The 72,089-nt window shown below is 36.1% G+C and overlaps 2 pseudogenes; both read right to left on the bottom strand.

Annotated features, from left to right (window-relative positions):
• Window positions 1-1,296: 1,296 nt before the first annotated feature.
• Window positions 1,297-2,944, bottom strand: LOC118838804 (annotated as a pseudogene).
• A 51,615-nt stretch (window positions 2,945-54,559) lies between these two features.
• On the bottom strand, window positions 54,560-55,947 carry LOC118836938 (annotated as a pseudogene).
• Window positions 55,948-72,089: the final 16,142 nt, after the last annotated feature.

Below are 72,089 nucleotides of genomic sequence, written 5' to 3'. Positions count from 1 at the left end.
GACAGTGCTGGGCATGTGGAACTACACCCCACCATACTAGAGCACCATACCAGAACTCTTTTGAGGAGAGGAAAGGAGAAGGGAAAAGTAAAAACATAAATGAGGGGGTGGGGAAATAGGATGTAGAAAAAGACACAGAGAGTAGTCATAACTATGAACGTGAATGGGATGAACTCTCCCATAAAACAGAGGCAGATAGGACAATGGATTAAAAACCAAAATCCTACAATATGTTGTTTATAAGAAACACATTTGAAACAGGGGGATACACACAGGGTAAAGGTAAAAAGCTGGAGTAGAATATATTATGCTTCAGCTGAAGTAAAAAAAAAAGCAGGACTAGCAATCTTAATCTCAGACAAAGCAAAAGCAAAAATAGATCTAATCAAAAGAGATAAGGAAGAAAACTATTTCCTGATAAAAGGCACCATAGACAATGAAGTAAATTCATTATTTACCATATATGCACCAAGTGGTATAGCATACCAATTCTAAGAGGAGAAGTTAAGGGAGCTACAAGAAGAAATAGACAGCAAAACTACAGTGGGGGACCTCAAACTCCCCCTCTCTGAACTTGATGAATCTAACTTCAAAATAAGCAATAAAGAAGTTAAGAACATAAATAGAATTTTAGAAAAGGTATATATGATAGATGTCTGGAGAAAACTGAATGGGGATAGAAAGAAATACACTTTCTTTTTACTCTGTGGTACATGGCACATAGACAATCCATTGCAGAAAGACAGACATAGTCAATCCATCCTTTTCAGATCATGATGCAATAGAAATCGTTGGTAATAAAGCACCATGGAAAGAGAGACTAAGAATTAATTGGAAACTAAATAATCTACTCCCAAAGAATGAGTCAAAGAACAAATCATAGACACAATCAATAACTTCATTCAAGAGAATGACAATAATGAGAGATCATACCAAGACTTACAGGATACAGGGATAGCAGTTTTGTTTTTTTTTTTATTCTTGCCAGCCATCTTTATTTTTTTTCAGATCAGCCCTGAAAATTGCGAAAAGCATGAGCACTTGTATCAGTGCAAAGGAAGGATGGTGCAACCTTGCATGTGACATTGAAGACCAAAAATTTAAAAACTCAGCAGACTGAACTGACATCATGAGGTGAGACTTCTTTTCCTGACAAGGAAGAAGGAGCCTGCCTTAAGGGATGACAAGTAGATCTCTTTGTGACAGGGCAGGAAAGAACCAGGTGGTCACTACAGCACAGATCAGAACACAATACAATAGACTTGGTCACAGAAGGAAAAGTCATCTGTTCACGAGTTAGCCCTGGTGCTGCTTGATAAAGCTGATCAACCCATTGGTGGAGGCATCATGAGAGGTAACAGGCTTTTCAGAGTCAAACTTAGGCTCAATTTTCTTGGCCAATTGCTTTCCCAGTTCCACTCCCCATTGATCATAACTGTTGACATCCCAGACAACACCCTCAACAAAGATCTTGTGCTCCTACATGGCAATTATGACTCCAAGAATGAAAAGAGGGAGCTTTGTGAAGACAATGAAATTACTAGGATAATTTCCTTCAAAGACTTTGTGAGGTAGCAGTTTCATCAGGGCATTATCACTCTTGGCTGAAGCCTCCAGTTCCTTGCATGCCACCTATGCTGTCTTTCCTTTCATCAGGGTCTCAGTCTGAGCATGGAATTTGGCTAGAAGAATCTTGTGAGGAAGGTTATTCTGGATTGGATTCTGTGTCTCAACAGGGAAGAGAAAGTTTCAAGGGATCATCTGGATACGTTGGTGAATAAGCTGGTAGAAAGTGTGTTGTCCATTGATCCCTGGCTCTCCCCACATTATGGGGCCTGTACTGTAGTCAATCCAGGCTCCTAACTTGGTGATGTACTTCACATTAGACTCTATGTCACCCTGCTGGAAGTAGGCAGCAAAGCAGTGCATATACTGGTCATAGGACAGCAGGGACGGAGTCTCATATCCAAAACATTAATGTACCAGATGCCTAGCATGGCAAGCAGGAGAGGGGTGTTTTTTTTCCCAGTGGGTCATGAGGTAGTGATTATATATCCTGTGAGCCCCCAACAATAGCTGCTCAAAGTTATCTAAACCAACATACAGGGTGATGGAGAGGCCAAGAGCTGACCTCAAGTAATGTCCACCAACACAATCCCAGAATTCAAACATATTTTCAGTGTCAATTCCAAAATCTTGTACTTTCAGTGCATTAGTAGTCAAGGCCACAAAGTGCTTTGCCACAGCTGAAGGATCCTTTGCTTCCTGAAGGAACCACTCCTTGGTTGTCTCTGCATTGGTGATAGTATCCTGGGTGGTGGATGTCTTTGAGGCAATGATGAAGACGGAGGTTTCTGGATGGAGCTCAGCAAGGGTCTTGGTAATATGTGTGTACCATCAATATTGGATACAAACCAGACACAAGAACCTCTTTTGGAGTAGAGCTTCAGGGCTTCTGTCACCATCAGAGGAGCCAAGTCGGACTCTCCAATGCCAACATTTATAATATCTGTGACTGTCTTCTGGTGTAAGCTTTCCAGTCACCACAATGGACACATTGGAAGAATATCTATATTTTGTCCAGCATTTTGTTCACCTCAGGTACCACATCCTTGCCATCCACTTGTATGGGTGTGTTGGAGTGATTCTGCAGTGTGACGTGAAGCACAGCACAGTCCTTAGTGAAATTGATCTTTGTCCCCGAGAAACTTTGACTCCTCCAGACTTAGCCAGCTCAATAAGCATCTTCATCACATCTCCTATAATGAGGTCCTTGGAATAACCCAAAAGGATATATCCATTTTTGGTGGTAAGATTCAGGCTGAAGCCATTGAAGCGGTCCTGGTCGACCTGAAAAAAGCACCCACAGGGTGATGCTGGACCCGTTCTTGCAGTGCTACTGGACCAGCTTCTGGGAGTTTGGGTCCTGGGAGAGCATGGCCATGACTGGGACATGTACTGCCTGGAAAGTTATGGCATGAAACTGAAACACTCGATACTGTGAAAATGGCCAAAAGCAGTTCTTAGGGGAAGTTTTATATCTCCAAATGCTTACATTAATAAAATTGATAGAAAGGAGATTAATGAATTGGGCATGCAACTGAAAAAGCGAGAAAAAGAACAAATTGAAAATCCCCAATTAAAGACCAAATTAAAATTGTTGAAAACAAAAGGAGAGATCAATAAAATTTAAATCAAGAGATCTATTGAACTAATACATAAAACTAAGAGCTGGTTTTATGAAAAAAAATAAAACATATAAACCTTTGGTCAATTTGATTTAAATAAAAAGAAAACCAAAGTACCAGTATCAAAAATGTAAAGGGTGAATTCACCTCCAATGAAGAAGGAAATAAAACAATAATTAGGAATTATTACGCCAAATTGTATGCCCATAAATTTGATAATCTTAAGGAAATGGATGAATATTTACAAAAATATAAACTGCCCAGATTAACAGAAGAGGAAATAAAATACCTAAATAACCCCATCTTGGAAAAAGAAATTAAACAAGCCATCAATGAACTACCTAGGAAAAAATCTCCAGGGCCAGATGCGTTTATAAGCAATTTTTAAAAAAAAAAAATTATTTTTAGTTTACAACATTTAGTTCCATAGGTTTTTGGGTTCCAAAATTTTTCTCCCTCCCTCCTCCCCCCTCTCCCCCAAAACAGCATGTAATACAATGTAAGTTCTACATATACATATACATCACATTGAACTTATTTACATAATAGTCCACTTTTAAAGAAGAATTTTAATCAATGGAATGAATTATGAGAAGAGAAATGAAACCAAAAAAGAAGGGGAAAAAAAGAGAGCAAATAGTTTCCCTTGATCTCCATTCAGACTCCATAATTCTTTCTCTGTATGTGCACATATTTTTCCCTCATGAGTTTTTTGGGCTGTCTTTGAACCTTGCACTGATGAGAGGAGTCAAGTCTATCAAAATTAGTCCTTACAGATATTGTGTGTCTGTAATCATGTGTATTGATCTCCTAATTCTGCTCCCCTCACTCAGCATCGGTTCATGTAAGTCATTCCAGGTTGTAATGAAGTCCATCTGATCTTCATTTCTTATAGCACATACAAGCAAATTCTATCAAACATTTAAAGAACAATTAATTCCCATACTTTATATATTATTTGGGAAAATAGGTGAAGGAGTCTTACCAAATTCTTTTTATGACACAAATATGGTACTAATGCCTAAACTAGGAAGAGTCACAACAGAGAAAGAAAATTATAGACCAATTTCCCTAATGAATATTGATGAAAATTTTTTAAATAAAATATTAGCAAAAAGATTACAGTAACTTATCATAAATATAATAGACTGTTACCAGGTAGGATTTACTCCAGGAATGAAAAGCAAGTTAAATATGAAGAAAACTATCAGCATAATTGATCATATCAACAATAAAAAGAGTAGAAATCATTTGATTACCCTAACAGATGCAGAAAAAGCTTTTGACAAAATACAAAATTCATTGTTATTAAAAATACTGGAAAGCATAGGAATAAGCAGGGTCTTCCTTAAAATCATAATTAGCATTTACCTAAAACCATCAGCAAACATTATATGTAATGGGGATAAGCTATGTGAGTTCCCAGTAAGATCAGGGGTGAAACAAGGATGTCCATTATCACTCCTATTATTCAATTTGGTACTAGAAATGTTAAGAGAAGAAAAAAGAAACTGAAGGAATTAGAATAAGCAAAGAAGAAACTAAGTCACCACTTTTTGAAGATGATATGATGATTTACTTAGAGAATCCTAGAGAATGAAGGAAAAAATCTACTTGAAATAAAGATATCTTTAGTAAAGTTACAGGATACAAAATAAACTCACATTAATCCTCAGCATCCCTAACAAACACAACAGCAAGAGATAGAGAAATTCCAGTTAAAGTTACTGTATACACTATAAAATATTTGGGAGTCTACCTGCCAAGACAAACCCAGGACCCATATGAATGAATGAACTTTTCACACAAATAAAGTCAGATCCAAATAAATGGAAAAATGTCATTTTCTTGTGGTTTGCTTGAGCTAATGTAATAAAATGACAATTTTACCTAAATTTATTTACTTATTCTGTGCCATACCAACCAAATTACCAAAAAAACCATATTTTACATGGATGGATAAAGTAATAACAAAGGTCATATGGAAGAAAAAAGTCCAGGATATCAAAGGAATTAATGAAAAGAAATGTTAGTGAAGGTGGCCCAGCCATACCAGATGTTAAACTCTATTTTAAAGCAGCAATCCTCAAAACTACTTGGTACTGGCTAAGAAATAGAGTGGTGGATCAGTGCAATAGGATGGGTATACAAGACACAGTAGTCAAAGACTATAGCAATCTATTCTTTGATAAAGCCAAAGAGTCCAGTTCCTGGGTTAAGAATTCACTGTTTCAGAAAAAACTGCTGGGAAAACTGGAAAATACTATGGCAGAGACTGGGCGTAGACCAATATCTTACACAGTTTACAAAAAAAAAGTCAAAATAGGTTCATGATTTATATATAAAGGCACATACAATAAGCAATTTGGGAAAGCAAGGAGTAGTTTGCCTGTCAGATTTACGGGAAAGGGAAGAATTCATGAACAAATGAGATAGAGAGAACTACAAAATGCAAAATGGATAACTTTGATTATGTTAAATTGAAAAGTTTTGTGTGCAAACAAAACCAATGCAACTAAGATCAGGTGGGAAGTAGAAAATTGGGAAAGAATTTTTACAACCAGTGTCTCTGACAAAGTCCTCTTCTTTAAAATATACAGGGAACTGAGTAAAATTTATAGGAATAGAAGTCATTCTCCAATTGATAAATGGTCAAAGAATAATGAACAGGCAGTTTTCAGAGGAAGAAATTAAAGATATCTATAGTCACATGAAAAAATGCTCTAAATCACTATTGATAAGAGAAATGTAAATCAAAACAACTCTTAGGTACCACATTCTCTCCTGTCAAATTATCTAACATGAAAAAACAGGAAAATCATAAATGCTGGAGACTTGGTAAAATAGGAACATTGCTACATTGTTCCTGGAGTTGTCAACTGATCCAACCATTCTGGAAAGCAATTTGTAACTGTGCCCAAAGGGCTATGAAAATGTTCACACCCTTTAACTCAGCAAAAACACTTCTATTGCTTTATCCTGAAGAGATCACACAAGTGGGAAAGGGCTCCTATATACAAAAATATTTATAGCAGCTATTTTTGGTAGCAATGAATTAGAAATCAAGGGGATTCCCATCAATTGGGGAATGGATAAACAAGTTGTGGTATATGAATGTAATGGAATACTATTGTTCTGTAAGAAATGAGGGGCAAACGGACTTCATAATAACCTGGAAATACTTATGTGATCTGATGCTGAATGAGGGAAGCAGAACCAGGAAAACGTTATACACAGTTACACACACACCGTGTCTGTGACAATTAACTTTGATAGATTTGGCTCTTCTCAGCAATGTAAGGTCCTAAGACAGCTCCAAAAAATTCATGATAGCAAAAGCTATCCACATCAGAGAAAGAGTTATGGAGTCTGAATGACAACTGAGGCAAACTTTTTGCTCTCTTTTTCCCCCCTTCTTTTTTGCTTTTATTTCTTCTTTCTCATGATTCATTCCATTGATTATAATTCTTCTTTACAACTTGACTATTATGTAAATATGTTTATTGTCAAGGTATATGTAGAACCTATACAGGATTACATGTTGTCTTGGGGAGGAGAGAGGTGGAGAAATTTTAGATCTCAGAAACTTGTGGAACAGAGTGTTATAAACTAAAAATAAAAAAAAAATCAAAATAAATAAATAAGGCTAGTTTAAAAAAATAAACTTCAAGATCCATTAAAACTAAACTCAAATAAAAGTAAAGCATCTTTATAAATGATATAGAAAGTATTTCTTTTGACTTGCATCCTTCACATCACTCCGTGTAGACAATTGCTTCCTCTCTCTACTCATAAGTTCGGTCACCTCTACATCTTAGTTGTATCTCTAATCCAAACCAAATTACTTCTTTTGACTTAATTTATCAGTCAGTTGAGGGCAATAACAACTACATACCTCTTTCACCTTAGATGCTGTGGGAAACACAGCAAAATCAGGAAAAAAAATAAGTCAATTCAGTGAGTATATAGGAGTGTTGCCCATAAATTGTTTTAAATAATCCTTAGTACTTCAATACTTGCTTTTATGTGTACTTATTGATTAATAATTCTCTGAATTGTGCAGGTAACAAAATAAGTATTCTTCTAGGTAAATCTTTTTCACAACCTATTGAAATATTTACTCAATGGGCTAGAGGAAAATCACAAAAAATAAAGTTATAAAAGGGAGAAACTCATAATATACTAATTATGGCACATGCTTATTTAATTGTCAAGTCATTTAAAAGTGACAAATTCAAATATAAAAACTTTAGAGATGTTTCTTTTTAATCAAATTCAAATATTCAAATATCCAGATACTTTTGTAGACAAAATGTCTACAAAACTTATAGCGTTTTTAACTTTTTATTCAGGTGCATTATCATCATTTGGATAGAACAGTAACTGTGAAATAAGTATAGTTCATGGGCATATACTTAATATTAAACTGATGAGAAATGAAAAGTTTCTGTTAGGGTTTTCCCTTTATTTCAAAATTTGATTTTTAACATTGACTGCAAGTCATTTTCATTGGTACTGTATAAGCACAGTAAATAGGCATAACCGCAGAAAGCAATAAACTTCATCTGGTGGCCACAATTGCTTCCAAGCTAAAAACTGTACAGCATTTATATACGTTATATCTGCATTCATACTACCAGAAAGTCACAGTCAGTTTGGAACATGCTGGCAAAAAGTAGGTCTAAGAAAATATCATGTAAAGTATAGTGAAAAAAATAAGTCTAGTGAGGAATTGAAGTATTGATGTGGAAATTTGTTTTTGCATCTTTGGTAGGAAGTTCAATTCCCCATGCTGTACAAATAATATGACTCTACACTATAATCAACTTGATGGCTAGTATTGGGATTTCTGATACAGCCTCAAATCAATACAAAGCTGGAGTCTCTTAGAACAGCTACATTTGCTTGAGTTATTCTAATTATTCAGAAGAAAAGTGGATGAGAACAAATCTAATACTTAAGATCAAATCTCAGATGTACTTTCTTTGACAATACATGTAACCTTTAATTATTATTCCTCTAACTCATAAAAAGTTTTCACATTCTTATTTTATACTGTAAGTTTAGAATGAATCAACTGAATTTTTACTTTAAGAAATATTTGAAAACAGAAATGATTGCCATCATCCTACTGATTTAATACAACTGCTATTTCTTTGCCATCTCCCTCACTACCCTCTCAAAAATTAAAAGACAGTATGGTATGTGGATAGAGGGCCACTCCCTGAGGCAGGAAAACTTTTGTCCAAGTCCTCTTCTGACATACTAGATGTATAACTCTGGTCAAGTCAGTTAATCTGTTAGTGCCCCTGGTAACATTTAAAATGGTCACTCACAAAATGGTTACTGTTCTACATAGATTTAGTCATTTTTTTCCTCAGCAGTAATTCCCTAAACCATTAGGATTGTAGATCTGTACAAAAACAAAAGCAAATATATACATAAATTTAAAACTTAGATATCCTGTTGAAATTCTTTGTGAATTCCCCCCCCCCAACAATAAAATAAAATATCTGACTTAGCTGCAATTGAGACACAATAGAATAACAGTATAGAATTTTCCAGGCAAATTGGAAGAGGGTTATGAATTTATGCAGTAAGCATCTCCTGCATTTAAGGAGATGATAATAGTAATGCAGATAGAAACAAGTGCTAATATACTGGGAAAAGTCTTACATAATGGATGCATTTATCAGAGCAATTACACCACAAGAATCACCAGATGTCACAGAGGTTATATACAGTATTTTAGTGAATTAAGCATGTTGGCACTCAAGAGAAAAGCTTTCAACAAGGCTTCCTGCATATATAGGTTAAAATTTAAGTAGTAAGCAAAATTATTCCCGTTAAGGGAATCATTAGATGGAATGGTAATAACTAAAGATCTCTATTCCTGGTTTTAAGATGTGATCTATTTAGACAATCGTTTTAATGTGCTGTTGTCAAAAGCAGAAAAAAGCAAAATATTTTTTTCTCAAATACATATTCTTAAGCATGTATATGCAGAATAAAGGGTGCTGTAAGATTTGGGGTCATATTAGCTCCCTTCATTAAAATGATGTGCATGACAATTAATTGCCAACATCATTTTATGCAACATGTTCTCTTGGGATACAAGAAATTTTGTAGTTTGTATATGGCGAATTGAATGCAATCTAGTGAATATAGCAACATAAAAATGAAGAAAATTATTTTTACAGGTGATTAATCTTGATACATTGAGTTAACAGCCATGAAATAATTATATTAAATGACACTGAAACAGCAATAGTTTCTTCTCAGCAAAAGAAAATAGGATGAAGAAAATATCTTGTGATGAATTTTTTTTACTTCTTTTTGATGAGAGGATGAAAACTAACCAGTGTAATGTAATAGAAATGAAATTGTGGCTTTGTGTAGCTATTACTTGTCAAGTACTTTGATATTAGATTGGTGATGTAGTTGGAATTATTTTGCTTATAATTTCAGACTGCTGTGTGTTTTTTTTTTCTTTCATATGTTGAATTTAAAAAATATCTTTGGCATTACTTGTGGCTTTCTTGGTTTGATAGGAGAAAAAAAAATGAGAGTTTCTCCTTACAACATTAACTGAATTTTATACAATGTTTTAAAGCTTGTAAAGCTCTTCTCTGGTTGGGAGTTTCATTTCAAAGGTAGAAAGGTAGTCTCTTCTGTTTTTTTTTTAAATATTTTGTTTTTCTCAATTACATGGAAAAACAACTTTTAACATTCATTTAAATTTTTTTTAGTTGCAAATTCTCTTCCTAGCTCCCTTCCCTACCCCCTTCTTGAATTGGTTAAATAAAATTGATATAAATTATACATATATATATATATATATATATGCAATCATGGAAAATATATTTCCATGTTAGCTATATTTTGAAAGAAAACAGACAAAAATGAAAAAAAAGGAAAAAAATGCTAAGATTCAATCTGCATTCAGACTTCACCAATTCTTTCTGTGGAGGTAGATAGCATTTTTCATGATGAGTTTTTTGGGATTGTTTTAGACAATATCATCTTATAAAATATAAGATTAAAAAAACTATTGCTCTGTTAACAGGAAGCTAAGGAGGTTAAAAAATCATTAAAATTATTCTTCCAGGGAATATTTAAATCCTGACATGATTTAAAAATAGAGTTCAGGTGGTTCATTTTAGGAAAAAAAAAAAAGATCCATCAAAACAGGCATCAAACTAGTAGTTTCATTATGTAAGTGATAAATGCACCCAATATAATGCAGAAGTATGCCTCATTAATTCATTTTATTCTACAAAGAATTACATAGACCCCAAAATTTATGAGACCAAACATAGTAGGCACTTATCAAGAAAAAAAAAAGCCCTCAGGAGAAAATAAAGAACTTTACCCACACTATTTCATTTAATCATCACAAGAATTCCATGATATCAATTTTATGGGTCTCCCTATCCTTATTTTAAGATGAGAAAAGTAAGGTGCATGGAGGTTATATGAATTGCCCATGGTCAAACAGCTAGTAAGTGTCTGAAGGAAGATTTACACCCAATTTTTTCCTTACCGAGATCTTTTTAAATTCTAAGTCTAATGGTCTTCTGACTACATAATTGTACATCATCAAACCATCTGATGAAAATGAAAATCAATACTTTAGGATGTATTCAAATGTTCAATATCAGGATCTTTTACAACTGATAATTAAAATATTTGGGAATTTGATCTTATAAAAACAGTTCTAAACATGATGAAATTATTTATTCAGGACAAAATCTGTCTCATCACACTAAAAATACATGAAAATAACTACTGAAATGTAGATTTATATTAAAGATTTTTTTATAATTGCTTCCTGTCTCAGTACTTTTAAGTGTAGCATATGTCAACGAAAAGATTATTTACCAAAAGCAAAACCAAAAAGCTGAGCTACAGGAAAATAAAAATAAGACAATGTATAAGAAGTCCAAGAAAGAGCCAAGTAATTATGTAACACTAAAGTAGAACCAGTTTCTAGAAAACACAAGAAGGATGAATGAAGTCACAATAAGCTATCAGTATCTTTGCTGCAATAATCCAAGCACTTAATTTATACCAGAATAGGACAATGCCACCTTTCACTTTTTGTCAAACTGGAGGATATGATCAGCAACATAACTGCACAATTGATTGTTACGCATTCAGAAGCATTGGTCCTGATTAAAATACTTCGCCAATGTAACAAGTTGATGGACTTGATCATAAATTATGTAAAGATGAAGATGGCGGCTGGTAAGCAGGGACTAGAGTGAGCTACTTACCCGAGTCCCTCCAAAAACCTATAAAAAATGGCTCTGAACCAATTCTAGAATAGCAGAACCCACAGAACAGCAGAGGGAAGCAGGGCTCCAGCCCAGGACAGCCTAGATGGTCTCTGGGTGAGGTCTATTCCACACAGAGCTGGGAGCTGGGAATGGAGTGGAGCACAGCCCAGCCTGAGCGGCGTGGACGATCCAGACCAGAAGCCGGGCGGAGGGGGCCCTAGCGCCCTGAATATGTGGGCTGCGGCAGTTACCAGACCCCTCGACCTACAAACACCAAAGACTGATGAGAAGGTTAGTGGGAAAAGCTGCCGGAGTGGAAGGAGTTCACGGTTCGGCTTCCAGCCCCAGGGGCAGCGGAGGTGGGGCAGCTACAGCTGTTGTTACTTCTGGCTCCAGGCCCACCTGGTAGGAGGAATTAAGTGGTGGATGAGAGCAGGGGTGCACAGCCTGCCGAACATCTAAGCCCAGTTCGGGTTGGGGGTTCTTGGGGAAGGAGCAGTGCGGGTCTGACAGAGCTGGCACCTCCCCCCCAAACGTGGAACATAGAACTCGTTAGTCTACAAGCAGTCATACCCCAATGAAAAACTCAAGGGTCAAGTTAGTTGGTTGGGGATATGGCCAGGCAGCGAAAGCACACCCAGATTCAGTCTCAGACTTTCGATTCTTTCTTTGGTGACAAAGAAGACCAAAACATACAGCCTAAAGAAGACAACAAAGTCATAGAGCCTAAAACAAAAGCCTCCAAGAAAAACATGAACTGGCCCCAGGCCATAGAAGAACTCAAAAAGGATTTGGAAAAGCAAGTTAGAGAAGTAGAGGAAAAATTGGGAAGAGAAATGAGAAGGATGCAAGAAAACCATGAAAAACAAGTCAATGACTTGCTAAAGGAGACCCAAAAAAATACTGAAAAATACACTGAAGAAAACAACACCTTAAAAAACAGACTAACTCAAATGGCAAAAGAGCTCCAAAAAGCCAATGAGGAGAAGAATGCCTTGAAAGGCAGAATTACCCAAATGGAAAAGGAGGTCCAAAAGACCACTGAAGAAAATACTACTTTAAAAATTAGATTGGTGCAAGTGGAAGCTAGTGACTTTATGAGAAAACAGGATATTATAAAACAGAACCAAAGGAATGAAAAAGTGGAAGACAATGTGAAATATCTCCTTGGAAAAACCACTGACCTGGAAAATAGATCCAGAAGAGATAATTTAAAAATTATTGGACTACCTGAAAGCCATGATCAAGAAAAGAGCCTAGATACCATTCTTTCAAGAAATTATCAAGCAGAACTGCCCTGATATTCTAGAGTCACAGGGCAAAATAGAAATTGAAAGAATCCATCGATCGCCTCCCCAAATAGATCCCAGAAAGAAATCTCCTAGGAATATTGTTGCCAAATTCCAGATCTCCCAGATCAAGGAGAAAATACTGCAAGCAGCCAGAAAGAAACAATTTGAGTATTGTGGAAACCCAATCAGAATAACCCAAGATCTGCAGCTTCTACATTAAGAGATCAAAAGGCTTGGAATGCGATATTCCGGAGGTCAATGGAGCTAGGATTGAAACCTAGAATCACCTACCCAGCAAAACTGAGTATCATGTTCCAAGGCAAAATATGGATTTTCAATAAAATAGAGGACTTTCAAGCTTTCTCAGTGAAAAGACCAGAACTGAATAGAAAATTTGACTTTCAAACACAAGAATCAAGAGAAGCATGAAAAGGTAATCAAGAAACGGAAATTGCAAGGGACTTACTAAAGTTGAACTGTTTTGTTTACATTCCTACATGGAAAGATGATGAGTATGATTCATGAGACCTCAGTATTAGGGTAGTTGAAGGGAATATGCATATATATATATATATATGCAGATTGAATTTAAAAGTATGTCTTACCTCCTCCCCAAGCTGGTCCTTCTATAATGATCAACATCCCACCTTTGGTAGGTTACAACTCTAATCTCATCAGGGGACCAGAAATGCAATTATTTTAATCAGATGAGAGGTGTCACTGGGTCAATGGGTTGAAATAGATGTGAGGTTAAACCTATAGAAGTAAGGTTAAACTTAAGCAACTTTTTTCTAAAACAAAGGCTTATTAAAATAGTAAGATATTAAGTTACAGCTTCTTTGTATTTAGAGACTTTAAAAACACAGTTGTATTTCTTGCATGACATAATAACTTCTTCCTTGGAAGCCTCAGTAGGACTTCAAAAGATTCATTTCCCTCTTTCTGTACATTCTTAGTGATTTTTGCTAAACATAAAATACCCTGTCCATTTAGGAAACAGGAAGTTACTTTCTACAAGATGAGGCATTAATTATAAACAAACCTATATTATTGTAGACACACCTTTGTATTTTACCCTTTTTTCTAGTAAGAATATCATATTTGTCACAGAAGAGTGCTGTCATCTTATGTTGAGCAAGAAAACAAACTTATCTGGCTATGATTGACTGAAAACTTATTCTGCTAGATGCCTGCTTGGGAAGTTAGAAGAAATTCTTTAAGGAAGCGAGATCCAGAGAGGACCAATAATCATTCTTCTTAAATCATATGCTTTACTAAATATAATCTTGAAAAATCTTCTGCTGGAGAGTGAGCAGTTTAAATTCATTTTTCACATCTCCTTTCCTATACAAAACCATAACTTAGAAAAATACTCTGCCATTTCTCAAGGCTCATGGTAACTTCAAGGATAAAAAGACACATGTTAAACTTTCGGAAAGGGGATAGTATTAGAAAGATAGATAACCTATAGAAAACCACAAAATTTTATAGTAATCAGTTAGAAATGTATTTCAACTTTAAAAAAGTTTATAACCTGAAAAATATTGTTAGGTAGCTTTTCACTTACTCTTCACTGTCATCCATCAGATATTGATATGATTTATTTCAACAGGTATTTATGAAGTGCTCTCTTCTTTCTTGGAACTCTGTTTGGTGCTGTGTATACAATAAGAAAAACAAGGAAGATCCTTTCCTCAGGGAGCTTATATTCTATTGAAGCAAATAGAATTTGTTTTCAGTGGAAGTCATCATGTGCCCCCAATATCATTTTCTTTTTCATGAATAGTTCATTTACTACTTCCTGAGAAACTGACAAGAAAACATACTAAGAAAAAAAAATAAGTAGGAAACACCACTATGTTCATTAGACTTTAAAAAAAATACTCATCCAATGCATGTGGAATCATTGAAGTCAGAATATATTTAGCCCGTTTTCTTGAAATCATAGTAGAATTTGCATGTGAGTAAATACCATGAGAAATGAGTTCATAGGAGTTAACAATTCTTGTTCCAATTCTCTTTTCAGTATCTGACAAAAGCAGAAAACTCCTGGTTCCCTGTGGGATTCTCAGTGGAAGATTTAGCTTAATGAATACTCACTGATGGGGTGCTTGTGCTTGGACCCTAATTCTAACAGCCTCTGCTTGGGTGCCTTTGCCAGAACTCCAATTCCAAAACACATCTAGGTCTCAAAACATATTCTTTTCCAGGCAGTCTGTCTCTCTAGCTAAAGGGCAGCATGCCCCAAATTATCTCTGCTTCTTGCACAGTAAACAGCTATGCCTATTTATAGATTGATTTCCAGATGCTGATAATTGACTATATGCTGAGTCTAGCGTATATCTTAGACATAGTCAAATGTATACTCCCTTGTATTAATCCTAACAAGACGCTTGATGGAACCGAGCCAAGTATCATCAGTTAGCCCTGACCACTGGGTAACTAAGTGATGGTTCACAGTAAAAACCACACCCCCTAGTAACTCTACCCCACTGGCTATTTCCTAGAGAACTCTGGGTAATATGCCTGTGCAGTAAATACTATATGTGCATGTTCCTGTAAAAAGTAGCCACTTCTTAATGACACCTTACGCCAAACACTTAACTGATATGTTTCCCCCCCTTTTGCCCCAAAAAACTTCTGTAAAAATTCCACCTGCACCCCTCTATGGTTGCAGGTTCCCTAAGAACTCTGCCTGCTGCAAAGGGTAATAAATCTTTGCCACCTTGACTTAGAGAATATTTGGGTCCGTGAATTCATTCCAGGTGACCTTGCCCTGGGAACTTTTGTTTGGGATTCCTGAATCCCTGGGTTTTTCTCCCTCAACATTACTGGTATATTAGACCATATTTTCCAAATATATAGTCCTTCTTTAGGCTGCATCATATTCTTAGAAATGAATATGAATTCTTATAACAGGTGCCAGAAATTCAGATGAAAAATGGAAAGTGTAACTAAGTCACCTAGTTATTCTGATATGCTTATATCTAGATAACTAACTAAATGTTTTCTTTTGGTCACACAGAAAATATCATAGAAGATGCAATAACTAGAATATGAATAAGGTAGAAATCTTTTTATAAATTTCTCCTAAGCACATCTGTGCAACTCCCTTAGTCAGATTAGATAACAAATAACTTATTAGAAACTGTGTGATTTTGTTCCTTGGATTTCCACAGTGCATCATTCAACTTCATTACTGAATGTTACCTCCATAAAAGCAAGCAAGGCCTTGCTGATATCTTATTGTGGAGAGGTAATCTGAGGTCTAAATGGGAATAAGTAGATCAAAAGGTCTGCACAATCTTCCCAAGCTAGAAAACCTTTAGATATGAACCCATTGGTATGCTCTGTCGTTGTCCAAGGACAAGTCTGGCTAACCCCAGGAAAAGCATAACTGGGTTGATAATTGAATGATGCCATTTGTTACCATGGCAAGTTATGACAAAGGTATATTAAGTTGTGCATTAAAGCATCATGATCTATGCTGATAAAAGAGTGCTACACTGATGGGAAAGAAAACAAAATCTTAGATCCTTGAAATATTGGAAGTAATGACACTTCGATTGTGACATACTTGTTTAATAAAGCTTAACTTTCCAAAGAGAAGCAGTGAGGTGGCATGAAAATTGAATTTAGTTATATATGTGATCTTAGACAAATCAGCTAACTCTTGATCATCAGTTTCTTTATCTATAAAATGTAGATAATACTTGTCCTCTTCATAGGAATCGTGCAGATCAAATTACATACTATACGTTTTTTTGTAAAATGTTAAGCTTCTTAAAATTCAAGTTCTCTTGTCTAAGAATATTTTGTTACAAAAGAGTACCACATGATAAGCTCAAAAATTTAAGTTGTAGAAATCTCAGGGTTTGGAAAATAATGACCTTTGTTCCTATTTTTGTTCTCACAAGTTTATAACCACCACTAGTTCATACAATGCCCTCACTCATGAAAGCTCTTCTCCAAAAAAAAATGTTTCTCATTTATTTGTTAAGATCACAGAGGAATCCTTGATCACAGAGCTGATAATTATTATTAATTCTGATAGTAATAGTAGTAGTAATAATTATAGTAATATCATTTATTTAGTATTTTAAGGTATGCAAAGCACTTTACTGGAATTGACAATAGGCTAGGAGAAAGGTATTAGTGTTGTGGAGAGAGCAATAGAATTAAAGTCAGAGAGAACTAGGTCCACTTCCTTTCCCAAAACTAACTTGCTATGTGACCCTGGCTAGTCAATTAATCTCTCTTAGGCTGAATTTCCTCATTTGTAAAATAATGATAATAATAGCAACCATTAGCATGGTGTTGTTGTGAGCAGCAAGTGAGATAATACACTTAAAGCATTTTTCTAATCTTAAAAACATTATTTAAATGCTAGGTATTATTATTATTTATGTTGAATACCAACATTAAGCAGTGTGAAATAAGGAGACGTATTTGCCAATAGTGTTTACTGAAGTTATGGAACATGTTCTTCCCCAGATGAACATAAATGTGACATTACCTATCAATGACAATGTTCTCTACATTCCTTGTTTGTCCATGACAGTTATGACTGTACTGATCTCCATAATGCTACAAAGACTTCTCAATGAAATGGACAGTTGAACAAAATTTATTGCACCAGCAATCTGCCCTGTGAAACAAACAAAAAAAAAAAAGGATGAGTGAAGAATGCAGATTGCTAGATTATGAGATGCAGTCAGATTGAGAGCTCATTGGTGTGGTGGTGCTCAGGTGTGTGTGTGTGTGTGCGTGTGTGTGTGCGTGTGTGCGTGCGTGCGTGTGTGCGTGCGTGTGCATTCGTGTGTGCCCGTCTGTGCATGTGCGCGCGCGCGTGTGTGTGTGTGTGTGTGTGTGTGTGTGTAACTGCTGAAAGGCAATGAGGTTGTGTGGGAGGTAAATAAAAAGTGATGACTTCACAGGGAAGATATGTATAAAGGTATATCTATATCTATACTAAGAAATGTTTAAAAATCAAGAAATAGGGAAGTGAAAAATAATTCTGAGGTTATGAGATTCTGACTGTTCAGCCTCTGGGACAGTTTACCCCGAAACTTATTGTTCTATCTTCTGGTTCTGGTTTAAAGATTTGCTCGGTAAGAATAGGGTCATAATGACCTGTTTTTCTCTACTGTAAAGAATGGAGAGGGTCTCCCCCTCCCCTTATCCTATTCTCCTCCTTCAGACTTATAGATGTAACCTCAGTTGTAATCATTAACTAATGGAATGGGAATTGGAGTTTCTGTGCCTCAATTTCCTGGTTCTTTGTCTAGCGTTCATGCTCAGATTGTAAGCCCACCTCCCATCCAATGGTGAGAAGGGTCAGAGGTGGGCGGGAATTCTCTTGTATCAGGCATAATTATGGTTGCTTTGCCCCTTGTATTCTGCCTCCATTGCTGGATTTGTTCTAGCGGGGAATGCCCAATTCTCGAGAATTGAATAAAATTTATTTCTGTTCCTACCCTGAGATGGCTCCTTATTATAAATTCAATTGGTGAGGGTCTTTCATCCCACACAGTTTGGAATCAAGTAGGAGAAGGCAATTTGCTGCATTCAATTTGGGAAACTGCATCAATGTCAATGATCTCAAAGTTTATTACAGAATTATTTTTAAGTGGAATAAAAATTTGGGGCGAGCTATTGATGTTTTCACCTATGAAGATTTTAAGAAGAAACTGAACAACCAGTTGTGGGTATTATACAGGTGATTCCCATTTAAAAGTTTTAAGATTGACAAAAATGAGTTCTAAGTTTCTTATAACTTGTTCATTCTCAAATACAATTTTTAGGCCCATTATTTGTAATCCTGTAACTTCTGTTTCTCTTTAAAAAAAAATTGGCTGACATATTTACAACATAATTTGCCATTAGTGAAAAAAATCCTAAATTAAAAAAATCAAAAAATAATTAGAATGATTCTTATGTAGTATAACTCATTATGCATATAATGTGCTGCATCTTATAACTAATAGCCTAACAATTTGTATTTTTTCTATAGACCAAAAAATAAGTATTTAAACCATTTCTAAAGTAACAGTTTGTGAAGTGCATTATCTGTAATATGAAAATTATATTTCATTATGGAGAGTTTTGAACTACTCCTTTCTTTCAAGAAGAAAATTTTTAGTTTGACAGACTGAAGTTACTCACTAGGAATAACAGTGTGAAAGTAGGCTTGCCTATGAATTATTCATAACTTTAATTTTAACTGAGTCCTATCATTACAAATTAAGTTCATAGTAAATTTAATGATAAATACAGAATTCAATGAAATAATGGATTTTTTTTTCTTCAGGAAAATTAAATTGCTGGAATAATTGTTGAGATTAGGTAAAAAGATAGGCACTTTTTTCATTAAAAAAAAAACTATCATTTTACTTATAGTCCCATGAAAATAATTTAGCAGGGTGAGGATTCTGGGAAGAGGGTAGAATAGGTCAGAAAATTCCAAGCTCTCAAGATTTTCCCCCACAAGAGTTAAAATAGCACCTTAGGGCACACAAAGTATGGGTGAAGAAAAGAAGAATAGGGGCACAACCAGGGTCTTCCTGGGACAATTTGAAAAGATCTGAAGAAAAATCCCAGGAAGAGCTTTAGTCCCTGAGAAGAGTAAACACATCCAGGCTAGGTTTCATTTTAAGAACAAGGGGCAAGCCCCTTAAACAACTAGCTGCAAGTCCTGGGGTCATTTGGTTTGAGAGGCTGCCTCAGCCCCAACCACAGGAACGTTTCACCCTGGGATAGTGAGGGGAATTGTACGTTTGACCCCAGGAAGATTGTGGTGACCTCTGCTAATGAGGAATGCCTGACCCAGCTGTGCAGAGCAGTAGGGGTGAGAAGGAGCCAGCACAGTCCTGATGAGTGCAGAAGCAGTGGGACAGAAAGCCCTTGGCTGTGGGCACTTACCAGAGCTTGAAGGTTTGGCTTTGGTTCCAGGCTAGAGAGGAGAACTGAAGATCTGGGTCCAGAGGCACCATTTCCCATACCCTAGGGATACAGGTGATTATGAAAAAGAGACCATTACCACAAAAAAGGCATAGGCTAAGGAGAAGGAATCCAATGATAGAAAGCTATTATAGGAAAAGAGATAACCAGGGCTCATCTTCAGAAGACGATATTGAAGTAAAGAAACCTCCAAAGAGTAATGATAAATGGTTATCTGCCAAAAAAAGAATTTATAGAACATCTTAAAAAAAAAAAAAACTTTTCAAAATCAAATGACAGATATGGAGGAAAAACTAAACAAAATAAAATAAAATAAAATAATCCAAGAAAAACAAGAAGGTTATGAAAGTTAACCAACTAGAAAAGAAGATGCAGAATCTTAAGGAGGAAAATGACACCTTGAAAATTAGAATTGGGCAAAGTGATGCCAGCAAAATTATAAGAGATCAAGAAATAATTAAATGAAATATGAATTAAAAAAAGGGGAAGAGAAAGTAAAACATCTTATAAGAAAAATAACAGACTGGGAGAATAGATCAAGAAGAGAAAATAGTAATTGAACTAACTGAAAGTGATGATTAAAAGGGATCAGACTTGGGGTGGAGCCAAGATGGCAGCTGGAAAGCAGGGACTAGTGTGAGATTCCTGCTGAGTCCCTCCAAAAACCTATAAAAATGTCTCTGAACAAATTCTAGAAATTCAGAACCCACAAAACAGCATAGGGAATCAGAGTGACAGCCCAGGACAGCCTGGATGGTGTCTGGGTGAGGTCTATCCTGCACAGAGCTGGGAGCAGAGCAGAGCACAGCACAGCAGAGCCCAGCATGAGCAGCACAGACCAACCAGACCAGGAGCCAGGCAGAGCATGCTCTAGTGCCCTGAATCAGTGAGCTGCAGCAGTTACCAGACTTCTCAACTCACAAAGACCAAAGATAACCAAGAAGGTTAGTGGGAAAAGCTGTGGGAGTGGAAGGAGTTCACAGTTCACAGTTCGGCTATCACCCCGGGGGCAGCGGAGGTGGGGGAACTACAGAAGTACAGCTGCAGTTTCTTCTGACCCTGGGCCCACCTAGTGGGAGGAATTAAGTGGCAGATCAGAGCAAGAGTGAAGAGCCTGCTGAAGATCTAAGTCCAGTCTGGGTTGGGGGTTCTTGGGGAAGGAGGAGTACTGGTGTGGCAGAGCTGGTGCATACCCCAAAGCATGGAACATAGGTCTCTTAACTCCACAAGCAGTCATACCCCACTGAAAAACACAAGGGTTGAGTTAGTTGGCTGGGAATATGGCCAGGCAGTGAAAATGCACCCAGATTCAGTCTCAGCTGTTGGAATTTTTCTTTGGTGACAAAGAAGACCAAAACATACAGCCAGAAGAAGTCAACAAAGTCAAAGAGCCTACAACAAAAGCCTCCAAGAAAAATATGAACTGATCCGAGGCCATGGAAGAGCTCAAAAAGGATTTGAAAAAGCAAGTTAGAGAAGTAGAGGAAAAATCGGGAAGAGAAATGAGAAGGATGCAAGAAAACCATGAAAAACAAGTCAATGACTTGCTGAAGGAGACCGAAAAACATACTGAAAACTATACTGTAGGAAACAACACCTTAAAAACAGATTTACTCAAATGGTAAAAGAGCTCCAAAGAGCCAATGAGGAGAAGAATGTCTTGAAAGGCAGAATTAGCCAAATGGAAAAGGAGATCCAAAAGACCACTGAAGAAAATACTACCTTCAAAATTAGATTGGAGCAAGGGGAAGCTAGTGGCTTTATGAGAAATCAAGATATTTTAAAACAGAACCAAAGGAATGAAAAAATTGAAGACAATGTAAAATATCTCATTGGAAAAACCACTGACCTGGAAAATAGATCCAGGAGAGATAATTTAAAAATTATTGGACTACCTGAAAGCCATGATCAAAAAAAGAGCTGAGATATCATCTTTCAAGAAATTATGAAGGAGAACTGCCCTGATATTCTAGAGCCACAGGGCAAATAGAAATTGAAAGAATCCATCGATTGCCTCCTCAAATAGATCCCATAAAGAAATTTCCAAGGAATATTGTCACCAAATTCCAGAGCTCCCAGATCAAGGAGAAAATACCGCAAGCAGTTGGAAAGAAACAATTTGAGTACTGTGTAAACACAATCAGAATAACCCCAGATCTGGCAGCTTCTACATTAAGAGATCGAAGGGCTTGGAATATGATGTTCTGGAGGTCAATGGAGCTAGGATTAAAACCAAGAATCACCTACCCAGCAAAACTAAGTATCATGCTCCAAGGGAAAATATGGATTTTTAATAAAATAGAGGACTTTCAAGCTTTCTCAGTGAAAAGACCAGAGGTGAATAGAAAATTGGACTTTCAAACACAAGAATCAAGAGAAGCATGAAAAGGTAATCTAGAAAAAGAACAAGAAAAAGAAATTGCAAGGGATTTACTAAAGTTGAACTGTTTTGTTTACATTCCTACATGGAAAGATGATGTGTATGATTCATGAGACCTCAGTATTAGGGTAGCTGAAGGGAATACGCATATATACATATATACACATTTATGTATATATATACACACACACATACACACACATACACACACATACACACACATATACATAAGTGAATGTACATGTATGTATATATGTATATGTATATATATACACATACATATACACACACACATAAAGAGAAAGAGAGAGAAAGAGAGAGAGAGAGAGAGAGGGAGAGAGAGAGAGAGAGAGAGAGAGAGCAGACACGGGTTGAGATGAAGATGAAGGGAAGATATGTAAAAGAAATAAAATCAAAATAAGGGATGAGAGAGGAATATATTGAGAGAGGGAGATAGGGAGAGATAGAATGGGGTGGATTATCTCACATAAAGGTGGCAAGAGGAAGCAGTTCTGTGGGAGAAGGGGAAAGGGCAGGTGAGGGGGGAATGAGTGAATCTTGCTCTCATCAGATTTGGTCTGAGGAGGGAATACCATACATACTCAATTGGGTATCTTACACCACAGGAAAAAAGGGGGAAGATGATAAAAAAGGGGGGGATGATGGAGGGGACATCAGATGGGGGTGGAGGTAATCAAAAACCAACACTTTCAAAAGAGCACAGGGTCAAGGGAGAAAATTCAATAAAGGGGGATGGGTTGGGAAGGTACAAAATATAGTTAGTCTTTCACAACATGAGTATGGTGGAAGGGTTATGCATAATGATACACATGTGGTCTAGGTTCAATTGCTTGACTTCTTAGGGAGGGTGGGTGGGAAGGGAAGAGGGGAGAGAATTTGGAACTCAAAGTTTTAAAAACAGATGTTCAAAAACAACAAAAAAAAAGTTTTTGCATGAAACTAGAAAATAAGACACACAGGCAATGGGGCGTAGAACTTTATCCAGCCCTACAAGAAAGGAAGGGAAAAGGGGATAGTAGAGTGACAGAAGGGAGGACTGACTGGGGAAAAGGACAACCGGAATATATGCCATCTTGGAGTGGGGGGAGGGTAGAAATGGGGAGAAAATTTGTAATTAAAATTCTTGTGAAAATCAATGCTGAAAACTAAATATATTAAATAAATAAATTTAAAAGAATGATTAAAAAGAATTTTGATACAATAATATGAGAAATAATTAAAGAAAATAGTCTTGAAACATCGGAAGGGGCAGGGAATTAGAAATAGAAAAAATCGACTTCTGGGGTTGGAGCCAAGATGGTGGCTGGAAAGCAGGCACTTTCGTGAGCTCCCCACCACGTCACTCCAAAAACTTATAAAAATGGCTCAGAACAAATTCTAGAACTGTAGAACCCACAAAATAGCAGAGGGAAGTTGGGATCCAGTCCAGGATAGCCTAGATGGTCGATGGATGAGTTCTATCATGCACGGAGCGGAGGGGAGCAGAGCTCAGCGTGGGAAGCAGCAGGACGAATCAGACCAGGAGCCGGGCAGGACAGGCCCTAGCACCTTGAATCAGTGAGCTGTGGCAGTTACCAGACCTCTCAATCCACAAACATCAAAGACAACAGAGAAAGTTAGTGGGAAAAGCTGCGGGGGACAGAGTTCACGGTTTGGCCACTACCCAGGGGCAGGAGGGGAGGTGCAGCTACAGACCAAAACATACAGCCTAAAGAAGTCATCAAAGTGCAAGAGTCTACACCAAAAGCCTCCAAGAAAAAACAATAACTGGTCTCAGGCCATGGAAGAGGTCAAAAAGGAGTTGGAAAAGCAAGTTAGAGAAGTAGAGGAAAAATTGGGATGAGAAATGAGAATGATGGGAGAAAACCATGAAAAATAAGTCAATGACTTGCTAAAGGAGACCCAAAAAATACTGAGAAAAATATTGAAGAAAACAACACTTTAAAAAATAGACTAACTCAAATGTCAAAAGAGCACCAAAAAGCCAATGAGGAGAAGAATGCCTTGAAAGGCAGAATTAGCCAAATGGAAAAGGAGGTCCAAAAGACCACTGAAGAAAATACTACCTTAAAAATGAGATTGGAGCAAGTAGAATCTAGTGACTTTATGAGAAATCAAGATATTATAAAACAGAACCAAAGGAATGAAAAAATGGAAGACAATGTGAAATATCTCATTGGAAAAACCACTGACCTGGAAAATAGATCCAGGAGAGATAATTTAAAAATTATTGGACTACCTGAAAGCCATGATCAAAAAAAGAGCCTAGATATCATCTTTCAAGAAATTATCAAGGAGAATGGCCCTGATATTCTAGAACCAGAGGATAAAATAGAAATTGAAAGAATCCATAGATTGCCTCCTCAAATAGATCCCCCCGAAAACTCCTAGGAACCTTGTTGCCAAATTTCAGAGCTCCCAGGTCAAGGAGACAATACTGCAAGCAGCCAGAAAGAAACAATTTGAATACTGTGGAAAAACAATCAGGATAAAACAGGATCTGGCAGCTTCTACATTAAGGGACCGAAGGGCTTGGAATATGATATTCCAGAGGTCAATGGAGCTAGGATTAAAGCCAAGAATCACCTACCCAGCAAAACTGAGTATCATGCTCCAAGGCAAAATATAGACTTTCAATAAAATAGGGAAATTTCAAGCTTTCTCAGTGAAAAGACCAGAGGTGAATAGAAAATTTGACTTTCAAAGACAACAATCAAGAGAAGCATGAAAAGGTAAACAAGAAAGAGAAATCATAAGGGACTAACTAAAGTTGAACTGTTTTGTTTACATTCCTACATGGAAAGATGATGCATCTGATTCATGAGACCTCAATATCATAGTAGCTGAAAACAATATGCATATATATATATATGTATATATATATATATATATATATATATATATATATATATATATATATATATACTCACACATATATATGTGTGTGTGTAAACATATATATACATATGTGTATGTCTATGTGTGTATATAAGTAGGTATATATATATATATATACATATATATATATATATATAATATATATATTTACAGAAAGGGCACTGGGTGAGTTGAATATGAAGGGATGATATCTCAAAAATAAAATCAATTTAAGGGATAAGAGAGGAATATATTGAGAGAGGGAGAAAGGGAGAGATAGAATGGGGTAAATTATTTTTCATAAAAGTGGCAAGAAAAAGTGGTTCTGTAGGAAGGGAAGATGGGGCAGGTGAGGGGGAATGAATAAATCTTGCTCTCATCGGATTTGACCTGAGGAGGGAATACCATACATACTCAATTGGGTATATTACCCCACAGGAAAGAAAGAGGAAGAAGATAAAAAAGGGCGGATGATAGAAGGGAGGGCAGATGGGGGAGGAGGTGATAAAAAACAAACATTTTTGAAAAGGGACAGGGTCAAGGGAGAAAATTAAATAAAGTGGGATAGGTTTGGAAGGAGCAAAATATAGTTAATCTTTCACAACATGAGTATCGTAGAAGAGTTTTACAGAATGATACGCATGTGGCCTATGTTGAATTGCTTGCCTTCTTAGGGAGGGTGGGTGGGGAGGGAAGAGGGTAGAGAATTTGGAACTCAAAGTTTTAAAAACAGACGTTCAAAAACAACAACAAAAAAGTTTTTTTCATGCAACTAGGAAATAAGATACTCAGGCAATGGGGCATAGAAATTTATCTTGTCTTACACACACAAAAAAAGAAAGAAATAGAAAGAATCTATCAATTACCACTTAAAAGAGATCCTATGAGGAAAACTCACAGGAATATCATGGTCAAAAACCAAAACCCCAAGCACAAGGATAAAATATTAAAAGCATCATGAATAAAGCAATTTAAATATGATGGTGCCACAATTAGAATTACACACAGACATTAAAGGACGACAGGGTTGGAACAAAATATACCAAAGAGCCAAAGAACTGAGGCTCTGTATTAGGAGGGCAGAGTTTATAATCTCAAGGAGGATCATATATATGTCTGAAAGGTTCGGAACCGCCGGATATAAGAAACTCTCAAAGTAGGAGGCAGAAGAATCAAAGCATATATTTAGGCTCCACAGTAACCAACCCATGAACCAGCATCCCCATGTTGACATATTGATCAAAAGCCTCCAGGCCCAATAAGTACACCTTACAAGAGTAACCAGGAGGCTACAGAGAAGCATGATGGTGTAAAACAAAATCATGCTTCCCCCTCTATGGTAAAAAGATTACCCACTGGCTTCAAGTCCTTGTTCATCTTCCTCCCGTAGGTCAGCTCTGCTACTGGCAGCTCCTACTTCAGCTTCGGCTATGGCTGTAGCTATAGCAGCCTCTGGCTCCAACGGAAGCTGTTTTTAACCATCCGGCTTCTGCGGGGGTGTAAGGTACGCCAGGGAAAGCACAGGTTCTTTCAATCTGCTTAAGCAAGGTGAAGGGGTTGACCAGGAAAGCACAGGTTCTTTCGATCAGCTTAAGCAAGGGAAGAAAGGTGAAGGGGCCGACAAGCTTACTCCAACCCAACATACAAACAGCATTCAGTTCAGGGGAAAAAGCCAAACTAGTCAAGGGCACTTGTTGACTAAGTGCTAAGGAGCCCATTTTTGGTTACCAACACAGGCTCCAGCTGAAAATATCATACCCTGCAAAATTAAGTATTGTCCTGAATGGGAAAAATGGACATTTGATAAATTCTCAAACTTTCAAGACTTTGTTTAAAAAATCCTGAAGTTAATAGAACATTTAACACACAAGAACCAAGAGAAAAACAAGGTACATACCAACGATTGATTATAAGGGAGTCATATGGAAAAACTGTTTACTTTTTATATATGTACAATGTAGGCCTAAGATTCTTATTAATAATTGGGTAGCTCATAAGAAAGATTGGGGCAAACCTGACTATGATAGGAATTGAAAAGGTAAAACCATTTAGGAACAGTTAAAAAGGGTAAGTATTTTATACAAATGAGGTGCCAGAGGAAGCATGGATACAGAGGAATTAGATGGGGGAGGAAAGAAAGAATCCACTGATCATCTCGTGAAAAAGATCCCAAGAAAACTCTTAGGAATTTTGTCACCAAATTCCAGAGCTCCCAGATCAAGGAAAAAAAAAATACTGCAAGCATCCAGGAAGAAACAATTTGATTATTGTAGAAATACAATCAGGATAATACAAGATCTAGCAGCTTCAACATTAAGGGATTGAAAGGATTGGAATATGATATTCCAGAGGTCAATGGAGGTAGGATTAAAACAAAGAATCACCTACCCAGCCAAACTGAGTATAATGCTCCAAGGCAAAATATGGATTTTCAGTAAAATAGAGTACCTTCAAGCTTTCTCAGTTAAAACAACAGAGCTGAATAGAAAATTTGACTTTCAAACACAAGCATCAAAGAAGCATGAAAAGGTAAACAAGGAATAGAAATCTTAAGGGACTTACTAAAGTTGACTGTATATATATATCCACATGTATGTATATATATATGTGTGTGTGTGTATATATCTATATCTATATATCTATATCTATCTATCTATCTATCTATATATACATATATATATATATATATATATATATATATATATATATATAGAGAGAGAGAGAGAGAGAGAGAGAGTGAGAGAGAGTGACAGTGTGACAGAGTGACAGAGAGACGGAGGGCACAGGGTGAGTTGAATATGAAGGGATGATATCTAAAAAAATAAAAGAAAATTAATGGATGAGAGAGCAATATATTGAGAGAGGGAGAAATGGAGTGATAGAATGGGGTAAATTATCTCACATAAAAGTGGCAAGAAAAAGCAGTTCATTTGGAAGGGTATAGGGGGCAGGTGAGGGGGAATGATTGAATCTTTCTCGCACCAGATTTGACTTGAGGAAGGAGTAACACACACACTCAATTGGGTATCTTACCCCACTTGAAAGTAGGGGGAAGGGGATAAAAAAGGGGGACAATAGAAGGGAGGCCATATAGGGGGAAGAAGTAATCAAAAGCATACACTTTTGAAAGGATACAGGGTCAAGGGAGAAAACTAAATAAAGGGGTACACGATAGGACAGAGGAAATCATAGTCTTTCACAACATGACTTTTTATGGGAGTGTTTTGCATAATGATATATGTGTGCCCTGTGTTGAATTGCTTGCCTTCTTAGGGAGAGTGAGTGGGGAGGGAGGAGGGGAGAGAATTTGTAACTCAAAGTTTTAAAAGCAGATGGTTAAAAAACATTTGTTTTTGCATGTAACAGGGAAGTAAGACATACAGGCAATGGGGCATAAAAATCTATCTTGCCCTACAAGAAAGTAAGGGGAAAAGGGATGGAGGGAGGGGAAGGGGGGTGATAGAAGGCAGGGCTGACTGAGGAATGCAGCAATCAGAACATATGCCATTTTGGAGTATGGGGAGGAGAGAAATGGGAAGAAAATTTGTAATGCAAAATGTTGTGAAAATCAATGCTGAAAACTAAAAAAAATATCAAATAAATAAATCTAAAAAAAAAAGAAAACCCAACTTACTTTTTGATAGAAAAATAAAAATTTCAACTTAAAAACCAGGAATAATTATCAATACTATGGGACAAATGCTAATTCTCTGAGTTTCCCCACTATTGTCCTTGAATTTTACACTGATGAATGACAGAAACATTCTATTTAAGAATCTACACATCACTATTAACTTTTATGTGTTTACAATTGAATTTTTACAAACAATAGTAACGGTAATAATAGCTAACATTAGAATCATGTTTTACTCTATGCCAGTCACTGTGCAAAGTGCTTTATAATTATTATCTCATTTGATTCTCACTGCAGTCCTGGGAGGGGATAGATGCTATTCAGGTTCCTCTGTAAAAGATGAGAAACCTGAGGCAAAAAGATGTTAATTGACTTGCCCAGGTCATAAAGTTAGTTTCCGAGGCCAGATATGTGGTCTTTTCTACAGGCCAGAAGCTCTATCTATAGCACCACCTTATTGTCCCATTCATTTGAGATTTGAATCAGCATTTTCTAAAGTCCAACAAGCTAGCTTGTTTGCTATTAATAATCATAAATGGCTTTAAGCTCTGAAGAGTACAATATGTTCCCATTAATTCCAATTTCTTATCAGAAATTAATAACTTTCAGAAAATTTTATACAACATACTCAACAAGCTAAGATTTTAATTTTACATAACAAGTTCCATTAATCCTACTTAGGTGTTAGTCAGACTTTCAATGACCTTTGTAGATGGTGGTATGGAAAAAAAGTACATAAAATGCAATTAGACCATTGTTGCATTTTAAACTACAGCGTTGAAGTTAAAGCAATTAACTTTACACCTCCCTTAGTAGAGAGAGATTATATTTCTGATCATGGCTTCTGTCAGTCTCTAAATACCAAGTTATAAAGTACATTTCATTTTATTCTGTAATATTTTATTTATCACTATACTTGACTCTAACTTATTTAGTATCTAATTTAATGTTCTTATTGAATTCTCTAATTCTTCTGGGAAAATATCACCTAAAGTTTATTTCTCCCAACAGTAAGTCTGCGATATTTGCTTGACAACTATTGAGGGAAAAATTCTTTTACACTCTTCCAAAAATGAAAATATTTTACAGGCCATGACAAGGGACAATGTCATTCTTATCTCATGATGATAGATATAGTGCCTTTAATAAATTAATCACTGATCATAGAACTATGTAATGTTTCTAGAAGTCACCTTATCCAGTTTGCTCTCTTAGGAAGGGGCCACTAAATGGCACAGTGGATAGAGGTCTAGGCCTAAAGTCAGGAAGACTCATCTTTCTGATTCCACATCTAGCCTCAGATAGTTATTAACTGTGAAACCCTTGTCCAGTAACTCAACTGTCTCTCAGTTCCTCATCTGTAAAATGAGCTGGAGATGGAGATGGCAAACTGCTCCAGTATCTTTGGCAAAAATACCCCAAATGGAAGTCACAACAAGTTAGATAGGACTGCAAACAACCTAACAAGAACAAGCAATATTTAGGAAGGATAGCAAACTATCTTCTCAATAGATGATGCTATTAATCAATATGTTTTCCCTATTTTAATAATACATTTTATTAATAACTCTTCTTTATATATCATAGCTACCTCCTAACACAAACATCCCCTCACATCTCCCATTAGTACAAATAAAATCAGTGGTCTATCCAAAGCCCCTGACACAAAGGCAACACCCACCAGAGTAGTAAATATTCCTTCTTCCACTCACAATGAACTAACTCTATACCAAAAGGAAGAAATTGAACTTCTTAATGTTTTCCCCAGAGCCAAGATTGGTCACTACAAATTTCTCAAGGTTTAGTTTCATTTTAAGGTCCTTTTCCTCTGCATTATTGTAGTGTATATTATTCTCCTGCTATTTACCTCATGCTGCATCAGTTCATAGTCAGACAAGTCATCCCATGTTTCTCTGAATTACCTGTAATCGTACTGTCCCTATAATCAAGGAAATTAACTATTACAAGCAGACATTTCAACTTAATGCTAGTTTGTTTCCTCTGTTGATTATATTCCACCTGACTCATATCTAGCTTGTTAGTGTAAAGTTGTTTGTTGTCTTCGTCATTGAATTTTGATCTCTTTGAGAGAGGGAACCATTTTTTTTCACCTTTCTTTTCATTTCCAGGGCTTAACAAAGTACCTAGCATATAGCAGACTTATGTAATCTTATTGTAATTAATCAATGAATGCTGACTTCAATTTGCTATTTTTTAACTTTGCGTGTGCCTCTTTACTTAATTTTAGCTTAACTGAAATTAATGAAAAAGTTGCATCTAGGTGGCACGGTATATAGTGTGCTGGGCTTGGAATTAAGACGTGAGTTTGAATTTGACCACAGATACTATCTGGGAATCCCTGGGCAAGTCATGACGACATGGACATGAGTTTCCTCCTCTCTAGAAAGGGGATAATAATATTTCCTACCTCCTAATGTTGTTGTGAGCATACAACGAGGGAATCTTTTTAAAGAACTTTACATAACTTGAAGCATTATACAAATGTTATTTATGCTAAATGTAAATTATTTTGTTACTTATTTAAAAAGTTAAGCATAGATAAAGCTAGACATTTACCTGTTTGTTTCTAAGTGTCTTTAAAATAATTTCCTTTTTATTTTGATAAGAAAAACACAGTATTTCTAAAAATATACCTGTATTTCACATGTACATAATTGTATTCTAAGGATTCTAAAGGGAATCTAAACTCAGATTTTTTGCTACAAAATTATTAGAAGCTGTAAATACATGTCTTTCTCAGTGTACGAAAAAAATGTACAGATACATAGAAGTTCAAACTCGCCAAAATTGGCAACATGTATAGTAGCTCTCTCAAGCATCTTCTGTATTCTGAGCATATAACTCGAGCTTTGTTTTTGATGTTCTTTGAGCCCTGCACATTTTAGTACTGAGGACTACAGTAAATTGAGTGTCTGACAGCTCTTGAAACCCATGTACTGTTACTTTCAGGTTGAATAAATTCTGAAATCGATGGAAGAAAATGCACAATTTTTGTACATGTTTAATATATTTCTACAAGAAAAGGTCAAATGAAGTGGAACATTTTGCTTTCACTGATCTCATGTTTGTGGGGGCCAATAGGAATTATTATGATCTCTTGAAACTGCTAGATTGAGAAAGCTTTAAGTCTAGAAGGAAGAGATATGCCTTTGTGAGGAAAAAAATTACAAAAAAGCGGCATTGTGATTAACACACATATTTCTGTTACTTATTTCAAATGAAATGGCTTTTATGCTTAATTTAAGGACAAGAAAATTTTCATTTTTTAGTTAATGATGCAACATTTCAAATGATACTTAATAGAAAGCCCCTTTAAATCTTCGGGGGCACCTAGGTGGCAAAATGGATAGAGTGCCAGGTCTGAAGTCAGAAAGACCCAACTTCCTAAGTTCAAATCTAGCCTCAGATACTTACTAGCGATGTGACCTTACGCAAGTCACTTAACCCTGTTTGCCTGAGTGCCACATTTGGAAAATGAGCTGGAGAAAGAAATGGTAAACCACTTCACTATCTTCTTCAAGAAAACCCCAAGTGGAGTCACACAGAGTCAGAAATGACTGAAACAACAGAAAAACAACAAAACATCCTTACAACTTTCTTACAAAAAAAAAGCAAGGATTCTAATATTAACTAATTTTGACTAGCATTTTTATGACAATTTAAGGTTTACAAAGTACCTTACATACATGTCTTAGTTGATCCTCACAGCAATCCATCTCTCGTTTCACTGTGTCATTTATCTGTCATATAAACACATGTACTCAACATCTTTTAAACCATTGGTGTTTAATGCATACATGGGAGATAGATTCATAGATAGATAGATAGATAGATAGATAGATAGATAGATAGATAGATAGATGGATGGATGATAGATATAGATATAAAATAGACTAAATAATATGCCCCTCTGTATGATCTCTTATAGAAGTTTATTAAAAAGGGAAGGGGCTGAAAATAATATTAACCTGAATTGTAAGTATAGTAGGCAGCACGACATAGGCTAGAGGTCCACGCGTAAATCAGAAAAACCTAGGTTCAAGTATTAGATCAGTACATGGCTATATAACCATGTGGTGATAATGTGATTGAAGATCTTTCCCACTCATTCAATATGTCTCAGGTGGGGCCCAGTTAAGAGAAGCAGACCCACACCATTGTGATGCCAATCAGTGATAAAAGATCCTTCCCTCATTCTTTTGCTAATTGGGTGTGAAGCCCTTGGGCCCTAAAAAGAAAATATACACCCAGAAGGTAGCCATTGGGAACTGAGAATTCAGAAGTCAGAAGAGAAGCCAGAATTCAGATTTCAGCCCAAGGAGAAGGAGTAGGAGCACAGAGCTGCAGAAAAGACTGCTGAGGGGAGAGTGGAAACCAGAGAGCTGCAGACCAGAGGATTGAAGGGGGAGAGGACACAGGCAAGCAAACAGGATTCCTGAGTGATTGTTTATGGGAAGGCCCTCATGGGGCGAGGCTGGGAGGTTACAGGATGACTTGGCTCTTTGCTGTAATACTGTGTTTTAATCTCCTTGTTGCTATATTAAGGTGGGCTTACTGGTTTTGGAATACAATTAATGCTATATTGAATTGGAATTACTGATTCTGGGATTTGATTCTTTGGTGCCTAAATAAATGTTATACTTCCTCTACCTTCTACCTAGAGAGTTTTTTATACTTCAAGATTCTGAACCACCCAGGAATGTTCACAGTCATCCTCAAGGTCATGAATTTTGCCTCACTGATGCATTTGGTGCCAATGGTGCTTGTATTGTAAACAAGTTTTTGGGGGATGATACTGAATAATATGTTTTGTTATATTTTAGTTCCCTGAATGTGGTTGCAATGTATAATGCTACTATTTGTTCCAGGATCCATGGCCATTTAGATTTGCAATGCCAAGGATCGTGGAAGGGGTGGATTATATAATGGTAATCAGGGAAGGATTTTTTTCTGTTCTTCTCTTTTGGGATGCTAAGGATGTCAAGTGCCTTTGAGTGTAGCCTTTGTTTGAATGGGGCAAATAAAGTGTGATGTTTTTTGTCTTGGAGTGTTTCTCAGCACTGGGACAATCCAGAGTCATTGATGTGTTTACGATAAGGTACCCCTAATTGGAGAGCTTTCCCACACCCTGAACAGTTGACCCCAGCCCTCAGGGCCCTGAGCAGAGTATGTCTTGGAAAGGGTTGGTGTTTCACTTTTGGGGGCACAGTCATTGAAAGAGTGTGGGTGGTGAGACTCTGGGCAACCTATTGAAACAGACCTCTGGCTTTGATAACCCAGATGTTGGTGCTTCTGTGGTAACTATGTATTGCTATGGATAGACTGGTTTGTTTTATTTGCTCTGTTTATAATGTATGCTTGTAATTTCTGTTTGTATGTGCCCTGAAGTCCAGGAGGCTGACCTTTTTCCCCTGAATTAAGTGAATGATATGTGTATGTTTAATTAAACTGAGATCGTTAACCCCTTAAAGTTGCTTTCCTTAGAAAAGCAGATCAAAGAGCTTGTGCTAGTAGCCTTCTGTGTGCTCTTGTTGGTTTTTCACCCCCAAAGTAGCTGCTAGCAATGTTGTTGTTACACACCATTAGCAAGTAATTGTACTTCTCAATGGTCTAGGCTACTCTTTAAGACTATAGTTTATAGATAGAATAATAGTATTATCCAGTTTTTAGAGGGAAGAGATTGTTTCATTTCTGTCTTTCTATTATATGTGCTTAGCACATTACCATGCACATAGTAGGTTCATAATACTATGGATTTAAAGTCAGAAGGAACATTAAAGGCCATCTAGTTCAAATTCAATTTACAAATGAGGAAACCGTGGTTATATGAATTGCTCAAGCTTATACAATAAGAGTAAGTAGCAGAATAGGGTTTTTAATTCAGGGCTTCTGACTTCAAATCCAAATTATACTGAATGAATAAATACAATAATTTGCATCATGGGAGGGAATTTAAACAGTGTGAGCATTTGTACCAATAAAATCACAGGTTGATCTACAAAGATCGTAATGATAATAACCATTGATCATCATTACTTATAGATGACCAAGTTCCCTTCTACATCTAAATCAGTGATGCTATGACATTTATTTAGCGCTTTAAAGGTTTACAAAATAACTTTCTTCAAAATTGTTCAGGGTAAATAGTGAACAGTTTGGAAGAACTAAGGAAAAGATAAGCATCTCAGCAACATCAGGATAGATTCTATTTAAATATTTCATAATACCTTGGTAATGAGATTTCATCAAATCTAGAGACAGTGCCAGCAATAAAGACAGTCCATTGTGTCTGAAGCCAAATTTCATTATACCTGTTAGAACTAGGGAAGCAGGCACAAGAACACAAAAAGTAGGCCTTTTTTGTAGTAAAGTCATTAATCATACTGAACTTGTCAGGAAAACAGTCTAGCTTCCTAAGAAATTGAAGCATTACTAAGAATGGACTCATATGAATAAGAGTTGTGTGTCTGTGCACATGTAAATATGTGTATATATGTGCATGTGAGAGACAGAAGAAAGACAAAAGGAAAGGGAGGAAGGAAAAGAGTGAGGAAGGGAGGAAAGAAGCTTCAGGAACATATTCATTGATTGATATCACCTCCAGTATCATTACGGTCAGCAGTGTCAATGGTGTAGCTATCAATTTCCTGTACCTTACTTCCTAGCAATTTGGGCAACTATTAAGATGCTACTGCTCCGTAGAGTCTAATTATCTGTTTTGCCCCTCTCCATTCCACTGGAATGCCCTCAGAATGCTCTCTTTTCAGAGGTGGAGGATCCAACCCTACATTGCAGGTTGCTTCCAAATTCAAATTCATGCAAAAAATAATAGGTGTTTTGATCATGAAAGGAAATATGTTTTGTATTTTCCATATGTAAAGGGAATGTCATGAGTCACCAATTCAAATAAACATTTGTTAAATACCAGCTACCTAAAGGGCACTATTTTTAACCATTGGGGATATAAATAATGATTTTTTAATGGAACTATCACTCCTCTTAAAGAAATTACCATTTGTAGGGAGATAAACATTTATGTACACAATAATTATAGTACAAACTTTTGAGTGTTAGATTCATAGAAGGGAAGTGACATGGTAGAACAGCTATAGAATCAGCCTTTTAGTCTGGAATAACTGGGTTCAAGTCAAGCCACAGTTGAATAATTGTGTGATCACTGGCAAGTCATGTACTTCTAAACACTCCCAGTAAATTTCTAGGACTCTAACTGATAGGCATATTGCAGGTATGAATCAATAGAGCTAGAAAGAAACTTAAGTTTTGTGCTTATCTAATACTCACAGACATACTCATGTCTCTTCTATCATAGAAGATTCTTCCTTGCTCCATATATCTCCTTTTGTGGTTAAATGCCCTGAGACCTTCTCTAATAGGCAACTTCTTTTCCTATCCTGTTTTCTTAAATACCTGCAGTCTGGCTTCTGACCTCAACTGAAACTGTTAATTCCAAAGTTACAAACGATTGCTTAATTGCCAAATCTAATAGTCTTTTCTCAATCCTCATCCTTCTTAACCTATCTATCCAACACTGTTCATTTCCCTCTTCTCCTTAATATCTTCTTCTTTCTCAGTTTCCATGAGACTACTCTATCCTGTTTCTCCTGACCACACGCCTCATCCCACTTTTGTTGGATCTTCATTTAGGTCATGGCCACTAACCTTGGGTTTCCCCAGGGCTCTATCTTTTCCCTCTATACTATTTTCTATACTGTTATACCCCAAAGTCAGCATATACTACAGATCAAGGAATGGCATATTGTTTTGATTATTATCTACACTTAAGAAAGTGATGCAAAAATGTTACTAAAGGAGATTAAAATTCAAAATAAGTTCCACCTACTTTTTGTTATGATTTTCAGACAGTCAGTTGCTAAACATTTACTAGCATACTCTTGCATATATGCCAAGGATGTCATATAAAGAGTAAAAGTCCCATATATGTAAACATCAATAAGTAGTCCTTTTTCTGCCAAAAAAGAACTGAGAGAAATGAAACATACCAGGCAAAGAATTTTTGAATAACTTGTGGTTTATGAATATAATGGAGTGTGATTGTGCTGTTAAAATGACCAATGGGAAAAACTGAGAGAAAACAGGGAAGAATTTTATGAAATGGTACAGAATGAAGAATCAGAAGTAGAATCACAGAACGAAGATCACAGTAGCCACAGTAATGTAAAGGGAAATAACAGTAAAAAGCATAGCAACTTGGTACAATGAAGTTAAAGAATTACAACCAATAGGAGAAAACATGAGAAAGAAGAAATAAAAATAGTTTCAATAATATTTTAAATAAGAATATAATGAGGCTATAAGTTGAATAAGAATCGATGAAATCAAGAGAAATAGAACTCCATCTCCCTGGAAACTCCTGCAAGAGTTGATTCTTAATGAAATATCATTGAAGTGTCAATAGGTCAAACAGGATGTTTCTCATCATTCTTCATACTATGTAATGGGGATAATCCAAATCATACTACCTACCACTGACAGGGAAGTTGCCTCTTTTCCCTTTTTTGTCTTCTGGTCTAAACTATGACTTGAGCAGCCTAGGTTCTAGTGCTAATTTTATTTACTTCTTTTAAATATTTAATTTATTTATTTTCAGTTTTCAACATTTATTTCCATAAGTTTTAAACTTTCCCCCCCACCCTCCCCAAGACAGCTTGCAACCCGATATGTGATCTACACATTCATTCCTATTAAACATATTTTCACATTAGTCACGTTGCATAGGAGAATTATAACAAATGGGAGACACCATGAGGAAAAAAAAAAACAAAATAAAAGAGTCTGTTTCACTCTTCATTCCAACTCCATGGTTCATTCTCTGGATGTGGGTGGAATTTTCCATCATGAGCCCTTTGGAAATGTTTTAAGTCTTCAATTGCTAAGAAGGGATGAGTCTATCAAAATCAGTCCTTACACAGTGTGGTTGTTCCTGTGTACAGTGGTCTCCTGGTTCTGCTCACTTCACCCAGGATCAGTTTGATCAAAGCTTTCAAGTTTTCCCAAAGTCTGCCTGCTCATCATTTCTTATAGCAAAATAGTATCCCATTACATTCATATACCACAACTTGTTAGGCCATTGCTTAATTGATGGGCATCCCCTCAATTTCCAGTTCTTGGCCACCACACAAATAGCTGCTATAAGTATTTTTGTACATGTGGAACCTTTTCCCATTTTTATGATCTCTTTGTGATACAGCCCTAGAAGAGCTATTGCTGGGTGGAAGGGTATGCACATTTTTATAGCCCTTTGGGTGTAGTTCCAGATTGCTCTCCATCATTTTGGATCAGCTCACAGCTCCACCAACAATGAATTAGTGTTCCAACTTTCCCACATCTTCTCCAGCATTTATCACTTTCCTGTTTTGTCATATTAGCCAATCTGGTAGGTGTGATGTGACACCTTGGAGTTGTTTCTCTCTAATAAATAGCTATTTAGAGCATTTTTTTCATATGACTCTAGATAGCTTTAATTTCTTCCTCTGAAAACTGCCTGTTCATATCCTTTGACCATTTATCCACTGGAGAATGACTTGTATTCTTGTAAATTTGACTCAGTTCTTGTATCAGTAAGGCAGAATTAATGATATCAGTGATGACCATGAATATGCCTGCATAGTTTGGAATCACATAATATAAGAGACTCTCTGTGTAGAAGGCAGAAGAAGTAAAACATTTATTGAGACACGAGAGAATAAAGTCCCAAAACCTATAATTCCAATTTGGCGTAGCAACAATTGTATCCCAAAACCAGTAAGTCTACTTCAATGCAATAGCAAGGCAATTAAAAGCCAAGCCATGCTGTAACCTTCCCCTTCTAGTTCTCTTTCTGTCTCTCCATCTCTCTGTGTCTTCCAGTTCTCAGTCTTTGTGTCTCTGCAGTCCTCTCTCAGCCCTTCCTATTCTCTGTCTCTGTGTCTCTGCAGTCCTCTCTCTCAGCCTTTCCAGTTCCGTCTGAGCTTAATGGCTATATGTAGGACCCGGATTTCTTTTATTTCTTTCCTTAACACAAACTTCAGAATCTTTCTAATTACTCATTAACCTCCCTAAACCATTCCAGTGCTCCTTGAAACAGTACTCTGATCCCTATTCAATACTAGAGGATTTACCCTGACACAAACCACTAGCTGTCAAAATAGCAAATACAGAATACTCCCAAACTTCTACCAATGAATGAAACTCTCTCTCTCTCTCTCTCTCTCTCTCTCTCTCTCTCTCTCTCTCTCTCTCTCTCTATGTATTTATGTATGTATACACACACAAATATATACATATATATGTATATGTATATATATGTACATATGTGTGTGTGTATATGTATGTATGTATATATATATTTTTTCCAGGATATACATACCCTTCTTTAGGGCTCGAGGGCCTCATACCTAATCAGCAAAAGGGTGCGGGCCTGCCTACAAACAAGCTTCCCCTAATCAAGTATCCCTAAACTAGCTCCATCTATGGACTATCAAATGGACAGGGAAGATCTTTAATCATATTAAGACCACAGTTCTCTATATATTTTAGAAATGAGGACGTTATCAGAGACATCTATTGCTAATTTTAAAAATAGCAAATAGTGCGACATGAAATAGATAATACTTCTTTCATAGGCTGAGTTGATAACTGCATCTGTGGTGGAATTTGAGGGATATCTCAAAGTCTGTCCGTCTGCAAATATCTCTTTAGTCTAACAATGCCTTAAATTCCACCATGCCAATAATAATAACCACTCCCTTGATTTAAGGAAGGAATTCTTTACCATTTTTGTGTATCATGGACACCTTTGGCAGTCTGATGAAACCAATGGGACCCTTGTCAGAATAATGTTTTTAAATAATTAAAAGAAATACCAATTTTAAATTAGAGATTAATGAAAATAAAGATGTAATTTTCCCAAAATCCAACTTCTCAGAATTTCTGAAATCTGCCCATGAACCCCTTAGGGGATCTATTTACCAGAGGTTTAAAAGCTGCAATGAAAGGAATTGAACCTCTACTAAGGGTGTTGTTGTTGCTGTTGTTGTTGTTGTTTTTAAGATACAATAGGAAACTCAGCAGTCATGTTATGATGATTTTGACCAGTTGAAGTAGAAGTTTGTGTTAAGGAAAGAAATAAAAGAAATCCAGGTCCTAAGCAATTACAGCAGATGGTGAGGGAGGAAGAATGTAAGAGCTCTGAGGAGAATAACTGTATATTTTTAATAGTGTAATTATTTAATCCCCCCAAAATCTGAAGTCTACATAAATGTACAGCAATAAGTATATAGGTAATTTATAGTATATTAATATAACCAATATTCTTAAATATAAGGAATAAAAATCAATATTAAAATGCCTTTATGAAATGAGAAATGAAAAGAAAGTAGAGCTAGTAGAAGATTATAGGTTTACTTGTACCACATAAGAGAATATTAAATGAGCATTAAAAATCTTGAAGGAACCATGTTGTTCAACTACAATCTCTGATTATAAAGAGACAAAATTGCTGGGTGGGAGATGAGAGGGTGGTTGGGAGGGAAGGAGTAGGGAAGGAAATGATAGGCCTCAGCTCTGTCTTCAACCTAGATCCCCCTCCTAAAACACCACTACCTACTTGGACCAGAGGAGAACCTTGGGAGCTTTGAAAGGTCTGGTAAATTCTGGACTTTCCTCATGAGCATGCTAGCATTGTACTTCATGACATCATGTCCTGGCACTATTGTCTATAATGGGAGCCAAGCATAACTGCATATAGATTTATGACTCTATAAGGAACCCAAATGACTCTCTAAAGGGATGTATATGACTCTATAAAGCACATCATGCTCAAAGGGAACTTCTTGAGTACTCCACAATTGGGCAAAGTGGGGGTGGGGAAGGGAAGAACTTCTAGCTATTACAAACTGTGAGTTACCCCTTTGCCAAGTGTTCTCAGTAAACTTGAATCCACTTTCTCTTGTATTCTGAAGGTACTTGTGGGAGAGTCTGTCATAGATTTGCTGGGGGAAAGGGGGAGAGTGAGGCAGAGGGTACCAATGATTCTTCATATGCCAACAAAGCAAATACCCCTTTAAAAAAAAAACTTCACAAAGAAGGAATATGAGTGATTGATCAAGAAAATCTCATGGAGATCTAAGCAACTGAAAATATTTATGATACTTTATGCATTGACATATATATATATATATATGTATATATATACATATATATATAGCTGTAAAAGAAATGTCATTGGTTATGTTGATTTCTGTATTGTCTCAATTCTTTATTTTAAATATTTTATATTTGTGATAAAAGTAAATAAAATAAATTAAAGTTTAGTAATATTCAGTATAAATACTAATTGACAATTATATTTTTATATTTCATATTTTTTATATTTATATGTATTTTATATATATAATTTTATTTATATTTATATATTATTATATAATATATATTATTTATATATATTATATTTATATATTTTATATTTTTTTAAAGCAGGGGATACAGATTTAAAAAGGATTTCAAAGATCATCTAGTATGATACTTTCATTTACAGATGAATGAGTGAACCTCAAAGAAATTAGTAGACATTCTCAAGGGCAAACTGTTAGCAGACTCGAATTTCAAATATGTTTTCTCTGATTTTAAATCTGATATTCTTCCTACTTTACAATGTTGTCCCTCGGTTTCAGCTAGATCATCTCTGAGATTCCTTCCAGCTACAACTCATCGGTCAGTCAAAAAACATCTATTAAACATATAAAACAAAATAGGCACTGTGCTAATTGCACAGGCACCAAGAAAGGCAAAGAACAGTGTCTGCCCTCAAGAAGCTTACAGTCTAAAGGGGGAAGACAATACTAAAAGAAACTGAAAAGGGACAAGGTGGGAAGGATAACAGGCATCAAGCATGGGGTTTTAATGAAATCCTGCAGTCACTTGGTACCCTGGGCTTCTTCCTTACACAGAGGATCTTGAAGGACGTCTCTTTTTACCTTTTGCCATTTATATTTGCAACATAATTTCTCAAGTAATAGAGAGGTAGCATAGAATCATAGATAGAAAGCTGGTGTTGAAGCCAGGAAGAGCAGGGTTCAAATCCTGTTTCTGACACTGATCTGCGTACCTTTGGGCATTAATATCATTTAATATCTTAGTGACTAGGTAGCTGTAGTTCTCTATGACTGTAAGTTACAGAGAAAGGGGAGAAATTTTCGTATTAGGAGGTTCCTTTAGATAAGTGCAATCACAAACACAGTCTCTCTCTATCCTTTCTCCAGTAAACAACTCTAATCACTTTAACATTTTATCATCCCTTCCAGCTCCAGTTCAGTGATAATAAGCAGATAAGAAGTGCAAAGGGCTAAAATGGAAATAAGCTTAGGGAAGCCCCAAAAGAGATTATTAGCACTTAGTTAATTAAATATTTTATGCATAGGACAATAGAGATCTTCTTTATAAGCTATAGTCTTTTAAAAAAGAATGAGAAGAGGGGAAAACTCCTTTATAAAAAGAAAAATACAATAATCCTTTATTTTTGTGTTAGGAAAAAAAACTGTTCAGTGTTAAAATATACTGAACAAGAAATGACATGTGTGACACCATAATTGATCAGTGCTCTGTTAATCCTGAGCAGTGAATGACATCTAATGAATATTTGGCTCCATGGTCTTAGATTACCACAGGTATTTTTGTTCCAGAAAGACATAAAAGGTGTGTAAGATGTGATGTTAATATGAGGTTGCCAGTATTTAAGCAGCTGTGCCATTTCTATATAAAGGTGAGGTGGAGGAAATGGAGTTCACTGGAGTGTTGCTATTGTGAGGTTGAAAGAAAGTTTCTTTATAAAAAGAAACTGGAGTAGAGAGTTTCACTTATTGGTGGAAGTTTGGGAGTATTCTGTATTTGCTATTTTGACAGCTAGTGGTTTGTGTCAGGGTAAATCCTCTAGCATTGAATAGGGATCAGAGTATTGTTTCAAGGAGCACTGGAATGGTCTAGGAAGGTTAATGAGTAATTAGCAAGATTCTGAAGTCAGAGAAGAGGATTTACCACAGAATAAGCGAGTTTGAGGTCAAATCAGAAGAAATTTGCGACAGGATTAACCAGGCAGCTTGTCATTCACTGTTCTAGACAGGTGAATGTCAGGTAAACAATAAAGCTTACATTTATTGTTTTCATATACATAGTGAGGGAGAAATGGTCTGTTTTCAGGAAGATAAAAAGTTAAGTGCTTCTGTTGGAGAGGCATTGGGGCATATTTGAAAGAGTTCTGGATTTGTATTAAGTGGCCCTGACCATGGTGCTTACCGGCTGGTTGACCACAAAGAAGTCCATGACTTTTTAAGTCTCAGCTTTCTCATCTTAAAATTGGGTTGTAGCATAGGAAAAGACAGTGGAGGAAGGTTAGTGCAACTTTCCTTTTATATAAGAGGAGACTGAAGCCCAGATAGATTAAAGCGACTTTCTCAAAGTCATATAAAAAGTGTCAGACACAGGATGTGAAACCATGTCCTCTATTTGATATCTTGCACTTTCCACTGAATTATGTGATCTCTAGGAACAATTAAAAATTGCTGTAAAGCTCAAATGCACTAATGTCTAAGCATCATAATGTAAAGGAAAAAGTGCCTGATTTAGCTATAGGGGGCCTGGATTTAATTCCCAGCCCTGTCAACTACTACCTAAGTGACCTCAAACAAGCCACTCAATGTCTCTTGGCCTCAATTTCTTCCTCTGTAAAATAAAAGCACTGGACTAGAATCAGGGGTGGGGAACCTATAGCCTCCAGGCCTGTGGCCCTCTAGGTCCTCAAGTGTGGCACTTTGACTCCAAACTTCACAAAACAAATCCCCATAATAAAAGGATTCGTTCTGTAAAACTTGGACTCAGTCAAAAAGTTACACAGAAGGAACTAGAAGACCATATATGACCTCCAGAATTCAAGTTCCCCACCCCTAGACTAGATGAACTCTAAGGTCCCTTCCAGTTCTAAATCTATGATGATCTTGAGAAGTAAATTTCTTGAACTTAAATTCAATTATCCCTTTTAAATTTTATTTGGTTCAATTTTCTAACCTACCGAGAACATTTAAGTTACTGAGTATCTCATCCAGTATGTTAGTGATTCCTTTTTGCTCTAGATTACCTTTAAATCTGATAAATCTATGATTATCAGTCTATATCAATCTATATACATCTATATTTATACCTCTATTCAAATAATTAATAAAGAGATGAAACAGGTGAGGTCACAGTTAACTTTGGGTTTACTGGCTAGATTTCTTTTTCGAAGACCAACCCCTAAACCTAATTCACTCTGGATCTTATTGATTGGACAGTAGGTCCCTGCTCAAGCACCACTTAATGGTTAGTTTTTGGGCCATCCTGAGTCAGAGTGACTACAAATAGCGACTGTTTCTCTTTTGGCCAGCAAGTCTCAGTGTTTTCTCCTCCCAGTTTATTTTTTTTCATTTTATTAAAGGGACCATCCCTTGACTCACTTCTTAAAAGAGGCCTATTCATTCAATGGGTGTTGCTTCTCTCAAAGTGAGAACTTGAAAAGACCTTAGCTTAAAAGGGCCAAGGTCTCCCACTGCATCCTGGGCCTTCTCTAGTCTTCCTGATTGATATCTGGCCACTGGACTCAGATGGCTCTGAAGGAGAAAGTGAGGCTGGTCACTTTGCACAGTCCTCCCTCACTCAAATCAAAATCAATTTCAAGTCATATCGTCATATCCTTGATGTCATGGTCCTCTTCAAGAATAAAGGACAAACCACAATGATTCCTTTTAGCTCTATATTACCATTAAATTTGATAACTATACTATCTCTACCTCTATTCAAATGATTAATAAAGACATGAAATGGTAAGTTTCAGGGGGATGCTCTTTTGTATATCTCCTAAGCAGACATGGAAAAATTAATGATGACCCTTTGAATCGATTTTAACCGATTTTAATTCATCTAATTAAACTATTGTTCAGTACACTTCTCTATCTGTTTTCCACAAGAAAAACATTAGATACGTCACCCATATATTTTTCCTGAGATTGAGAGAAAGCCCAAGGTCTCTTCAGTTGTAACACTATCCCTCATTGTTTCATTTCCCAGCAGGAAAAATGTCACCTGAAGTCAAAACAGCAGAGAAGGAAATCCCAACTAAAGCCTTTTAAAGATATCCTTATTTCCAGTACTAGAACTGCAGAAAGAAGCTACTATCTGCCATCTTGTATAGAGACCAGAATAAGTTATAGAACTTTGACACATACTCCAAAATTGTTCTAAGGCACTTCATTACTCATCATCATAACTCTCAGAAGGAGCCCTCCAGCCTCTTCCATGTACAGAAGTACCTGGCATTTACCAGGAAGACATCAACTAATGAGAAGTCAAACTAAGAGAAAGAAAAAGGCCAACTGAGGTCTTTTGAAGGAATATTAATTATCAGATAAATAGATAAAGATTAAGATAAAGAACTATGGAAACTGAATTTAGATCAGAGCATACTATTTTCACTTTTTATTCTTTTTTGTGGCTTTTCTCTTGTTCTGTTTCTTCTTTGATAACATGACTAATATGGAAATCTTTACATGACTGCACATGTATAACCTATGTCAGACTGCATACCATCTGGGGGAAGGGGAATAGGAGGTAGGAGGTAGGGAAGGAGAAAAAAGTTAGAACTCAAAATTTTATAAAAATGAAAACTATCTTTACGTGCAATTGGAGAAAAAAAGTAAAATACTCTTTCCAAAAAAAAAAAATAGAAAAAAATGGGAACTGGTATGCAGTTTGGAACAGTTCTATCCTTTTGGAATTATAGTCCCATACTAAAATTAGTGGTTTAAAAATCACTCTTACTTATGTTAATGAAGTAATATAGATATTATCAGAAACAAAAGAACAATTTGTTATAAGATGTTAGAACACAGAAATATTTGGTAGAAACACAATTGTTACATATGGCATTATCTTTTGATGGAGTTCAACTTTCCTCTTCTTCTCCCCTTTTGAAAGGATACTGAAATATTATTCTGATGTTCATAGATATTCAACTGCAGTTTTTGTCACTAATATGATTGTATAAATGTTAATAAAATCATTTTGAAAACCTTGCCTCAGAATTATCACACACTAAAAATATTAATTCATTTTTATTAAGTTCTGGGTCTCTTGTGGTTATCTCAGTAAGGAAACACATTTCATTACAGTTTTGCTGCATCATTTTTACAGTGGAATATATCAATGCACTTGCTTAGCACATGTCTAGGCACTACAACATTGATTTCATTGATCTGAGGAACCCACCTGTGGGAAGTTATTATATTTTTTTGAAAAACTTATTAATTAATGCAGTTTGAACCTAGTTTTGCATGGCTAAAAATTGTCTACCTTAAAAGCTTATCCCAGAATTTAGTCTGACCTCAGAGAGGCTCCAGGGAAATTGATGTCTATGGAATACTTAGATGCCACCTAACACTTTTTTAATTGGCTCAGTCTTGTTTTGTTGTTCTTGTTGTTCAGCTGTGTCCAACTCTTCATAACCCCATTTAGGTTTTTCTTGGCAAGGATAGTGGATTGGTTTGGGTCACACAGTTAGTAAGTGTTGGGGATACAGTTGAATTCACAATAATGAGTCTTTTTGACTTCAGGTCCAGCACTCTATCCATTGTGTATCATAACTGCCCCTGTCTGTCTCTACATGACAAAGTCTATAAGATTTTCTTAGCAAAGATTTTGGAGTGGTTTGCCATTTCTTTCTCCAGTGTGTCTCCATTTTACAAATGAGGAACTGAGGCAAATAGGGGTTAAGTGACTTGCCCCAGGTCTTATTCTGAGTTCACCCAAAGGTTATATTTTGGGTTTCCCAGATTATATTACATGTTTATACTTACTTACTGATAAGCATCTCAAATTGCCCTTCTCTTGAAACTACCCAGAACCTAAGAGAGGCCAATCAAGTAAATTTCTTTATGTCTTACAAATACTCAAGGAGGGAACCACACCTTTTTTTGGGGGGGGGGGGTCTCCTTTTTCCAAATGATCTAATAAAGTTCTTTCTAAAATTATTTCAGGTTTTGGGAATTTGTTCTCTACTAAAACAACCAAAGGAGGAAATTCTCTCTACCAAAAGGTTAGCACTTTTTCTGCAACTTACTGTCTTAGAAAGCTGCCTACTAGAGAAATCTAGGAGAGGTTCAGTGACTTATCATAACCATGTTCTGAAGCCAGCTCTTCTTGGCCTTGAAAGTAACTATCCACCATACTATGCTGCCTCTTATTCTTAGAGAGAACTTGAAAATATAGTTTTCCCCCAAATTATCCAGTTTGGGATTTTCTGAGTTATTTAAGATGTGTTTCAATAACTCTTGACTCTACAAAGCATAGTTCTAATATTAAACTGTCCTCTCATTTCTCCCAAGCCTTTAAATCCCCCCTGCCAGGACTCTAAGAAAATGTTTGTTTCTATTTTTATGTCAGTTTTATTTTGGCCCCCAGGAGATATACAGTATTAGAATGACCAAGTTCTGCAACACAGACATACAGAACATAAGAAAGAAGTACACAAATGGAGGGAGAGCAACAGGAACCAACAATTTCTTGTAAATAAAAAGAAAAATGCACTTAAGAATTCCTAGCTATCGGCAACCACACTTGCCCTCGATGTTTCAAATGGTACAGTATGGTGAAGATATGTTATAATTCTCCCTCTTATTGTAACTGAAGGCGAATGTGATGATTTTCTTGAAAAGGAGACACAAGACATTTCATTTTCTGACTATGTATCTTACCGTTTGATTGATAAAACATCAAGCCAGTGACATATTTTTAATGAGCTTTTAGCTGCCTACATGTACTTTTTATAATCTTGGCAGCATGCCTTGCCTTTCCTATTCATTTCTACTTCTTATGTTTGTGGCTAGAATATACAATAAGCATACTCAAAAAGAGAATGCTTAAGACAGTTCTTCTGCTAAAGTAGAAATTCAAAAGTGAAACTTGTTTAAATTACATTCATAAGAAGCTATTGCTACTTTGATTTTTTCCTGAATTTTAGTCTAAAGGTGGTTTTTTACCTATCTCAATACAGTGTATGTGGTTACAATACACATATATGTATATACATATTCATGCATATAAAACTCATGTATACATATATAGTGTATGTTATACATATATTTATGCAAGAATATAGGGTGTTTTGTAAAGGAAATATATGCATAAAGTTATAGAATTATTCATCAAAAAGCAATCACCTTCATAAGAGATTATATTTCCCCATTTTCTTTATGGTTAGCATTTCATAGTAATAAACTAAGATCACCTAATCAAATAATAATAGGTAACATTTATAGAGTATTCTAAGGTTTACAAATATATATTTGTGTGTATTTACATAATATACACCTTACCCATATTTAATCATATATATGTTTGTATATATACATATATGTGTGGGTACACTCATGTAAATATTATCAAAGGGGATGATTCAAAATTTTCTGGAGATATTCTTTGATATTCTAGGTCTCTATTTATACCTGGAGATGTTATAATACGATCTTATTGTACAAACTAAATAGCTCATAAAACTGATAATGATAATAGCAATAATACTAATATTATTAATAATAATAATAATAAAGTAGTAGTGGTAGTAGTAGTAGTAGTAGTATAGGTTAGGGTTTGAGAAATGTTTTACAAATATGGTATCTTCATAAAAGACCTGGGAGATAGGCGCTATTATTACCTGCATTTTATACATGAGGAAACTGATGCTAAAAGAGTCTAAGTAACTTGTCCAGGGTAGCAAGAAAGTATTTGAGGCCAGATTTGAACTCATGTATTCCTGACACTTTGTCCAATTCTCTATCCATCTAGCTACCTTTAAACAGTCAAATCAAATTAAATTTCAGAATTAATGAGATCAGTGATGTTACAGTTTGAAAATGGAGAAATTTGTCTCTCATATATTCAACACTAAGGAGTATGATTCTGTGGGGCATAATTATTTTTTCCTCCAGAACATAGCTATATATCAATTTTATACAATGTTTCTGCTTATTCATTCAATGTATATTCACATTCAATAGATAGCTCTCAGTACATTTATTTTGTATGCTGGACCTATCTATGCAGGTATAAAATAACTAATTAATTCAATACATTCCAGAAGATCTATGAATCAATGTAGGCTTTTCCCTCTAACCAAGTAGACTGCAATCTATTCATTGCTATCCACTTAACTTGTTTATGTCTCACCATCACTTCATTCCAAGGGGTCTGCCCAATGTGTAAAGGGCCTTTTTTAATCTCCTGTGGCATTGAGAAGGTATCAGTAGAGTCCAGCAACTCTATTATCAGCTGCTGCTTGCTCAGGAATAGTCTATCTTTGCATTGGAGAACACATTTATTTGATTACAATGCTTCATAGTTTCTCTTTCATAATTCCTTTGTTGTCACATATTGTAGCTTTCCCCAGTACACTATATACCTCTTCAGTGACCTTGGGCAACCATGTCCAGCTTCACCTTCTTAGAAAGCTCAATATTCAATTGCCCAAAGGCATTTAGCATCACTAGAAAAATGTTTTATTACAAAGACAAATAAGGGGGGCAGAGCCAAGATGGCGGCTGGCAAGCAGGGACTTGAGTGAGCTCCGTTACCGAGTCCCTCCAAAAACCTATAAAAAATGGCTCTGAACCAATTCTAGAATGGCAGAACCCACAGAACAGCAGAGGGAAGCAGGGCTCCAGCCCAGGACAGCCTGGATGGTCTCTGTGTGAGGTCTATACCACACAGAGCTCAGAGCTGGGAGCTGGGAGCTGGGAGCTGGGAGCAGGGAATGGAGTGGAGCAGAGCCCAGCTTGAGCAGCATGGACCATCCAGACCAGAAGCTGGGCGGAGGGGTCTAGCACCCTGATTTAGTGAGCTGAGGCAGTTACCAGACCGCTCGACCTACAAACACCAAAGACTGCGGAGAAGGTTAGTGGGAAAAGCTGCGGGAGTGGAAGGAGTTTGTGGTTCGGCTTCCAGCCCCCTGGGCAGCGGAGGTGGGGCAGCTACAGCTGTTGTTACTTCCGGCTCCAGGCCCACCTGGTGGGAGGAATTAAGTGGCAGATCAGACCAGGGGTGCACAGCCTGCCGAAGATCTAAGCCCAGTTCGGGTTGGGGGTCCTTGGGGAAGGAGCAGTGCGGGTCTGACAGAGCTGGCACCTCCCCCCCAAACGTGGAACATAGAACTCGTTAGTGTACAAGCAGTCATACCCCACTGAAAAACTCAAGGGTCAAGTTAGTTGGTTGGGAATATGGCCAGGCAGCGAAAGCACACCCAGATTCAGTCTCAGACTTTGGATTCTTTCTTTGGTGACAAAGAAGACCAAAACATACAGCCTAAAGAAGACAACAAAGTCATAGAGCCTACAACAAAAGCCTCCAAGAAAAACATGAACTGGCCCCAGGCCATAGAAGAACTCAAAAAGGATTTGGAAAAGCAAGTTAGAGAAGTAGAGGAAAAATTGGGAAGAGAAATGAGAAGGATGCGAGAAAACCATGAAAAACAAGTCAATGACTTGCTAAAGGAGACCAAAAAAACACTGAAAAATACACTGAAGAAAACAACACCTTAAAAAACAGATTAACTCAAATGGCAAAAGAGCTCCAAAAAGCCAATGAGGAGAAGAATGCCTTGAAAGGCAGAATTAGCCAAATGGAAAAGGAGGTCCAAAAGACCACTGAAGAAAATACTACTTTAAAAATTAGATTGGAGCAAGTGGAAGCTAGTGACTTTATGAGAAATCAGGATATTATAAAACAGAACCAGAGGAATGAAAAAATGGAAGACAATGTGAAATATCTCCTTGGAAAAACCACTGACCTGGTAAATAGATCCAGGAGAGATAATTTAAAAATTATTGGACTACCTGAAAGCCATGATAAAAAAAGAGCCTAGATACCATCTTTCAAGAAATTATCAAGGAGAACTGTCCTGATATTCTAGAGCCACAGGGCAAAATAGAAATTGAAAGAATCCATCGATCACCTCCTCAAACAGATCCCAAAAAGAAATCTCCTAGGAATATTGTCACCAAATTCCAGACCTCCCAGATCAAGGAGAAAATACTGCAAGCAGCCAGAAAGAAACAATTTGAGTATTGTGGAAACCCAATCAGAATAACCCAAGATCTGGCAGCTTCTACATTAAGAGATCGAAGGGCTTGGAATGCGATATTCCGGAGGTCAATGGAGCTAGGATTAAAACCTAGAATCACCTACCCAGAAAAACTGAGTATCATGTTCCAAGGCAAAATATGGATTTTCAATAAAATAGAGGACTTTCAAGCTTTCTCAGTGAAAAGACCAGAACTGAATAGAAAATTGGACTTTCAAACACAAGAATCAAGAGAAGCATGAAAAGGTAATCAAGAAACGGAAATTGCAAGGGACTTACTAAAGTTGAACAGTTTTCTTTACATTCCTACATGGAAAGATGATGTGTATGATTCATGAGACCTCAATATTAGGGTAGTTGAAGGGAATATGCATATATAATATGTATATGTTTATGTATATATATATATATATGTATATATATATAAGGGAATGCGTGTATATGTATATAGCTATGTGTATATGTATGTATGTGTATGTAAGTATATATATATATGTCTGTTTTTATATATATATACATATATATATATGTATATGTAAAAGAGAGAGAGCAGACACAGGGTGAGTTGAAGATGAAGGGAAGATAGCTAAAAGAAATAAAATGAAATTAAGGGATGAGAAAGCAACATACTGAGAGAGGGAGATAGGGAGAGATAGAATGGGGTGGATTATCTCGCATAAAGGTGGCAAGAGGAAGCAGTTCTGTGGGAGGAGGGGAGAGGGCAGGTGAGGGGGGGAATGAATGAACCTTGCCTGAGGGGGAATACCATACATACTCAGTTGGGTATCTCACCCCACAGGAAAGAAGAGGGAGGAAGATAAAAAATAAAAGGGGGGGATGATGGAGGGGAGGGCAGATGGGGGTTCAGGTAATCAAAACAAACACTTTGGAAAGGGGACAGGGTCAAGGGAGAAAATTTAATAAAGCAGGATCGGTTGAAAAGGAGCAAAATGTAGTTAGCCTTTCACAACATGAGTATTGTGGAAGGGTTATACATAATGATACATGTGTGGCCTAGGTTGAATTGCTCGACTTCTTAGGGAGGGTGGGAGGGAAGGGAAGAGGGGAGAGAATTTGCAACTCAAAGTTTTAAAATCAGATGTTCAAAAAAAAAAGTTTTTGCATGCAACTAAAAAATAAGATACACAGGCAATGGGGCGTAGAAGTTTATCTTGCCCTACAAGAAAGGAAGGGAAAAGGGGATGAGAGGGGAGGGGGGTGATAGAGGTGAGGGTTGACTGGGGAACAGGGAAACCAGAATATCAGCCATCTTGGAGTGGGGGGGAGGGTAGAAATGGGGAGAAAATTTGTAATTCAAACTGTTGTGAAAATCAATGCTGAAAACCAAATATGTTAAATAAATAAATTTAAATTAGAATTCCAAAAAAAAAAACAAAGACAAATAAGGGGAGTTCCATTTAGCCAGAATTTTGCGATTATGAAGGTAAACAAAATTCCCAAAGAACAATTTACTTAAATATATTTATAGAGAGACAGTTACATGAAAAAATTCCATCATGTTGATTTTGTTTAGACAAAATTAAGGGTTGACATATTTCCCGCCACCCCACATATACATGTTTTCACTTTTTATTTTGGTGTCACAGTTTATTTTAAGTCTAAATATCCTCTAGCACACTATAGTTCAAGCCAATTGGGAGCTTTTGTGGGTCAGTAGCTAAGCAACAGATTGAAAGCCTAGAGGCTATCAGTGCTTTACTTGCTCAACCAATCACATTCTGTGATGGTGAGCAAATCAGTTAACCTTCCCATTTCAGTATTCCCTCCTCTGTTAAAAAGAGGTAGTATTCTCAGTTTTCTTTCCACAATTATGTGAAATACCCAAGAAACTTCATGAACTGTGTAATTGATGCTACGTTAAGTATCAGTTCAACTATTCCCTCTATTTTGCCTATCTTTCTGTCTGGCTTTATACCATCTATCTTTATCTATTACCTTTTTATGTATTTTTCTGTCATCTATCTACACACACACACACACACATGAGAGAACAGTGAATAGATCAGGAAAATCTACTAGGTAGGACTCATGCACATCCCCCCTCCCCTTATTTGTTGATTATAAGTCACATTTATATGATACCTTATATTTACCCAGTGCTTTCTTTATATCAAATTCAAGAAAGAGGCAGTTTAGTATCTATATATTTAGCATGTCAATGTGTATCTGTCTATATATTCAAGGATATACTTAGACATATCTACATTCATATCATTTATATATCCATATATTTCTAGCTATCCTAGCTAGCTAGCTATAGCTATATAGATCTGGCTACCTAGCAAGCTAGCTAGCTATAGCTAGATAGATCTATATGACTATATGGTTATAGATAGGTAGATAGATAGATAGATAGATAGATAGATAGATAGACAGATAGATAGAGAGACGGAGGGGGAGAGAAGACAAGAGTTAGAGGATGAGTATATATTTTTAAATGGGGACAAATAACCTGTAATGTGTATCTTTGATCTAATACTACAGAAGTTTTCTATAAATGACATCACATAGCAGAATAGTAGGAAGTATTGGATATTGATTCAGAAAACCTGAATTCATATTCTGATTGATATCCCTACCAATAGAATCTTAGGCAAATCATGTAAGCCCTTTATATATCAGCCTCCTCACTTGTGAAATGGGGATAATAATATCTATAAGTGCCTATCACAGAGTTGTTGGGACATGGAAATGAAATACCATATGTAAGGTTTTTTGCAAACCTCCATCTTCTCTATAAATGATAGTTTCTTCAAAGTCATTTAACTTCTCTGATTCTCAATTTCTTTATCTATGAAATTGGGGAACTCATGGGTCCCTAGGTCTAAAACTTGAAGAAAACTTAGAGTTGGCATAATTGACCTACATTATTTTATAGATGAGGAACTAAGGCCTAGAAAAGTTAAGTTACTTGCTCATGATCATACACATAGTAAGGGGAAAATTCAGTATTTAAACTCAGATGACTTGCATCCAAATCCTGTACCCTTACCACTATACTTACCACAATGCCTATCGTACGGGTTTTTTTTGTAAGGAAAATATTATGTTTCTGTAAAGTGGCACGTGAACATGAGGTAGCATCATTATCAAGAATAATAAAATGAAGAAAAAACTACAGGAATCTTGAAAAGTAGATTTTCAAAATCCATTGATTTTTTTCATTAAATAAAGATGTTGCAAGGGTTAACTTATAGAGTGTGCCTGGTTTTCCCCATTGTTTGCTTGTTGTTTTTCATTTGTTTATTTTCTGTTGTTGTTTTTAATGGCATTGCCAATGGCTACAATCACATAGCTCTTCTGTTGACTTGATCTTTGGGGTTCGGTTTTGCTCCAAGAATAAATGATTTGGCACGATCTATCCTTCATGATACTCACACAGAAGCAAATTAACTATGAACACACTGATTTAGGGAAGGTGGGTCAACATGTTCAACTCACATAATGGTCAAAATAATATGGGAGTTTTTTTCTTCTTTTCTTTTTCTGCCTTTAAATCAAAAATGTTAATTTTGCATGGGTTTCCAAAAGGGCCCTAATCCTGGGCAATCTCAAATCATGTCAACTCCAAACAGTGGTATCCCACCACTATAGTCATTTCAGTCCTTTGATTGTCACTATTACATTATATAGATAATGGGTTTATGCAGGCAGGTGATACACACAAATGACAGATGGCAGCTTTGGTGGTACTGGTTGGGTTGGTGCTTCTTCACTGGACTTTAGTGATGGCTTCATGGATGGAGGTAGCCACATAATCCAGATTCTTTGTGGTAAGGCCACATATGTTGATCCCACCACTTGGCAGCAGGTCGATGTGCTTTTCATTAATCAGATATTCTATTTGCTTATTAGTTAACTCTGTTAACTTAACATTCTAATCTGTTCAGTGATGTGATTCCAGGTTCCTGGGGTGCCAAGGGCTTTGAGGCATGATCTGAGTTCAGCTCTCATTAACAGAATCCAGTCAGCAATTGTCTTAACATTTTCTTTCCACATAGTTAAGAGCCCAGGGATGCAAAGGGTAGTTGCCCTATCTGAGTTCCCTGAGCAGGAGGGCTGGACCACAAGACACACACACACACAATCTCCTCCATCTGGGAAAGACATGTAGGACATTGTCACCATCTTTCCAAACCAAAGTCAGGTTCCCTACCCCCTTATTGTAGAGCCTGAAGTTCTTGGGGAGGGACTGAGCACAGAAAATCTCAAAACTGTCATTCCCAACATGACAAACAGACTAGGCATCCTCATCTAGGTCCTCAGGTGCAAAACCTTGATAGGCTGAATCAAAGAAAGGGAACAGAAATCAGTGCTTCATGACAGCAGCAATCTTCTCCCATTGCTCTGGAGTTGGATCAGTGCCAGTGCGGTTTTGTGCACAGGTGTGAAGGACAAAGACAGAGAACTCTGGAGCATTCTCCATATCTTGCAGCAGGCCCTGATGGTAAAGCCATCTCTTAGCTTCATTCCAATAATGTTACGTTCAGAAGTCCATAAAGCCAACCAGCAGCAAGCACACCATTATGATTTTCCGAGGTTGGAGAAGACATGTACACAGGAGTGGCTCCATTATTTCTTCCGTTTTACCACTTGCAAAAGAACTTGGCTCCAACTCAAATGGTACCTGTTTCCCCCCAAAGCCTGCATGCTTTCTATCTGCTTCTCCCTTATGGCTGGGCTGTCACCCCCAAGAACAATTTGGGAAGTATTGTTTCAGAATTCTGGAATTCCAAGATGGGCAAGTACTGATGGTTTAGAGTGTCTTTTCTAGCAATCTGATGTTCCTCCTTTCTCACTACTGGCAAAACCCTGGACTGGCAATCATCTAAGTGACATGAGCCCACTCCTAGGTTGACCTTGCAGGGTTATGGGTCACTCCGGACATGTGTGGTGACCTTGAAGACTAAGACTGGCTGTGCCTGGGGCACATTCGCAAAGATGGACAAAGGCATGGCTGAGGGTGGCAGCAAGGGTGCAGACTCCTTTGGGTCCAGCTCCTGCTCCTAAGGCCCCGTTCCTGAAGTCCTTGACAGGAGACAGGAGCCTATAGCACGCAAGAAGCTGCGCAGATGGTCTCGGGGGAGGATACCTCTTCATTGCTTTTGTCTATTATTATCTGCATGATTGGGACTGGGTCTGGATAAGCAGCAGAAAGTTCATGTATGCTGAGGATTAAGAGTAAACCAAAATTATATTTCACAACTCTGCATTGAGACACCAAACTTTGTGTCCAAATATTATAAGTAGAGTTCATCTGGGGCATCTTCAATGTGCTTGAGAGAGACCTTCTTCCAGCATTCCTGGCTCAGGCAGCAAACGGTTCATTCTCTGTTTTGTTTTTGAGGGATTAAGAGTAGGGTATGGGAAAGAAATTCCTTTCCCTTCTGCATCTGGAACTCAGAGCTTCCAGTTTGGATCAAATGACTGACTGCAACCAATTTATATGGAAATGACTTGATCCATACTCCCTTATGAGCTGTGAGCTAAACTTAGGACTACAAGGATGTGTGTGAACTGGATATGTATATGCTTGCCTTGTTTTCATGAAAAACACAGTTGTTTCCTATATGTGGGTGTTTTAAGTGGTGGTGTAATTTTTTTAAGTTTTAGTGTTCTGAGAATACCTCAAGACCAAACAATTGATAAATGGTCAAAATATATTGACAGGAAGTTTTCTGATGAAGAAATCAAAACAGTTTGTAGTCATATAAAAATTGCTCTCAATTACTATTGATTAGAGAAATACAAATTAAAAGAACCTTGAAGTATCATTTCATACCTACTGGGTTAGCTAAAATGATTGAAGGGGAAAATGACAAGTGTTGTAGTGGATGTGGAAAAAGTAGGGCACTAGTTCATTGTTGGTGGAATTGTAAACTGATCCAATCATTTTGGAGAGCAATTTGGAATTATGCCCCAAGAGTTCTTAAATTACCTATATCCTTTGACCTAGAAAAAAAACACTACTAGGCCTATTTCCAAACATGATTAGGGGAAAAGGAAAGGAATTTGTAATTTCTAAAATGTTTGGAACAGCTCTCTTTGTGGTGACAAAGACCTAGAAATTGCATGGATGTCCACCAAATAGGTTATGGCTGAACAATCTGTGGTACATGATTGTGATGGAATACTACTGTGCTATAAGAAATGATGAATTCGATAATCATAGAACAACATGGAAAGACTTGCACCAAATAATGAAGAGTGAAAGGAGCAGAAGCAAGAGAATATTGTATACAGTAACAATAGTATTTTTATAAGAACAACTTTGAAGGAGTTATTTTTATTATTATAAGTACCCAAATCAAATATAAAAGACATGAAGAAAGACACTATCTACATCCAGAGAATGAACTGATAAAAAGAAGTATGTATAGGATAATTTTACATATATATGCCTATTTTGTGTCTATTGGTAGCCATCTCTAGAGTTTGGGGGAGGGGAGAAGGAAACAAAAAGAAATTTACATAATAATTGTGTTTTATATTTGAAAGGAATAGCAAGTTGTGTATAGTAGATTTGCAGTTTTATGCACAATCATCCTTTTTATTGTTGTGTTATAGAAAATCTTGTTTTATTCCATAAATTAAAGATCAGATTTAAAAAAAAATTGAGGGAAAACAACCATAACAAAATAAAACTATAAGATATTACACTATGCCCTTCCATAACACTGTACAGCAATATTTTAAAAAAAGAAAATGGTTGTGGGGCGTGAAAGAACCTGTTCTTTAACTGCAATGACTTGGGAATGAAGGTAGGTATAAAACAATTTTCCAATGGGAATTTAGCTAGGTTGACAAAAGAACCAGAGAAATTTTCTGTCTCCTTAATCATTAAAATTGGTTAGGTTCTTACATCATTGATCCAGATACTGTACAATACAAAGACATTTTATTAGCTATCATCAGCATTTGCCACAGAGCCATCAGGATATTAAGAAATGGATCTTAAACAAGAAAAGATGGTGAAAACTCTGTAAACAAACATTATGAAGATTTGAAGACAGAGTTAAATCTTGCAAGATTTTTCAAGCCCTGGGAGCAAGAATGCAATTGGAATTACTCCCAGAATGCTACTCTGGACACCATTTGGTTATCAGCTTCAGTTTCCATTGACCTGATCAAGGGAAACTCTGTTAAGAGCTGTATATATCCATTTCACTAAGCTGCTTTCTCTTTCTAGTAGCAAGTTCTTAGGCAAATTGAGCATACCAGTAAATCATTCTGTAATGTACCATTTCCAGGCATTGCCTTAGAAAATTCATAAGAATATTAAGCTTCCTCTATTCCCATAATATTTTAGTGATTTTGACATTTAATATAACTTTGCCTTACATTCACTTACAAAAGCAGTCAGATCCTGACAGCCACCATCACAATCTCAGTGACCCTTATCATATCTTGGGAAGAAACAAATCAATAGAAGAACCTCAAGGAAATATCCATTTCATGTTAAACTGGCAATGAAGTAAATAAGAACAGATGTGCCACAGAGGCAACTGAGTCACAGCAAAGATTGCTGAACAAAACCAAAGAGTTCCTAACTGATTCTTACAACCATTTCATTTCTAAGGAAATGGAAAGAGATCAATAGAAATTTACTCATCCATTTTAAGAGGCTTTATCTCAGTTTCATTTCCACTTTCTTGTTCAAGGTTTCTGCCACTGTTAGTGGGATAAGACCTGCATTCATTTCTAAATCTAAATACCAATTCCTCCTCTATCTATATTACTGAAAGCTTTCTTCTAAGATGGGCTTCTTGCAACAGCTTCCTGCTTTGCACTGTGGTAAATGAATCTCATAAGTTTAATATTTGTTTCTATCATAAGAAGAGAACATTTCTGATTTAAATTTACCATCCCTCCATATTGCAGGCACAGTATTTAGAAGTTCACAGAGAGAGTTATTATCCCAATTAGAACAAGACAACAACACAGCCATGCCAAGCTTTTGAGACTTCCATCATGCTGTAAATATTTTCTCTCATTAAAAGAAAGGATAATATTGGAAAACTCAAACAGCATTTCCTTGGGAGATCTCAAAAGTTACTTGACAAACCAAGAGCTCAAATATTTTGTGTGGAACTCTTCACTTTAAAATATACCTTCACCCCCAAAATTGAAAAATTATGTGGTGGCAAAAAGGGATACTGTGGCATTGGCCACTAGGCCTGGGGCCAACTGTTAAAAAATGCCAATTCGTGAGCTGACAACAAGAATAAACCTTTTGGTGAATAATTTTAGCCAAAATAAATTGATATATTTTCCCCTACCTCTACTCAAACTCCCTTACCATTCACCTTCAGATTACCTAAACACACCTTTGCCATTGTTACAGCAAGTAGTCACAACACCTACACTACAAAATGGACAGCACTTGTCACTTTGACTACAATGATCACCCCCTTCCTTGCAAAAATAAGAACACCTTAAGACTTACCATCCCTTGTTAGCATGTAATCTCCTGGTCCTCCATATCTAGCAATCTTACTCAATTCCCAGTATATCCAAGAGAGCTCTACTTGAAATTTTCCCATAATGTACTCATGATTGTAGGTGATTTATGTGGATGAAAGTTATATGATAAGAATAGAGATCTAAATATCAATATTTATTTTGCAAATTGAAGGTCAGCTTATATATGAATATAACATATATGCCTTTATGTATAGAATATTTAAGTGAAACACCAGAATTTTAAATTGTGTTCATTGATAAAAATCTAAAATTTTAGCCCCACTCAACTATGTTATAATACTGAATCTATTTAGACTTCTTCTTCACACTAGACAAAATACTGCCATTATGTTATATATTCATAAAAAGTCCAAAGGTTCTAGAAAAGTGACAACAGTTCATTTTTGTTGTTTTGTTTTGTTTTGTTATATTTTTGTTTTTCTTTTTCTCAACTCTTGGTCTTCTGGGATTTAGCATGGATGCTTTCCCATCTGGATCTATTTTCTTTTATACTTATGAGCTTTTGCCAAAATTTAAATGGCAATGAATTACTTTTTCCCCCTTCTTTTTTTGTCAGAAATTCACAGTATTTTGTTAATTTAGTTTTGACAGGTAAGGATAAAAAGGTGACCACTGCGTTTTGATATTTGCCACCACAAAGTACATCTGGTATTTGAAATTAGCAGGTGCCCCTGAGGCAGCAGTGGGAACACATAAAATGTTATCTGATTAATCAAAACAAAATGTTATTACAACCTGTCTAATGTTATAAACCATTGGCAATTAAAAGGGGATTTCCTGTCTGGTTTGGTAAAATTTTCAATACAGGATGAAACCAGTTCTGGGACCTATATAAGAATTTCTGAAAAGTTAACACCTTATAGGTCTGTGATGATATATCTATAGGAAAACTCCATCCATATATCAAGCCACCACATGAAGATGATAAGTTTCATAAGCTATCTTGACATTTCCAAATATCTCGTTTTTGGTATGTAAGCAGATATATTTTATGTCATTCCGCCTTCCACCCTTGCCTCCTTAACTTGTCATTAGCTGAGCAGATTACACCTGGATAGGTATAGGTATAAGTATGAAGTTGTCAACAAGCATTTGTTAAGTTCCTACTATGAGCCAAGCATTGTGCTAAGTGTTGACTATAACAAAGGGAGAAAATAGTCTTTAACACCAAGAAGTTCAGATAGGGGAGAAAACAACCAAACAACAAGGTACAAACAAGATATATAAAATAAATTCAAAGTAGTTTGTCTGCATTTGACCAACAAAGAATTTAGTGAGAAGGTTAATTTGTGTAAATAGAGGCAAAAATCTATTTCAATATTTATTTACTTCTTCCTTAGCCTAAACACCCAAATAGAATATTTACCCTTGTGTGTTATATTTCACTCAAATGCTAAACCGGTGGGTGAAACTACTAGTCATTCCAAATCAATTTGCTGAGCTGGTTCAATGACAAATCACTATCATATGAAACCTAACAACTTCTGTTAAGTCATAAATGTATTTACCAAGATCAAACCCATGATACTGAGAAAATCCTATATAGTAGTCCCACTATACAGAGAGGTTTTGAGATCCTCTTCCTGCTTTAAGAAGTATAGACTCCTTATTAGTTGTCTTTTCTATCACAAATAAAATTGTTATTTTTGCTAATACACCAGGGTTGTCTTTCCCATATTTTCCCCATAGCTGCCAAAATTGAATCCTCCAAGATTTTCATCGGTGAAATCTAAAAGTTTTACGAGGATCAGATAAGGGTTCATGTAAAGCCTGCAATAAGTTTTGAAGGAAACAAAGAATTTTAAGAGGATAAAGTGAGTAAAGAGTGCATTAAATATATAGGAGGCAACCAGTGTCCTCCAGAAACTCAAGCCCACCTTAGTACCACGAGATATTGCAAAACTTTTTGTAGAAGTGAGGGCACAAAGTTAAATAATGGAAGAGGGAGCATAGGCAAAAAAGTACAGAAAAGGAAAAGACTCACTTGAACTCTCTCAAATTCTCCTACAAACAACTTTAATACTGCCTCAAAATGAATTATGGAGCAGCAGAACTCACAAAAGGATGGGGAGAAACAATTTTCCAGCCCAAGACACTTTAGAATGTCAGCAGCAAAGGTGGAAGGGGAGCACAACCCAGAGCAGACTGCTCCAGCACAGGCCATGTCTCAGCAAACCAGCATCAAGCCTTGGTGGCAAGTGAATAAGCAGAGGCAACAGAAGTTTCCACAGCTCTCAGCACACAGATGGTAAGGAAGTTGGGCAGCTGGTCAGAAGGAGATTAGAGTAGTCTCTTTGTCAATGCTGGGTGTAGGAATCTGTCACATTGCCCATATTCAGATCTTAGTTGCAGTCCTGGGTCACAGTGCAAGAGTGAAGTGCATTAGCATACCAGAATCTGTAGCCACAAAGGAGTAGTGAATCTGTTCATATTTTCCAGGATGGAAAAGAGATCTTATATTCACTCACAGATCAGCACACAGGGCAGAAGACTAGTATACACACCTTTTTTTGTTTTGTTTTTTAGAACATACTACCTTGGAAGAAATGAAAACATACAGGACCCCAGAACTGTCTGAAAATTCCTGCACAAAAACCTGAAGCTTGGGACAGCACCCCCATCATTCAGGAGCAGAGCCCAACTTTAACATCAAGTTAAAAAACAAGAAATAAGCTGGAGAAATGAGCAAATAAACAAGAAAAGGAACCTAACCATAACAAGTTACTCTAGTGACAGGGAAGATACAAACACACACATAGAAGAAAACAATAAAGTTAAAACAGCTACATCCAAAGTCTCAAAGTTAAATGTGAATTGGTGCTAGGCACATAAAAAGAACTCCCAAGAAAGCTCAAAAATAACTTTTAATATCAAATAAGAGAGGTAGAAGAAAACTTGGGAAAAGAGATGAGAGCAAGATGAGAAAATCATGAAAAAAGAGATAACAGATTGGTAAAGTAGGCAAAAAATTATTGAAGAACATAACACCTTAGAAAACAGACTAGGCCAAATGGTAAACAATGTACAAAAATCTATTGAGGAGAATAATTCCTCAAAAAAAGGAAAATTGGCCAAATGGAAAGGAGGACTACAACATCAATGAAGAAAATAATGGTTTAAAAATTAGAACTGGGCAAGAGGAAATGAGTGACTCCATAATACATCAAGACACAATAAAACAAAATCAAAAGAATGGAAAAAACAGAAGAAAATGTGAAATTGTTCATCAGAAAAAGAATACTGACCTGGAAAATAGATCCAGGAGAGATAATTTAAGAATTATTTGACTATCTGAAAATCAGTATCAAAAAGAGCATAGGCATAATATTATAAGAAATCATCAAAAAAATAGCCCTGCTATTCTAGGACAAATAGACATTGAAAAAAAATCCACCTATCACCTCTCAAAAGAGATCCCAAAAGGATATCTCACAGGAATTTGTGGAGCTTTTACCTTAAAGTATCAGAGAGCTTGGGATATTATGTTCCCAAGGACAAAGGAGCTAGGATTTGAACCAAGAATATCCTATCCAGAAAAACTGAGTATTATCCTTCACAGAGAAAAATTGGCAGTAATTCAAATAGAGAATTTTCAAGTATTCCTGATGAAAAGACCAGAGCTGAATAGAAAATTCAACTTTTGAATACAAGATTCAAGAGATGCATGAGAAGGGAAACAGGAAAGAGAAATAATAAGCAATTCAATAAAGTTAAACTGTTCATATTCCTACATGGGAAGATGATACTTGTAACCTATAAGAACTTTCTCACTATAAGGCAGTTAAAAGGAGTATATATAAACAGATTGCATGGGTGTTAGGTGAATATGATTGGATGATAGCTAAAAAAATAAAAGTAAGGAGTGCAGAGGAGGAATGCAGTGGGAGAAGGAGAAAGGGAGAGGTTGAATGGGGTAAATTATCTCACACCATAGAGGCACAAAATTATTTTTGCAGTTGAGGGGAAGGGGGCGCATGGAGAATTCACTGTGAGAATGAGAATAGCATACACAGTTAGTTGGGTATGAAAATCTATCTTATCTTCCAGGAAAGTAGGAGAGGAAGAGTCTAAGAGATGAAAGGGGCAGATAGAAGGGAGTCCAGATTGGGGGAGGTGTAATCAGAAGCAAAACACTTTGAGGATGGACAGAATGAAATAGGAGAGAAAAGTAGGATAAAAGGGGGGAAATATGATGTGGAGAAATACTGTTAGTAATCATAACTGTGAAAAACATTACAGGAAATTTCTCTGGTAAAGGACTTATTTCTCAAAGATATAGATAACTAAATCAAAGTTATATAAAAAGAGTCCTTCCCAAATTGATAAATGTTCATAAAATGATATAAAAACAATTTTCAGATGAAGTAATCAAAGCTGTCTATAGTCATATAAAAATGCATTACTAAATATGAATATAAGCCAAGAGACCATCCTAAAGATCATATTTGATGAATAGAATGAAAGAGGATAAAAAGTCTGTAAAGTTCCTTTAAGTTTTAAAACAAGCTTGATCCCTAAAGCTGATTTAATTAAATCCTTTTTATAAAGACGAAGAAACTGAGGCCCAGAGACATTAAAGCAACCTCAATATAACGGGCTTCCTATATGGTAGGCACATTGAAGAAGGTAGGAAGGAAGGAAGGAAGGAAGGGAGGGAGGGAGAGGGGAAGTGAGGAAGGGAGGAAAAAAAGAAAGAAAGAAAGAAAGAAAGAAAGAAAGAAAGAAAGAAAGAAAGAAAGAAAGAAAGAAAGAAAAAAGAAAGAAATGAAAAGAAAGGAAGAAGGAAGGGAAAAGGAAGGGAAAAAGGAAAGAAGGAAGGAAAGAAAGAAGGAAGGAAGGAAGGAAAGAAAGAAAAGACAAAGAAAGAAAGGAAAGCTCCTACCCTCAAGGAATTTGCATTCTAATGAGACAACATGTATGTAAATAGGTTTAGACAAGATACAGATTGGAGCAAGTGGAAACTAGTGACTTTATGAGAAATCAAGATATTATAAAACAGAACTAAAGGAATGAAAAAAAATGGAAGACAATGTGAAATATCTCATTGGAAAAACCACTGACCTGGAGAATAGATTCAGGAGGGATAAGTTAAAAAATTATTGGACTACCTGAAATCCATGATCAAAAAAAGAGCCTAGATATCCTCTTTCAAGAAATTTTTAAGAACTGCCCTGATATTCTAAAGCCAGAGGTCAAAATAGAAATGGAAAGAATCCACAGATCACCTCCTCAAATAGATAACAAAAAGAAGTCTCCTACGAATATTGTCGCCAAATTCCAGAGCTCCCAGATCAAGGAGAAAATACTGCAAGAAGAAAGAAAGAAATAGTTTGAGTATTGTGGGAACACAATCAGGATAATACAAGATCTAGCAGCTTCTACATTAAGGGATTGAAGGCTTGGAATATGATATTCCAGAGGTAAATGAGGCTAGGATTAAAACCAAGAATCACCTGCCCAGCAAAGCTGAGTATAACGCTCCAAGGGAAAATATGGATTTTCAATAAAATAGAGGAATTTCAAGCTTTCTCAGTGAAAAGACCAGATCTGAATAGAAAATTTGACTTTCAGACACAAGAATCAAGGGAAGCAGGGAAAAGTAAACAAGAAGGAGAAATCATAAGGGACTTACTAAAGTAGAACTGTTTTGTTTACATTTCTACATGGAAAGATTATGTGTATGATTCATGAGACCTCAATATTAGGGCAAGTGAGGGGTGTATATATATATATATATATATATATATATATATATATATATATATATATATATATATATATATATATGTATATATGTATATATATACACACATATATACATATTTTATATATATACATATATATGTATATATATAAACTTTAGCTACTCTAATACTGTGTGTATATATATATATATATATATATATATATATATATATATATACAGAGCGAGAGAGAAAGAGACAGACAGAGACAGAGACAGAGAGAGAGGGCACAGGGTGAGTTGAATATGAAGCGATGTTATCTAAAATAATAAAATCAAATTAAGGGATGAGGAAGAAATATGTTGAGAGAGGGAGAAAGGGAGAGATAGAATGGGGTAAATTATCTCACATAAAAGTGGCAAGAAAAAGCAATTCTGTGGGAAGGGAAGAGGGGGCAGGTGAGGAGGAATGAGTGAATCTTGCTCTCATGGGATTTGGCATGAAGAGGGAATAACATATACACTCAATTGGGTGCCTTACTCCACAGGAAAGAAGGAGGAAGGGGTTAAAAAGGGGGCGATGGTAGAAAGGAGGGCAGATAGTGGGAGGGGGTAATCAAAAGTAAACACTTTCAAAACGTGACTGGGTCAAGGGAGAAAATTGAATAAATGGGGACAGGATAGGTGGGATCAAAATATAGTTAGTCTTTCACAACATGAGTATTGTGGAAGGGTTTTGCATAATGACACACGTGTGGCCTATGTTGAATACTTGCTTTCTTAGGGAGGGTGGGTGGGGAGGGAAGAGAGGAGAGAATTTGGAACTCAAAGTTTTAAAAGCAGATGTTAAAAAAAGTTGTTTTTACATGCAACTAGGAAATAAGCTATACAGGCAATGGGTCATGGAAATCTATCTTGCCCTACAAGAAAGTAAGGGAAAAGGGGATTGGGTGGGAGTGGGGTGACAGAAGGGTGGGCTGACTGGGGAATGGGGCAATCAGAATATATGACATTTTGGAGCGGGTGGGAAGGGTAGAAATGGAGAGAAAATTTGTAATTCAAAATCCTGTGGAAATCAATGCTGAAAACCAAAAATATTAAATAAATAATAAAATTAAATTAAAAAAAAATAAATCTGTACCCTAGGAATCTGAATACGCTGTTACTGTAAGCAGATTCTTTAGATTGCTAATAAAACAGTTTGCTTTCAAAAACGAACACTGGGCTGTATGCCAAAAATAATAGTCATTCTAGTTAATCCTGAAGATCCCTGAAAGTTACTAATTTTAATGTAATATTTCACCCTAGATTTTCTCTCCCTTTTGTATCTGCATTGTTATTGATCATGACAAGGGTATATAAGGATTTGTGTATGTCTCTGATATGCTATAATGGTTTAAATGCCAGTTATATCAATAACCCTTGACAGAGTGTTAGTGTAAGAAATACTTTGAGCTATAATTCATCCATCGATATGAATTTATAACTGACATTAATATGAATAGGAATTCTGGGTCTATAATATGGAGAAAACACAAACCTATAGATTGTTCCATGACTAAGAGGTGTTTGTAACCACCAGACTTTCATCATCTTGTCCTGGTAATCATTACTTGATTATATACTAAGAAATATTTAAACAAACAAAGGCAGTGTAGGAAAACTATAATCTTTAAAGGGCATATTGTTTATATTATTTGAGATTGTTTGTTGATAGTGTACATTACAGAGTACAGAAGCTTTGGTAAAATTGCGGTAATGATTTTATCTTTCCAACAAAGGAAATTAGGGAGTAGAAAAATGACAGGCATTCCTTCTATACAATTACTTTTGAATCTTTGGATTTGTGTTTAGAGCCTCCGAGTGAAGGAGGATTGTTTTCTAAATTTTTGTGAAATCACATTTGGTACTGCTTCTGTTTTCTAGCCTCATAACAGAGCTTATCCCTTTATATCAAGTGTAAGAAAACTGTGTGAGTGCATGTGTGAATTTTTCCCTTTGGTTTGCACTCCAAATTGGTTTGTATCTAAAGTTGTAAATTAACTTGGACATTCAGTGTGTCCTTTCTTCTACTTTAAATATTCATTTTAATCTTTAGACTTATATAAGTATACTAGATAATGTTTAGGCTAATTTACATGTTCGAACTCACCTGAATAGTAAGTGAAGAAAACAATTTGCTTACAAAGCAACTATTTTATAACATCATTTCCCCCAGAACTTGCTAAACATCCAAATGATTGATTGTATTAGTGACCCCATAGAAATAGTACTGTCTTATAATGATAAATAAAAAAGAAGTATATTGACAGGTATAAGATAATCCAAATATTTCTTGGCAAGGGTATTTAAAATACAGCATTATTAGAACATTTTACTTGCAATATCCTTTTCTACTTCAGGTATTTATAGAATATTAGCTACAGTTAAATATTGCTTCCTTTTTCAAGGAATTGCCCTCACAGATAACAAAACTTCCTTGATCCCTCAAAACCACTACTTAATCAGGAAAGATTTTATTCCAATACATGCATTACCACTTTTACCAAATCACTGTTTCATTTCTCACCAGTTCCCTTGTACCAATTTTTATTCTTTCCCTTCTGTTTTTTAAATCTTGCCCCCAAAATTACTTTTACTCAACTTGTGAAATGTCAGCCAAACCTACAAAAATGTAATTAAACTATATCTTTATATGCTCACAATCTAATACGAGTGCCTTGTATATAGTAAGTCCTTAAGAAATGTTTTTTCAGTTGTATGTTTGTTGAAGATAAATATATCTAACATAAGAATGATAGAGCTGAAAGGAACCTTAGACATCATCGAGTCCAATCCTTAATTTTGTAGTTGAGAAAACTAAATATAATTAGAGAAATTATATAGAATAAACTTAATGGGGAAAAGGTCTTCTTATTTCTATGTCAGTGTTCTTTCCACTATACCACACTAAATCCCCATGAGTTACAGTCTTTTGGTACAGGAGAAAGAGTGATTGATCTGGAGTCCAAGAAGGTGGCCTTAAATCACAGTAATGCATTTTACTATCTGTGAGACCTTAACAACAAACAAACAAGCAAACAAACAAAAATTACCCTTTTGAGCCCAGTTCCTTATTTACAAAATTATAAGTTGGATAAGACGGTATCTGAGGTTCCTTTTAGTTTTAAATTTGCAATTCTATGATTTGAGTCCTTTTTGAATTACTATTTTTAATTTTTTCTATCATATTGTGAAACAATGAAGTTTCCAGAAAAAGCTGTAATCTTATTTTTTAAACTTCTGCTTTCTTACACACTTCTTATTTCTACTCCCCCTCCCCTGAGCATTATATTAGAAATACAGTAGATGATCATAGACTAATCAATACTTGTTCAAGAAGCAGACATGCCTTTTTTTCCCTCCTGCTGAGGGAATGAATTATCCCATTCAATTTAGTGTGGATCAGTTCTCAAATTGATTTGGATTATGCTGAACTCTATTTTAAATACGTTTTATTGACATTCTCTGTTTCCTATATCACTATAGTTATTTCATGTATTTCTCCTCCAAACCCTTCTTGAGAGCCATCACACATCACAACTAGTATTTTTTTCAAAGACAAAAAGGCAACACAAATTAACAACACCTTGAAAAAGTGCAAAAATATTCATTGTGTAATACCTATGGACCTCCTCCTTCGACAAAGGTTGGTTGTATCTTCTCTTATCTTTTCACTTATGTTCCTTTTTATTTTAGTTTTATTATATTTTTAAATTTTTGTGTTGTTCTTTCTACTTACATTGTTGTAGTTACTGTGCATATTTTTTGTCTCCATTTACTTCACTCTACATCAGTTCATGTAGATCTTTGCGTGCTTCTCTGTATTTATCATGCTGATCATTTCTTGTAACACAGCAATATTACATTACATTTGTGCACTACAGTTTGTTTGCCACTCCTCATTTATGGACATTACTTTGTTCATAATTCTTAGCTATCACATAAAGTGCTGTTTGAAATACTTTTTAGAATCTTTGCATAGTACTGGTACTGTAAGGTTGCAATTCTGGGCAGGCTTTTGCTCCTGAAGTGGTCAATTTGGGCATCATGACAAAGCAAAATCGATTGTACAGCCCATAGTTAAGGTTTCCATGGCACTAGGAAGAGGCCTGGGTGGAACAGGGTAAAAGGGTAGGCTTTGTTGTATGCTGTATCCTCGTTTGGATTCAGTTTCAATGCCAGTTGTATGGCAAGTGGGAGTGGGATGCTGATTAAGTATGGGTTGAACTACTACCTCTGTTTCAGTGTGATGATAAAATTTTAATAATTGACTCTCCAAAAATTACAAGGCACATTTTAACTTTGATATGGATTATTATTAATATCATTTTATTTTCCCCCAAATATGTCAAGAAAATTTTAGCATTCATTTTTACAAAATTTTGAGTTCTAAGTTTTTCTCCCTACCTCTCTGCTCTCCCCTTTTCCAAAAAAAATGGTAGGCAATTTGATACAGGTTATACATGTGATATCATACAAAATATATTTCCATATTAGTCACAGCTGTGAAAGAAGAAAGAGACCAAAAGGGGGAAAACATGAAAAAGAATAAAGTAAGTGAAAAAATATTCTTTACTTTGCATTCAGAGTTCAGCTCTTTATCTGGCTGTGGATAGCATTTTCCTCATGAGTCCTTTGTACTTGTCTTGCATCATTGTATTACTGAGAAAAGCTGAGTCATTAATAGTTGACCATCACACAATATTACTGATACTGTGTACAATGTTTTCCTGGTTCTGTTTATTTCACTTTGCATCACTTCATACAAGTCTTCCCAGGTTTTTCTGAAACCTGCCTCTTAGTCATTTCTTATTGCACAAGAGGATTCCATTACATTCATATACTACAGCTTGTTTAGCTTTTTCCTGATTAATAGGCTGTAACAACAATGTTGCTTGCAGCTCCTATGGAGGTATAAGGCCAATAACCTCAGCTCACAGGAAGGCTACTAGTACAGGTTCTTTGACCTGCTTTTCTAAAGGAAAGCCTTTTAAGGGGTTAAGAATTTTACTTTAATTAAACATACATATATTATTCAATTAGTTCAGTGGGAAAAGTCAGTACCTTTAACTTCAGAGAAAGTATGAACAGAAATTATAAGCAGGAATTGCAAGCAGAGAAAATAACACAAATCAACAGACAGGGCTTCTAACTTTCTGAACAAGATAATACATACATAGCTACCGATGAGAGGAGCACCAACATCTGGGTTTTCAAAGCCAGGGGGCTCCTTAATGACTACCTAGAGTTTCATTTGGCCAAATCACACCAACACTCTTCCAATGTGTGAGCCCCACAGCAAAATGCTAACATCAGAGTATACACACACACACACACACACACACACACACACACACACTTCTGCAGGGTCAGAGGGCATCATAACCCTCACAACCCAGGCTCATGTAACTCAAACTCTCGTGACTTAAGCAGTTTATCAAAGACTCTTGATTCAATCAAAGGCATGACTCAATTAAAGGTACTTGATTGCCTTAGTGCTGAGAAGAACTAGAACTCCAAAAGAAAAATAAAACAGCAAAAAGTCCCACTTTGCTTGACTTTACATGGGCATCCACTCAATTTCCAATGTTTTGCCACCACAGAAAGGACCACTATAAATATGTTTGTACATATAGGTCCCTTTCCCTTTCTATGCTCTTTTTGGGATACAGACCTATTAGTGAAATTGCTGGATTAAAGGGTGTGCACAGTTTGGTTGCCCTTTAGGCACAGTTACAAACTTCTCTCTAGAACTGTTAGATCACAACTCCACCAACAGTACATCAGTGCTCTAATTTTCCCACATCTTGTTCAACATTGATCATTTTCCTTTTTTGTCATATTAGTTAATCTGATAGGCATAAAGGGTACCTCAAAGTTGTGTTAATTTGCATTTCCCTAATCAAAAGTACTTCTTCATGTGCCTATAAAAACCTTTGATTTTCTACATCGGAAAACTGCTTGTTCATATTCTTTGATCATTTATCAATTGGGGAATAGCTTGTATTCTTCCAAATTCAACTCACTTCTGTATGTATTTGAGAAATAAGGCCTTCATCATAGACAGTTGCTGTAAAAAATATTTCCCAGCTTTCTGCTTTCCTTCTAATCCTGGTTGCTTTCATTTTGATTGTCCAAAATTTTTTAAATTTAATATAATCAAAATTTTCAATTTTACATTTTGTAATGCTCTCTCTTTTATTCATGAATTCTTCCTTTTGCCATAGATCTGACAGGTAGACTATTACTTGCCCTTCTAATTTGTTTATGATGTCACCCTTTATGTATAAATCATATACCCATTTTCATCTTATCTTGGTGCACAGTGTGAGATGTTGGTCTCTAGCAAGTTTGCTTCCTACTGTTTTCCAGTTATTCTAGCAGTATTTGTCAAATAGTGAGTTTTTCCCAAAATCTAAAGTCTTTGGGTTTTTCAAACATTAGGCTACTACAGTCATTGACTACTATGTTTTGTTTACCTAATCTATTCCACTGATACACCACTCTTTTTAGCCAGAGCCTGATAGTTTTGACAATTACTGCTTTATTATGGAGTTAGAGATCTACTATTGCTAGGCCACCTTCCTTTTTTTTTTCATTAATTCCCTTGATATTCTGGACCTTTTGTTCTTTTAGATGAATTTTATTATTTTTTTTTCTAGCTCTATCAAATAATTTTTGGCAATTTGGTATTGCACAGAATAAATAAATTAACTTAGACAGAATTTTCATTATCATATTAGCTTGGCCTAACCATGACCAATTGAAATTTTGCCTATTATTTAGATCTTACTTTATTTGTGTGAAAAGTGTTTTGTAAATGTGTTCATATAATTCCTGGGTCTGTCTCAGCAGGTAGATTCCCAAATATCTCTATATTGCTTACAGGTATTTTAAATGAAATTTCTCTATCTCTTGCTACTGATATGTTGGTCATATAAGGAAATATTGTTGATTTATGTGGGTTTATCTTATATCCTCTAACTTTGCTAAAGTTGTTCATTATTTTGAGTAGTTTTTAGTTGATTCTCTA

Source organism: Trichosurus vulpecula, chromosome 2 (genome assembly GCF_011100635.1).
Source record: "Trichosurus vulpecula isolate mTriVul1 chromosome 2, mTriVul1.pri, whole genome shotgun sequence".
NCBI classification, from domain to species: domain Eukaryota; kingdom Metazoa; phylum Chordata; class Mammalia; order Diprotodontia; family Phalangeridae; genus Trichosurus; species Trichosurus vulpecula.
Note: the sequence above shows the minus strand (reverse complement) of the source record. Positions and strands in the feature narration are given on the sequence as shown.